Consider the following 67671-nt stretch of genomic DNA (forward strand, 5'->3'; position numbering starts at 1 on the left):
CTCCCAAGGTTTAGGGTTGGGATATAATTCTTCTTTGGTGATGGTTGCCTGTCCTGGGATACTGGTCAGGCTGACCCCCACATCTCCCCATGTCTGATTAACAGTAAAAATAGAACTAAAAATTTTGTAAAACTTTATAAAAACATCCTAACAGACAAGGAACAACTAACAATATAAAACGACAATTATGAAGATAAGTAACCCCGTTTTCATTATGGACAACACGCACTCCTTGATTCCCCAACTTTTAAAGACACCATCCAACCTGTCTTTGTCATCATTAATTTGTAACTCTTTGACTCTCTCTCTGAGGACTTGAATACTTAGCACCATTACATGTTACCAATTGAATTCTTTATCCATAACATAAGGTATTGCAGTAATCCATTTGAACTGAAACACTTCCTATTCTTGACCCTCTAATGGTGCATGTGGAAGATTGAGAGGCCACGAATCCCAAAAATCTACAGGATTGTATTTCAGCTTATCAATGGGACTGTTCCTTTGCATATTACAGATGGCCTTTTTATTTACTGGCCACTCATCTATGGCCAGACCTACCAGCCATGTTGAAAAGGGGTTATTTGGGGTGGGAACAGATAAACATAAAGTCTCCTGGTGTGTTATGTTCTCTAAAGGCTCGCTGTTAGGAGTTGGGAGTACTGGAACATTCCAGTGGGTCGTCCTTTAATGGCTGTAGGTAAGGTTTGATGGTTTTGGCTGGTACCACCGAGGTCCTCTATCTGTGGAGACACAACCCCATCCATTCCCCCAGTTATTAATCGAAATGATCCTAAAATTTGATTTGTTTCAGGCTCTTTTACTAACACTGATGGTCATCAGCATCATCAGCATGTGGATTTCTGTCACAGCGCGAGGCCGGCTCATGCTCCAGTGCAAGTTTTTTGATGGCAGCCTGGGGAAATTGCCTTTAGAAGAAAACTGTTTAGCCTGGGGTTGGTTTTGACCAGGAACTGGGTATCTCCCTTTTCTCTGTGGACAGTCTTTTCAGAAATGTCCCTGTGGAACACATCGAAAGCAAGTGGGTTGTTATTGTGATTGTGGTGTTTTAAAAGGAAACTGCACAGCCACCAGGGCTTTTGCAACTCCCTGCCCCATGGCCTGGGCCTGTCCTGCTGCCACATTCATCCCGAGACGATTGCACGCCTCGATCATCTGGAGGATCATTGGTGGTGGTTCTCGTGGCAGGGCGTGCAACACCTTTGGACACTAGGAGTTACCATGAGCTACTGCCAATGTCTCTAACAGCTTGTTCCTGGTCCTAGCATCGGGAATTTGTTTTTCCAATGCTTGTGTGAACTGGTCTACAAATTCCAATAGGCTCTTGCCTAACAATAGTATACTCCGAGTTAGGATTGCTGTCATCTGATACATGGACCAATGCTTTAAACAAAAATTTTTAATTTTGCTGAGTACTTGCCTAATGACTGCTGCTGTTTGCTCCTCAGGTTGGCTAAATTGACCTTTCCCAGTTAGGTGGTCCATCATTTATGCTGCTCTGGCTGTGTCATTCAAACTTAACTGAAACTTAACCCAAACTTGACTGAAGCAAGCCCGCATTGGCTGCCTGTCACTGCGGTGTCGCTGTTGACGAGTCCCTTCACAGAATCAGCTCTCTGATCCTGTGGTGTCCACGCATCTTCCCGGCCCATCACTGCCTCACACACGAGGTGACCACCACCCCACTCTCTGGCCATCTGACCCGCAGCTGAGCCCTTCCCAGAGTGCCTTTTGGTGGATAAAAGTGAACGGAAGTGCACAGGATTTAACAAAGATAGAAAAGGTCCTTATTCTGTAAGGCGTTCCTTCTTTCCTACATTTATGGTCATCACCATTATCTCATGGTCATGGTCACCTAATGGTCCTCTCACAGTCTCCTCATGGTCACAATCATCTCACAGCCATGGCTGTGTCATGATCATCTCATGGTCTTGATCAGCACACAGCCATGGTGTGTTGGGGTCATCTCATGGCCACCTCTAGGTCAAGATCCTGTCATGGTCGTCTCACAGCCTTCAGAATTTCATGGCCATGGTGGTGTCATGGTCATGTTGTGGTCATCTCATTGTCACCATCATCTTGTGGTCATCTCATGGTCACGGCCATCTCATGGTCATGGTCCTTTCCTGATCACCATCATCTTATGCTCACGGTCATCTCACTGTAATGGTCACCTCATGATCATGTCATGGTCACCTCATGGTCATCTCATGGCCACGACCACATCAGGGTCACCTCAAGGCCATGGTTGTGCCATGGCCAACCCATGGTCATCTCTTGGTCCAAATCATCTCATGGTCAGGGCCGTGGTTGTGTCATGGTCACTCTCATCTCACGGCCATCTCATGCTCGTGTCATGGCCAGGGAACTTCTCCAAGATCCCGAGCCGTGATTTTGGGACACTCAAGGACCTTTGGGGACAATGAGGCCTGGCCTGACCCTTCCCCCCATCCCACTGCCCCTCCAGGAGCCCAACGTGGCCAAACTCTCCTGAGCACACCTTGGACATGGGACACAGAGCAGGAAATGAATCCTGGGGGATGGAGCTGGATGTGGCTGGCAAGTCCCAATTCCAATCCTGCTGTCATGGTCCTGCTCGTGCTGTCCCCAAGGTGTTCCTGGTGTACCCACTGTGCTTCTGGTGTCCCCATTCCCATTCCTGGTGTCCAAATGCTCTTCCTGGTGTCCCCATTCTCATTCCTGCTGTTCCCATCTCTGTCCCTGCTGTCCCCATCCCTATCCCCAGTGTCCCCATCCATGTTCCTGGCTCCCAGAGAGGAATTGCCAGACACTGGAGGAGGGAACTCTGATTTATTGCTCAAAGCAGGATTTATTGCCCCAAGGAGGATTTACTGCCCCAAAGCAGGATAATTTCACAGCAGAACTAAAGCGTTGGGAATATTTGTGGTTCCAGGCTTCAAAACACTGGAAAATCAGAAATGGATCCATTAGCAAAAGCTGTGGGTGTGTGGGAGGAGCAGGATGAGTTCTGCTGGCAGCTCTTGGTTTCCTGGGAAGAGGGAAGGGGCTGGATCCAGCTCCACGGATCGCTCAGGCAGTGATTCCTGCTGGGATGAGAAAGTGTCACGGTGCCACCCTGTCCCTGTCTGCATCCCACAGGATGGACCTGGCTGGAGCCCATGGAGAGCACAAACTGCTCCGGAATCTCACCTGATCCCTTCCCAGACCTGCCCCATCCCACACCCATCACACAAGGGAATCCCTCCCTGATCCTGCCCCATCCATCCATCCATCCATCCATCCATCCATCCATCCATCCATCCATCCATCCATCCATCCATCCATCCCACATTAATCCCGCTCCATCATTCCCACATGATCCCATTCCAAAATCCAGCCCCTATCCCACTCCACAATTCCATCTGATCCTGCTCTGATCCGGAATTCCTCCATGATCCCAATCTGTCCATCCTGCCACAATCCCCTTTTGGAATCTCACCCTGATCCCGCTCTGTACCTGCATTCAAGCCGTTAGTTCCCACATCTTGTCCTGCAGAAAGAGAAGATCCATGAGATTCCAGCATGGATCACACACTGGGATTAACCCCAGGGTCCATCCTAGGATCCACAAAGAGGGGATCCAGAGCTGGATCCACCACTGGTACTCACCGGCTGCTATGTTGTATCCAGTCCTGTCCCTCCTCCCTGTGGAAAAACAGTGGGATAAGCGTTGGTGGCACAGGATTCCCAGAACTGTGTCGGGTGGATCCGTGCCCCTTCCCGGCCCCCATCCCGTGTGTTACCGGATTGGCGCTTCCAGACAATGAATCCAATGAGGGCAATGAGGATGATGATGGCAGCGATGATGGACACAGCAACCACCACGACGAGATTCCCGCCAGAAGTCGGGTCTGGAAAATGCAGGATGGTGAGGAGAGGGAGGGGAATCCCCATTTGGGAATTCCAAATTCCCAATTCCCACATTCCACATTCCCAGCCTCACCCCAAGCGTAGATCCCGGGCCCCGACATTCCGGGATGCTCCACCCGGCACCGGTACTGCTCCCGCTCCTCCGGCCGCGCCTCGATCCTGGCCCAGGTGTGGAAGGTGCCGTCACTGTTGGGAACGATCCCGCCCCACTCCGTCTCCTGATCCCAGATTTCATCCCCCTTCATCCAGTTGACTGCGATGGAGCTGGGGTAGAATCCGTACGCGTGGCAGGACAAGATCAGCGTCCCGTGTTCCTCTTTTCCAGACACATGGACATCAGGGGGCTCTGGAATGGGATAACGGTGAGAGACATCCATGGAATTCGATTGAGTCCATGGGTGAGATCTGGCCCTGGAATTCCCACTGGAATGGGATGGGGATGACATCTCCCCATGGAATTTCCACTGGAATCAGATGGAGAAGACATCTGCCCATCGAATTCCCACTATATTAGGATGAGAGAGAGATCTGCCAATGGAATTCTATGGGAATGGGATGGGGTGACCTCTACTCATGGAATTCCCACAGGAATGGGATAAGGGTAAGATCCGGACATGGAATTCCCAGTAAAATGGGACGGGGGAGAGATCTGCCCCTGGAATTCCCACTGGAAATGGATGGGGTGCGATCTGCCCATGGAATTCAGATTGGAATGGGATGGGGTTGAAATCTGCCCATGGAATTTCATGGGAATGGGACGGGGTGAGATCTGCCCCACAAATTCCCACTGGAAGGGGATGGTGGTAAAATCTGCCCCTGGAAATCCATGAAAATGGGACAGGGGTGAGATTCACCCATGGAGTTCCCAGTGGAATGGGATGTGGGTGAGATCTGTCCCTGTGTCCTAGGGTGATGTTATGGTGTTTGTATCTCCAATCGTGTGTCCTGTTTATGTTTGGTATTATGTCCTGTGCTTCCAGGACTGAGTCTGAGAGTGAAGCTTTGTTTTGTCTTGTTATCAGCCGGCTCACCTCCCCCATGGTCTATGTTTAGGAGAGGTTTTAGCTCGGCTTGCTTGCTTGCTTGCCTGCTTGCTTGCTTCTGCCTCTATTTCTTTCCATTGCTTTGCCCTTGCTTTTTGCTTATTAGTTAGTTCAGCTAGGCAGTCCAACTTTTTCCCTGGACTGTTTTCTCTTCCACCCCGTCCCCTCCCTCTCCTGGATACCATCTGAACCTGTTCCAGACGGGGACCTGGGAAACCCCAAGAAACACCGGGAGTCTACACTCTGTCACCTGCAGCAGTCATTCCCCAGCGCCGGAGACTGATAACTGAGCGACCACTCGCCAGAGAGACTGAACTTGTCATCCCTTCAGAACGGTGAAAGAGTTTTTTTGTCAGCTGGTGTTGTCTTTTTCCCTGTGCTGGGGAGTGTCTTGCTTGTTAAATAAACAGGTTTTTTCTCCCACTCTTCTCCGAGGAAATTCTTCCCGAACCCGGTGGGGTGGGGGGGAGGAGTCGTGGGGTTTGCTGTCTGGGGGCTCCTTCTGGAGGTTTTCCCCCAAATTTGCCCAAAACCAGGACACCCTGGAATTCCCACTGGAATGGGATGGGTGAGAACTGCCCATCGAAATCCCACTGCAATGGGACGGGTTTAAATCTGCCCATGGAATTCCATGGGAATGGGACAGGGGTGTGATCTGCCCATGGATTTCCCACTTGAATGGGATGGGGGTGAGACCTGCCCATGGAATTCCTACTGCAATAGCATGGGGGTGAGATCTGGAAATGGAATTCCCAGTAAAACGAGATGGAGGAGACATCTGCCCATGGAATTCCCACTGGAAATTGATGTGGGTGAGAACTGCCCATGGAATTCAGATTGGAATGGCATGGGGTTAAAATGTACCCATGGAATTCCTTGGGAATGGGACAGGGGTGAGATCTGTCCATGGAATTCCCACTGGAATGGGATGGGGGTGAGATCTGTCCCAGGAATTCGGGTTGGAATGGGATGGTGGTAAAATCTGCCCCTGGAATTCCATGAGAATGGGACAGGGGTGAGATTCAACCATGGAATTCCTACTGGAATAGGATGGGGGTGAGACCTGTCCATGGAATTCCCACTGCAATGGGTTGGGGGTGAGATCTTTCCCTGGAATTCCCACTTGAATGCAATGGGGGTGAGACCTGTCCATGGAATTCCCACTGGAATGGGATGGGGCTGAGTCCTGTCTGTGGAATTCCCAATGGAATGGGATGGGGGTGAGATCTTTCCCTGGAATTCCCACTGGAATGGGATGGGGGTGAGACCTGTCCATGGAATTCCCACTGGAATGGGATGGGGGTGAGACCTGTCCATGGAATTCCCACTGGAATGGGATGGGGGTGAGATCTTTCCCTGGAATTCCCATGGTCCCAAATCTTCCATAGCCCACATTCCCACAGGAATTCTGCTCCTACCTTTGCGGTCCAGCTTCTTCTGCCCATATCCGACGTATTTCTGGAGCCATTCCGGGCAGACCTGCCCCAGGTAATTTATCCAGCTCTCAGCCACGTTCTCATGTTCCAAGCGCCTCCTGGTGATCTCAGCAGCGCTGTCGGCCGCCACGAATCTCCCGGATCCCAGGTCAAAGGAGATGAAATCCCACCCGTCGTAGCCAAACTGCTCAGATCCACGGATGCTCCCGTCAGACAGGAGGTCACAGCCGTAAACTCGCAACCACGTGTGGAGACCTGGGGGGATTGTACCCACAGAGACCCATGGAATTGTGTCCCAGCTCCACAGAGCCCCATTCCAACCCTATGGAGCCTCAGAGTCTGATGGAGACCCACAGGGCCTCATCCTAACCCCATGGATCCACATCCCAACCCATGGATCTCAACCCCACAGATCCCATCCCAACCCCAAGGATCCCCACTTACACCCATGGATCACAGGATATCCCATACCAACCTAATGGATCCCCAACTCAGCCCCTTGGCGCCCTGTGAATCCACATTCAGGCCCTATGGATCCACACCCCAGCCCCACGGATCCACAACCCAACCCACAGATCTATCCCAGCCCCACAGATCCCATCCCAGCCCCACAGATGCCCCCACTCACCCCTGCTCTGGTTGTACCGGTCCCGCAGTATATCCAGGTGCCTGGCAGTCACGTGCTGGTTCTGCTCACAGATCTGGGTCTCCTCATCCCAATATCCCGGCTCGACTCCATCCTTTATCCACTGTGTCAGCGGCTCCGCCCGGCCCCGCTCGCTGTCATAGCGTGTGAAGGGGATCCCATCCAGGTACCCAATGTCCATGAACTGGGGGACCCCCGGGCTGGGCTCTGACACTGCCACAAACAGGTAACGCAGGGAGTGGAGAACTGGGGGGACACAGAGATTTGGGCGGATTGAGGGGGTCATGGATGAATGAAAGGGGAACTGGGAGAGCCGGGAATGGGGTGCATGGGGACCCAGTGTTCAGGAATTGGGGCTCAGGGGACTCCCAATGTCGAAAAAAGGGGGATACAAAGACTGGGAGAGGTGGGATAGGGGTTCCAGGGAATCCCTGTGCCCAGGAAAGGGGGTCCAGGAGGCTCCAGTGATAAGGAAAGGGGGTCACAAGGTGGGGACACCTGGCATGGCTGGAATGGGGGCCTCAGAGGTCCTTAATGCAGACAGAAATCAGGGTTGGGACTGAGAGAAGCAGGAATGGGGGTCCAGGAGGTCTCAGGGTCAAGGGAAAGGGGAGTCTGAGGCTGGAGAGGGTGGGATAGATGGGAAAGGGAGTGTAGTGGGGATTGGTACTGGATAAGGGAGTGCAGGGTGCACCAGTGCCCAGGACAGGAAATTCAGGCGCATCCCAGAGTCCAGAATCCTCCCTGGGACCCTCCACGACCCCCCAGGGACCTTCCTGGAGCCCTGGGACCCCCTGCAGGAGGAGAAGGAGGTGAAGAACTGGGGGCATGCAGACATTGGGGGGGCAGGAAGGAGAACGGGGAGAGCCGGGAAGGGTCCAAGGTTCAAGGAAAGGTCTGGGAGAGGCGGGATGGGGGGTCCAGGGGGTCCCTGTGCCCAGGAAAGAGGGTCCAGAGGTCCCCGGTGTTGAGGGAATGGGGGCCCTGGGAGCTGGGAAAGGCAGGAATGGGGGTTCAGGGGGTCCCTGGGTCACGGGAAAGGGGGATCTGGAGATGGGAGAGGCGAGTGGATCCTGAAGGCTCAGCCTGGGAGACAGGAAAGAGACCGAGGGAGAGCGGTGGGGGAGGGGACGAGGGAAAGGGGGAATTCCAGGGAGTTCATCTGGATCCCATTGGATCCCCGCTGCGACCCTGCTGAGACCCCTGGGACACCGGGGACCCTCTGGGACGCCATTTCGGGAAGCGGCGGGAGTGGAAAACGGGGGGGGACACGAAAGTTGGGAATTCTAGGAGGTCCAAAGGTCAAGGAAAAGGGCGGGAATGGGGCCTGGGAAAAGCGGGATGCCGGAAAATGAGGTGCATTGGGGTCCCAGGCCCGGAAATGGAGATTCAGGGATGTCCCAGTGCCCAGGAATGGGGGTCAGAAGGGCTCCCATGCTGCGATTCGGGGTTTAAAGGATCCTGATCCCCAGGAATGAGGATTCAGGGGGGTCCCGGGGCCAGATAAGGGGTTCCAGGGGGGTCCCGGTGCTGGGGAAGTGTATGGGAATCACAGGACCCAAACAGGGGATTCAGGGGAGTTTTCCTGCCTGGGAATGAAAGTTTAGGGGGTTCTGGTGCCCAGGAAGGGGGTTCAGGGGGGTTCCTGGTCTGCAATTCGGGGTTCAAAGGGATCCTGATCCCCAGGAATGGTTCAGGGAAGTGCTGGTGCCAGTTAAGGGGGTACAGGGGGGTCCTCATACCGGGAAAGGGCTTGGGGGGGGGGGGTCACAGGTCCCAAAATGGGGCGATGGAGTGTTTCCCGTACCCGGGAATGAAGTTTAGGGGGATCCCAGTGCCTGGAAATGAAAGTTCAGGGGGGTTCCCGATCCACGATTCGGGGTTCAAAGGGATCCAGATCCCCAGGAATGGGGGTTCATGGGGGTGCCGGTGCCAGATAAGGGGGTACAGGGGGATCCCGGTGCCCGGAAATTGGTGCTCATGGGGGTCCCCGTGCCCAGGAATGGGGGTACAGGGGGGTTCTGAAACCGGGGAAGGGGATGGGGGGGTCATAGGACCCAAAATAGGCGGGGGGGGGGTCCCGTACCCGAGGATGAAGGTTAAGGGGGTTCCCGGTGCCCGGAAATGGAAGTTCAGGGCGTTTGCCGGTCTGCGATTCGGGGTTCAAAGGAATCCTGATCCCCAGGAATGAGGGTTTAAGGGGGTCCCGGGGCCAGATGAGGGGGTTCAGGAGTGTCCCGGTGCCCGGAAATTGGTACTCAAAAGCGTCCCCATGCCCAGAAATGGGGGTAGAGGGGGGTCTTGGTGCTGGGGAAGGGGATTAAGGGGGGGTCACAGGACCCGAAATGCGGATTCCAGGCGTTCCCCTACCCGGGAATGAAGGTTTAGGGGTTTCCTGGTGCCCGGAAACGGACGTTCAAGGGGGTCGTGATTTCAAGGGTCCCACTCACCTTTCGTCGCGCCCCCCGGCCCCGCCAAGAGCAGCCCCAGGAGCCCCAAGAGCAGCCCCAGCGCTGGAGCCATCGCGCTGCTCCGCTTCGAGCCCGCCCGGACCTGACCCAGTCTGGCCCCGCCCCCAGAGCCGCCTCCTGCCTCGCCATTGGCGGCGCTATTTCCTGTTCGCCAATGGAAGCCCGACATCTGAGTGACGTCACCCGGCGCCAGGTAGATCCCGGTCTCTCAGGTTGGGACGCGAAAGCGAAAGAGACCGAGGGAGCGCGGTGGGGGGAGGGGAGGTCGGGGAATTCCACAGAATTCCTCTGGATCCCTCTGGATCCCCGCTGCGATCCCCCGGAGCCCTCTGAGAACCACCTGGGACCCCCTTAAGAAAGCGCCGGGTAAGCCGTTTCGGATCCTTGTTTTTAAAAATGTATAAATTGAGACCCAAAGCAAAATTCGATTAAATGATCTGCTGTTACTATCAGAGACAAAAAATAATTTATTGGGGAAGGATTTAATAATAGCATTGGATTTGAAAATTGAAGTATCCCGAGGGCAACTTAAAATTTATGCCTTAACCAAAAAGATGAGGAACAAATATGTGCTGAGGTGTGGTACACCCCTGGGGAAATAGGGACATTAAAAATCAAACCCATCAAAGTGAAAATCACTGATCCTGATTTGCCAATCCGAGTTTGTCAATATCCAATATCATTAGAAGGGAGCCCGGGCCTTCAGCCTGTTACAGAAAACCTTTTGCAACAAGAGATTTCAGAACCATGTATGTCCCCACATAATCCTCTTATTCTGCCTGTCAAAAAGACAGACGGGAATTACAGATTGGTACAGGATTTGAGGGCTATAAATCAGCGAACTGTCATCAAATTTCCAGTAGTAGCAAACCCTTACACCCTCTTAAGCCAGCTGTCCCCTGGCTACACTTGGTATAGTGTAATAGATCTAAAAGATGCCTTCTGGGCATGCCCGTTAGAGGAAAGTAGCAGAGATTGCTTTGCCTTTGAATGGGAAGATCCTGATAAGGGCAGGAAACAACAACTGCGTTGGACACTATTGCCTCAGGGCTTTACAGACTCCCCCAATGCCTTTGGGCAGCCCTAGAAGAATTAATGCAATCTTTTGAGCTACTAGAAGGGGTGAAATGGTTACAATATGTAGATGATCTATTAATAGCACAAAAAAAGGCCAGAAATCTAGTAGAAATGGGACTATATGACTTTTAAACTTTTTGGCACAGCAGGGTTTGAAGGTATGCAAAGCTAAATTTGAATTCACAGAACCAGAAGTAGAATATTTAGGTCATTGGTTAAGTAAAGGGAAAAAGAAATTGGATCCTAACAGAGTGTCTGGAATACTAAGCCTGGGACTCCAAAGACTAAAAAAGAAGTGAGGAAAATGTTGGGACTGCTGGGATACTGTCATCAATGAATAGAGGGATTTAGTGAGAAAGTGAAATTTCTATATAAAAAAATTACCAGTAATCGCCTGAAATGGGCAGAGGAGGATGACAAAAGTTTAGAAAAGGTCAGACATGCTTTAATTCAAGCCCCTGTTCTCAGTCTCCCAGATTTGGAGAGACCATTTCAATTATTTGTAAACACCTCTGATCAAACAGCATATGGGGTGCTCAGCCAGGAATGGGCAGGCAGTCGAAAGCCAGTGGGATTTTATTCTAAACTGCTCGACCCTGTCAGTCGGGCTTGGCCCACATGTCTGCAGGCCCCAGTGGCCACAGCACTTTTAATGGAAGAAGCCTGAAAAGTCACCTTTGGGGCGACCCTAGTGGTCCACACCCCCATAATGTGAGGGGAATTCTGAATCAAAAAGCCGAGAAATGGTTAACTGATACCCGAATATTAAAATATGAAGCTATTCTAATCACTTCCCCAGACTTAGAGCTAAAAGCAGCAACTGCTCAAAGTCCTGCACAATTCCTGTATGGAGAACCAGGAGAAAATTTAGAATGTGATTGTGTGGACAATTACTCTTCAGTAAAAAGAAACGATAAAGAAGTTCAGGGCAGAACTGCATGAGAATTAATAGGTTTTAGCAGATGGCAGGGAAAGTTTACTCAAAACCCAGGCCAGACAAATTACTGAACAATTACATCAATGATCTCTTTGGCGAACGAGAGTGCTAGCAGAACAATTTTTACATTTTTTTGGATGCATTGGCATTTTTGATATTGCAAAGCAGAGCATCCAGACTTGGTTAACTTGTTCAGAAAATTAATTAAAAGTTATGCTACAAGGTCCATCAGGAGAATGGAAATTTGCTTACAGACCCTTTGAAAGAATACAAATAGATTTTACAGAATTCCCAAAAATAGGAAGATGGAACTATTTACTAGTAATGGTAACAAATTAACCCACTGGGTAGAGGCATACCCTGCAGCTAGAGCCACATCACAAGTGGCAGCCAAAATATTGTTGGAACACATAATCCCAAGGTATGGCCTGGTTCGAGCAATAGACTCAGAGCAGGGGACGCACTTTACATCAAAGGTGCTGCAGTCACTGACCCCGGCACTGGGCATCAGCTGGGAGTATCACACACCTTGGCACCCTCAGAGTTCTGGCAGGGTTGAAAGGATGAATCAAACATTGAAACAACAGCTGTCAAAATTAATGATTGAGACTAAAATGCCATGGACAAAGTGCCTCCCACCAGCCCTGTCTAATATATGAATAATGCCAAATTGGAAAACAGGGATTTCACCATATGAAATGCTGTATGGTATGCCTGACCCTAAAGGAGAACAACTTGATCCAGCTTTATTTCAGGACCCTTCCCTCCAGAATTACATAATAATAATCAATAAAAATTTGCAAGAATTAAGGGAGAAGGGAATTTTAGCTAAAACCATCCCTCTAAGATTTGCCATAGATAAGATTAGGCCACGACAACATGTGTTAATTAAAGTATGGAAAAAAGAAAATCTAGATCCAAAATGGGAAGGACTGTATTTGGTTCTGTTAACAACTGAAACAGCTGTGAGGACACCTGAAAAAGGATGGACACGTGTGAGTAGAGTCCAGGGTCCTGTAACCCCTCCTACTGCAGGTTGGGCAGTGACATCCGAGCCTGGAGACCTCAAAGGGCGAATCCAGAGCTCTCGATGTTGGCACTGGATCAATTTGTCTCGAAGGTCTCCCAGTCAGGACTGAAAGTCACCTGTCCTGAAGCCAGGTGTGATTGTAACCCCTTCATCAAAAAGAGTTGTCCATATTGTCCTGAGCTGTGGTGGTCTCATGCCTATGGTGGGTATCTCCCATTCACATTATGTGTCCAATGTAGAAGAAAGGAACAGAAGGAAACTGTTAAGGTGCTAAATACCCTATCAGCACGAGGAAAAATCGAAATTGATGATCATAACTGGTGGGAGTTATTTGAGAATGGAACAAGAGGAAAAGAGAAAGCCAGAGCAGAGGTTTTGGCAATAGAGTGTCAGAAGGGTTGTGTATACCGAGCTGTTACTGCTGTACCTCGTACTGGAATGTTAAAGCTAAATTTGGGACAAAATTAAGAAACACTACCAAAAGAGAAAGACAAAGTGGGAGAGCCCAGGACATAGAAATTGATGATAATGGTGAAGTAATTACTAAAATTGCCGAAGAAATATAACAAATAGCCCATGTACCTGTACAAACCTGGAACTCTATGTTTAATGATAATTGGTGGAATAACCTGTTGGGGGGAGATTGGCGGAAGGAATTAGGTTTTATGTTAACATGTGCATTATTAGGAGTACTGTTCATCCCTTGTCTTGTTCCACGCTTCATTCGACTAATCCAGTCGTTGGTTCAAGGAATGCAAGTTGCTACAATACCAATAGACCCTGAGAAGGCAACAAAACTAATGGCAGTGAATGAATTAAATCTGGTACAAGAAGTCCTGTCAAAATTTGTAGCCAACACATGAATCAATGGGATAAAAGAAAAGAAGTGGTGAAATTGTGATAATTAATAAAAGATTTGTGTTACTCACAAAAGTATTGCGATTTGTATGAGCCAGAATACTAAGGTCTGAAGTGAAGCATGGACACTAGATAAAGAAAAATATATGATTAAATCATTCTGTTTTAAATCACCATGTAATGTTATGTTATATGTTATGTTATGTTATATGTTATGTTATGTTATGTTATGTTATCCAAATAAGTTACATCAACTGCCAGCTTGCAAAATCACACTTTTGGATAGCCCTTCCTGCCTTTGTTTGATCACTGCTGCCTCTCTCAAGGACCAGACTTGCAGATTTCCCTGGTGGTTGTCTACAAAGACCAGATGGTTATCTGTGAGACTGACTATTGCCCAGAGGCTTTGTGAGTTTGGATGCAGATGCTTCTTCGACCACCACTGCTTACCTGCCCAAATTATGACAGCAAAATACTAAAAATTATTGATTACAATGAGAAACCACAGTATAAGAAGAGGCAGCAAACCAAGGTTGGAGGGAGTGTGGAGTGGACGGTGACCCCTCACATTCCCCAGCACTGTTTGCTGTTTCTCTATCAAATAAAGCAATCTAAATTTTGCTGAATATCGAGACTGTTGTTTCTCATTCATAATAAGCGGGAGGTGAGTGACAGGATCTGAGGAGATCCAGACCATGGCCGGGTCATGGTCATCTCATGGTCATCTTCAAGGTCAGCTCATGTTCACTCATGGTCACTCATGGTCATCTTATGGTCATCTCCCAATCACCATCATCTCATGCTCATGGTCACCTCATGGCCAGGATCATGTTATGGTCATGGACATGCCGTGGTCATCTCTTGGTCACAATACCTCATGCCCATGGTCATCTCACAGTTGTCATCATGTCATGGTCACAATCATGGACATTTCTTGATCACCTCATGGCCATGGTTGTGTCATCGTCATCTCATAGTCACAGTCCTCTCATGGTCATGGATATGGTCATCTCATGGTCATCTCTTGGTCATCTCACAGTCACAGTCATGTCATCAGCACAGTCATGGTCGTTTATTTCCTGATATCCATCATGTCATGCTCATGGTCAGCTCACCCTAATGGGCATCTCATGGTCACCTCATCGTCATGGTCATCTCGTGGTCATGGTCATCTCCTTATCACCATCATCTCATGGTCGTGGTCATCCTGTGGCCACAATTATTTCATAGCCGTGGTCATATTGTGGTCACCTCATGGTCATCTCCTGATCCCCATCATCTCATGTCCATTGTCATCTCACTGTAATGGTCATCTCAAGGTGATGGTTGTGTCATGGTCACCTCATGGCCATAGTTCTGTCATGGTCATCTCATATCAGGGGTCAAGGGTGGTCCCCAACAATCCTTTTTAGGCACTGCAGATATCAGGGCAGAAATGGCAAAAATTAAAGAAGAGCGGAACGACAACCACGACTCAGAAACATAAAACACTTTAATAATAATGTAAGGAAACATGGGATGAGGCCCAAAAATCCAAATACAACAACCGAGGGGACAAAGTCACTTTAGGAGCCTGGGGTTGACGACAAAGATACAGGGAGGTCCAAGGTGTAAATATGGGGTAAGAGACGGGGTGGAGTTGAGCTTTGGGTCCAATGGGGATAGGGGAAAGTGGGGCAGAAGTGGAGTAAGGGGAGGCAGGATCCAATGGGGTAGGTTGGGTGGAACACTGCTTCAGCTGAGGGCCAATGGGGATACAAGGAAGGGAGAACATTCTGGAACTGGGAGAGGTGATAATTAACGGGGAAGTGAGGGTTAGGAATATGCATGAGGTATTCACACAGGCAATCCCATAACTCTTTGTTACTTTTTTCTGGGGTCACCACAACTTAACAAATGCCTCCCAAGGTTTAGGGTTGGGATATGATTCTTCTTTGGTGATGGTTGCCTGTCCTGGGATACTGGTCAGGCTGACCCCCACATCTCCCCCTTTCTGCTTAACAGTAAAAATAGAACTGAAAGATTTTTGTAAAACTCTGTAGAAACATTCTAACAGACAAGGAAAAACTAACACTACAAAATGACAATTATGAAGATAAGTAACCCCGTTTTCATTATGGACAACACCCACCCCTTGATTCCCCAACTTTTAAAGACTCTATCAAACCAGTCTTTGTCATCATTAATTTGTAACTCTTTGACTCTCTCTCTGAAGACTTGAATACTTAGTACCATTACATCTTACCAATTGAATTCTTTATCCATAACAAAAGGTATTGCAGTAATCCATTTGAATTGAGCCAAAGAGTTCCAATTCTTGAGCCTCTAATGGTGCATGTGGAAGATTGAGAGGCCACGAATCCCAAAAATCTACAGGATTGTATTTCAGCTCACCAATGGGACTGTTCCTTTGCATATTACGAATGGCCTTTTTATTTACTGGCCACTCATCTATGGCCAGACCTACCAGCCATGTTGAAGAGGGGTTATTTGGGGTGGGAACAGATAAACATAAAGTCTCCTGGGGTGTTATGTTCGCTAAAGGCTCGCTGTTAGGAGTTGGGAGTACTGGAACTTTCTGGTGGGCAGTCCTTTAATGGCTGTAGGTAAGGTTTGATGGTTTTGGCTGGTACCAGCGAGGTCCTCTATCTGTGGAGAAACAACCCCATCCATTCCCCCAGTTATTAATCGAAATGATCCTAAAATTTGATTTGTTTCAGGCTCTTTTACTAACACTGATGGTCATCAGCATCATCAGCTTGTGGATTTCTGTCACAGCACGAGGCCGGCTCATGCTCCAGTGCAAGTTTTTTGATGGCAGCCTGGGGAAATTGCCTTTAGAAGAAAACTGTTTAGCCTGGGGTTGGTTTTGACCAGGAACTGGGTATCTCCCTTTTCTCTGTGGACAGTCTTTTCAGAAATGTCCCTGTGGAACACATCGAAAGCAAGTGGGTTGTTATTGTGATTGTGGTGTTTTAAAAGGAAACTGCACAGCCACCAGGGCTTTTGCAACTCCTTGCCCCATGGCCTGGGCCTGTCCTGCTGCCACATTCATCCCGAGACGATTGCACGCCTCGATCATCTGGAGGATCATTGGTGGTGGTTCTCGTGGCAGGGCGTGCAACACCTTTGGACACTCGGAGTTACCATGAGCTACTGCCAATGTCTCTAACAGCTTGTTCCTGGTCCTAGCATCAGGGATTTGTTTTTCCAATGCTTGTTTTAACCGATCTATAAATTCCATGTATGTCTCTCCTGGCTCTTGCCTAATATTAGTATACTCCAAGTTAGGATTGCTGCCATCTGGTACATGGACCAATGCTTTAAACAAAAATCTTTAACTTCACCACGTACTTGCCTGGGGACTGCTGCTGCTTGCTCCTCAGGTTGGCTAAATTGTCCTTTCCCAGTTAGGTGGTCCATCATTAATGCTGCTCTGGCTGTGTCATTCAGACTTAACTTAACCCAAACTTGACTGAAGCAAGCCCGCATTGGCTGCCTGTCACTGCGGTGTCGCTGTTGACGAGTCCCTTCACAGAATCAGCTCTCTGATCCTGTGGTGTCCACGCATCTTCCCAGCCCATCACTGCCTCACACACGAGGTGACCACCACCCCACTCTCTGGCCATCTGACCCGCAGCTGAGCCCTTCCCAGAGTGCCTTTTGGTGGATAAAATGAACGGAAGTGCACAGGATTTAACAAAGATAGAAAAGGTCCTTATTCTGTAAGGCGTTCCTTCTTTCCTACAGTTATGGTCATCACCATTATCTCATGCTCATGGTCACCTAATGGTCATCTCACAGCCACCTCATGGTCACAATCATCTCACAGCCATGGTTGTGTCATGATCATCTCATGGTCTTGATCAGCACACAGCCGTGGTGTGTTGGGGTCATCTCATGGCCACCTCTAGGTCAAGATCCTGTCATGGTCATCTCACAGCCTTCAGTATTTCATGGCCATGGTGGTGTCAAGGACATCTTGTGGTCATCTCATTGTCACCATCATCTTGTGGTCATCTCATGGTCATGGCCATCTCATGGTCATGGTCCTTTCCTGATCACCATCATCTTATGCATGTGGTCATCTCACTGTAATGGTCACCTCATGATCATGTCATGGTCACCTCATGGTCATCACATGGCCATGATCACATCAGGGTCACCTCAAGGCCATGGTTGTGCCACGGCCAACCCATGGTCATCTCTTGGTCCAAATCATCTCATGGTCAGGGCCGTGGTTGTGTCATGGTCACTCTCATCTCACGGCCATCTCATGCCCGTGTCATGGCCAGGGAACTTCTCCAAGATCCTGAGCCGTGATTTTGGGACACTCAAGGACCTTTGGGGACAATGAGGCCTGGCCTGACCCTTCCCCCCATCCCACTGCCCCTCCAGGAGCCCAACGTGGCCAAACTCTCCTGAGCACACCTTGGACATGGGACACAGAGCAGGAAATGAATCCTGGGGGATGGAGCTGGATGTGGCTGGCAAGTCCCAATTCCAATCCTGCTGTCATGGTCCTGCTTGTGCTGTCCCCAAGGTGTTCCTGGTGTACCCACTGTGCTTCTGGTGTCCCCATTCCCATTCCTGGTGTCCAAATGCTCTTCCTGGTGTCCCCATTCTCATTCCTGCTGTTCCCATCTCTGTCCCTGCTGTCCCCATCCCTATCCCCAGTGTCCCCATCCATGTTCCTGGCTCCCAGAGAGGAATTGCCAGACACTGGAGGAGGGAACTCGGATTTATTGCTCAAAGCAGGATTTATTGCCCCAAGGAGGATTTACTGCCCCAAAGCAGGATAATTTAACAGCAGAACTAAAGCGTTGGGAAAATTTGTGGTTCCTGGCTTCAAAACACTGGAAAATCAAAAATGGATCCATTAGCAAAAGCTGTGGGTGTGTGGGAGCAGCAGGATGAGTTCTGCTGGCAGCTCTTGGTTTCCTGGGAAGAGGGAAGGGGCTGGATCCAGCTCCACGGATCGCTCAGGCAGTGATTCCTGCTGGGATGAGAAAGTGTCACGGTGTCACCCTGTCCCTGTCTGCATCCCGCAGGATGGACCTGGCTGGAGCCCATGGAGAGCACAAACTGCTCCGGAATCTCACCTGATCCCTTCCCAGACCTGCCCCATCCCACACCCATCACACAAGGGAATCCCTCCCTGATCCTGCCCCATCCATCCATCCATCCATCCATCCATCCATCCATCCATCCATCCATCCATCCCACATTAATCCCGCTCCATCATTCCCACATGATCCCATTCCAAAATCCAGCCCCTATCCCACTCCACAATTCCATCTGATCCTGCTCTGATCCGGAATTCCTCCATGATCCCAATCTGTCCATCCTGCCACAATCCCCTTTTGGAATCTCACCCTGATCCCGCTCTGTACCTGCATTCAAGCCGTTAGTTCCCACATCTTGTCCTGCAGAAAGAGAAGATCCATGAGATTCCAGCATGGATCACACACTGGGATTAACCCCAGGGTCCATCCTAGGATCCACAAAGAGGGGATCCAGAGCTGGATCCACCACTGGTACTCACCGGCTGCTATGTTGTATCCAGTCCTGTCCCTCCTCCCTGTGGAAAAACAGTGGGATAAGCGTTGGTGGCACAGGATTCCCAGAACTGTGTCGGGTGGATCCGTGCCCCTTCCCGGCCCCCATCCCGTGTGTTACCGGATTGGCGCTTCCAGACAAAGATTCCAATGAGGGCAATGAGGATGATGATGGCAGTGATGATGGACACAGCAACCACCACGACGAGATTCCCGCCAGAAGTCGGGTCTGGAAAATGCAGGATGGTGAGGAGAGGGAGGGGAATCCCCATTTGGGAATTCCAAATTCCCAATTCCCACATTCCACATTCCCAGCCTCACCCCAAGCGTAGATCCCGGGCCCCGACATTCCGGGATGCTCCACCCGGCACCGGTACTGCTCCCGCTCCTCCGGCCGCGCCTCGATCCTGGCCCAGGTGTGGAAGGTGCCGTCGCTGTTGGGAACGATCCCGCCCCACTCCGTCTCCTGATCCCAGATTTCATCCCCCTTCATCCAGTTGACTGCAATGGAGCTGGGATAGAATCCGTACGCGTGGCAGGACAAGATCAGCGTCCCGTGTTCCTCTTTTCCAGACACATGGACATCAGGGGGCTCTGGAATGGGATAACGGTGAGAGACATCCATGGAATTCGATTGAGTCCATGGGTGAGATCTGGCCCTGGAATTCCCACTGGAATGGGATGGGGATGACATCTCCCCATGGAATTTCCACTGGAATCAGATGGAGAAGACATCTGCCCATCGAATTCCCACTATATTAGGATGAGAGAGAGATCTGCCAATGGAATTCTATGGGAATGGGATGGGGTGACCTCTACTCATGGAATTCCCACAGGAATGGGATAAGGGTAAGATCCGGACATGGAATTCCCAGTAAAATGGGACGGGGGAGAGATCTGCCCCTGGAATTCCCACTGGAAATGGATGGGGTGCGATCTGCCCATGGAATTCAGACTGGAACGGGATGGGGTTGAAATCTGCCCATGGAATTTCATGGGAATGGGACGGGGTGAGATCTGCCCCACAAATTCCCACTGGAAGAGGATGCTGGTAAAATCTGCCCCTGGAAATCCATGAAAATGGGACAGGGGTGAGATTCACCCATGGAGTTCCCAGTGGAATGGGATGTGGGTGAGATCTGTCCCTGTGTCCTAGGGTGATGTTATGGTGTTCGTATCTCCAATCGTGTGTCCTGATTATGTTTGGTATTATGTCCTGTGCTTCCAGGACTGACTCTGAGAGTGAAGCTTTGTTTTGTCCTGTTATCAGCCGGCTCACCTCCCCCATGGTCTATGTTTAGGAGAGGTTTTAGCTCGGCTTGCTTGCCTGCTTGCTTGCCTGCTTGCTCGCTTCTGCCTCTTTTTATTTCCTTCACTTTGCCCTTGGTTTTTGCTTATTAGTTAGTTCAGCTAGGCAGTCCAACTTTTTCCCTGGACTGTTTTCTCTTCCACCCCGTCCCCTCCCTCTCCTGGATACCATCTGAACCTGTTCCAGACGGGGACCTGGGAAACCCCAAGAAACACCGGGAGTCTACACTCTGTCACCTGCAGCAGTCATTCCCCAGCGCCGGAGACTGATAACTGAGTGACCACTCGCCAGAGAGACTGAGTTTGTCATCCCTTCAGAACGGTGAAAGAGTTTTTTTGTCAGCTGGTCTTGTCTTTTTCCCTGTGCTGGGGAGTGTCTTGCTTGTTAAATAAACAGGTTTTTTCTCCCACTCTTCTCTGAGGAAATTCTTCCCGAACCCGGTGGGGTGGGGGGGAGGAGTCGTGGGGTTTGCTGTCTGGGGGCTCCTTCTGGAGGTTTTCCCCCAAATTTGCCCAAAACCAGGACACCCTGGAATTCCCACTAGAATGGGATGGGTGAGAACTGCCCATCGAATTCCCACTGGAATGGGACGGGTTTAAATCTGCCCATGGAATTCCCACTGGAATGGGACAGGGGTGAGATCTGCCCATGGATTTCCCACTTGAATGGGATGGGGGTGAGACCTGCCCATGGAATTCCTACTGCAATAGCATGGGGGTGAGATCTGGAAATGGAATTCCCAGTAAAACGAGATGGAGGAGACATCTGCCCATGGAATTCCCACTGGAAATTGATGTGGGTGAGAACTGCCCATGGAATTCAGATTGGAATGGCATGGGGTTAAAATGTACCCATGGAATTCCTTGGGAATGGGAGAGGGGTGAGATCTGTCCATGGAATTCCCACTGGAATGGGATGGGGGTGAGATCTGTCCCTGGAATTCGGGTTGGAATGGGATGGTGGTAAAATCTGCCCCTGGAATTCCATGAGAATGGGACAGGGGTGAGATTCAACCATGGAATTCCGACTGGAATAGGATGGGGGTGAGACCTGTCCATGGAATTCCCACTGCAATGGGTTGGGGGTGAGATCTTTCCCTGGAATTCCCACTTGAATGCAATGGGGGTGAGACCTGTCCATGGAATTCCCACTGGAATGGGATGGGGGTGAGACCTGTCCATGGAATTCCCACTGGAATGGGATGGTGGTGAGTCCTGTCTGTGGAATTCCCACAGGAAGGGAATGAGGGTGAGATCTTTCCCTGGAATTCCCACTGGAATGGGATGGGGCTGAGTCCTGTCCGTGGAATTCCCACTGGAATGGGATGGGGGTGAGATCTTTCCCTGGAATTCCCACTGGAATGGGATGGGGGTGAGATCTTTCCCTGGAATTCCCACTGGAATGGGATGGGGGTGAGACCTGTCCATGGAATTCCCACTGGAATGGGATGGGGGTGAGACCTGTCCATGGAATTCCCACTGGAATGGGATGGGGGTGAGATCTTTCCCTGGAATTCCCACTTGAATGCAATGGGGGTGAGACCTGTCCATGGAATTCCTACTGGAATGGGATGGGGGTGAGATCTTTCCCTGGAATTCCCACTGGAATGGGATGGGGGTGAGATCTTTCCCTGGAATTCCCACTGGAATGGGATGGGGGTGAGACCTGTCCATGGAATTCCCACTGGAATGGGATGGGGGTGAGATCTTTCCCTGGAATTCCCACTGGAATGGGATGGGGGTGAGACCTGTCCATGGAATTCCCACTGGAATGGGATGGGGGTGAGATCTTTCCCTGGAATTCCCACTGGAATGGGATGGGGCTGAGACCTGTCCATGGAATTCCCACTGGAATGGGATGGAGGTGAGATCTTTCCCTGGAATTCCCACTGGAATGGGATGGGGCTGAGACCTGTCCATGGAATTCCCACTGGAATGGGATGGGGCTGAGACCTGTCCATGGAATTCCCACTGGAATGGGATGGGGGTGAGACCTGTCCATGGAATTCCCACTGGAATGCAATGGGGGTGAGATCTTTCCCTGGAATTCCCATGGTCCCAAATTTTCCATAGCCCACATTCCCACAGGAATTCTGCTCCCACCTTTGCGGTCCAGCTCCTTCTGCCCATAGCCGACGTATTTCTGGAGCCATTCCGGGCAGACCTGCCCCAGGTAATTTATCTCCCTCTCAGCCACGTTCTCATGTTCCCAGCGCCTCCTGGTGATCTCAGCAGCGCTGTCGGCCGCCACGAATCTCCCGGATCCCAGGTCCAAGGAGAGGAAATCCCACCCGTCGTAGCTATCCCGGTAGGATCCACGGATGCTCCCGTCAGACAGGAGGTCACAGCCGTAAACTCGCAAGCACGTGTGGAGACCTGGGGGGATTGTACCCACAGAGACCCATGGAATTGTGTCCCAGCCCCACAGAGCCCCATTCCAACCCTATGGAGCCTCAGAGTCTGATGGAGACCCACAGGGCCTCATCCTAGCCCCATGGATCCACATCCCAACCCATGGATCCCAACCCAACCCCACAGATCCCATCCCAACCCCGTGGATCCCCACTCACACCCATGGATCACAAGATATCCCATACCAACCTAATGGATCCCCATCTCAGCCCCTTGGCACCCTGTGAATCCACATTCAGGCCCTATGGATCCACACCCCAGCCCCACGGATCCACAACCCAACCCATAGATCTATCCCAGCCCCACAGATCCCATCCCAGCCCCACAGATGCCCCCACTCACCCCTGCTCTGGTTGTACCGGTCCCGCAGTGTCTCCAGGTTCCTGGCATCCACGTGCTGGTGCTGCTCACAGTTCTGGGTCTCCCTATCCCAATATCCCGGCTCGACTCCATCCTTTATCCACTGTGTCAGCGGCTCTGCCCGGCCCCGCTCGCTGTCGTAGCGCGCGAAGGGGATCCCATCCAGGTACCCAATGACCATGTACTGGGGGATCCCTGGGCTGGGCTCTGACACCGCCACGTGCAGGTAACGCAGGGAGTGGAGAACTGGGGGGACACAGAGATTTGGGGGGGTTGAGGGGGTCATGGATCAATGAAAGAGGAACTGGGAGAGGTGGGAAGGGAGTGCATGGGGACCCAGTGTCCAGGAACGGGTGCTCAGGGGACGCCCAGTGTCAAGGAAAGGGGAATACAAGCATGGGGAGAGGTGGGATGGGGGTTCCAGGGGATTCCTGTGCTGAGGAAAGAAAGTCCAGGGGTCCCCAATGCCAAGGAAAGAGGAGTCACAAGGCAGGGAGACCCGGGATGGATGGAATGGGAAGCTCAGGGGGTCTTTGATGCAGAGGGAACGGGGAGCAAGGGGCTAAAAAAATCAGGAATGGTGGTCCAGGGGGTCTCAGTGTCAAGGAAAAGGGGAGTCTGGAAAAGGGAAAGATGGGATGGATGGGAAATGGGTGCAGGAGGGAAATGGTACTGGATAATGGAGTGCAGGGGGGTTCCAGTGCCCAGGACCTAAAATTCAGGGGGTCCCAGAGCCCAGAATCCTCCCTGAGACCCTCCACGACCCCCCAGGGGCCTTCCTGGAGCCACTGGGTCCCCCTGCAGGACGAGGAGGGGGTGAAGAACGGGGGGATGCAGAGATTGGGGGGGCAGGAAGCAGAATGGGGAGACCCAGGAGAGCTGGGAAGGGTCCAAGGTTCAAGGAAAGGTCGGGGAGAGGCGGGATGGGGGATCCAGGGGGTCCCTGTGCCCAGGAAAGAGGGTCCAGAGGTCCCCGGTGTTGAGGGAATGGGGGCCCTGGGAGCTGGGAAAGGCAGGAATGGGGGGCCAGGGGGTCCCTGGGTCACGGGAAAGGGGGGTCTGGGGATGGGAGAGGCGAGCGGATCCTGAAGGCTCAGCCTGGGAGACAGGAAAGAGACCGAGGGAGAGCGGTGGGGGAGGGGATGGGGGAAAGGGGGAATTCCAGGGAGTTCATCTGGATCCCATTGGATCCCCGCTGCGACCCTCCTGAGAGCCCTGGGTCACCGGGGACCCTCTGGGACGCCGTTTCGGGAAGCGGCGGGAGTGGAAAACGGGGGGGGACACGAAAGTTGGGAATTCTAGGAGGTCCAAAGATCAAGGAAAAGGGCGGGAATGGGGCCTGGGAAAAGCGGGATGCCGGAAAATGAGGCGCAGGGGGGTCCCAGGCCCGGAAATGGAGATTCAGGGATGTCCCAGTGCCCAGGAATGGGGGTCAGAAGGGCTCCCATGCTGCGATTCGGGGTTTAAAGGATCCTGATCCCTAGGGATGAGGATTCAGGGGGGTCCCGGTGCCAGATAAGGGGTTCCAGGGGGGTCCCTGTGCTGGGGAAATGTATGGGAATCACAGGACCCAAACAGGGGATTCAGGGGATTTTCCCTACCCGGGAATGAAAGTTTAGGGGGTTCCCGCTGCCCAGGAAGGGGGGTTCAGGGGGGTTCCTGGTCTGCAATTCGGGGTTCAAAGGGATCCTGATCCCCGGGAATGGGGGTTTATGGGGGTGCCGGTGTCAGATAAGGAGGTACAGGGGGATCCCGGTGCCCGGAAATTGGTGCTCATGGGGGTCCCCGTGCCCAGGAATGGGGGTACAGGGGGGGTCCCCGTGCCCAGGAATGGGGGTACAGGGGGGTCCTGAAACCGGGGAAGGGGATGGGGGGGTCATAGGACCCAAAATAGGCGGGGGGGGGGGGGGGGGGGGAGTTTCCCGTACCCGAGGATGAAGGTTAAGGGGGTTCTCGGTGCCCGGAAATGGAAGTTCATGGCGTTTGCCGGTCTGCGATTCGGGGTTCAAAGGAATCCTGATCGCCAGGAATGAGGGTTTAAGGGGGTCCCGGGGCCAGATGAGGGGGTTCAGGAGTGTCCCGGTGCCCGGAAATTGGTGCTCAAAAGAGTCCCCATGCCCAGAAATGGGGGTACAGGGGGGTCTTGGTGCTGGGGAAGGGGATTAAGGGGGGGTCACAGGACCCAAAATGCGGATTCCAGGCGTTCCCCTACACGGGAATGAAGGTTTAGGGGTTTCCTGGTGCCCGGAAACGGACGTTCAAGGGGGTCGTGATTTCAAGGGTCCCACTCACCTTTCGTCGCGCCCCCCGGCCCCACCAAGAGCAGCCCCAGGAGCCCCAAGAACAGCCCCAGCGCTGGAGCCATCGCGCCGCTCCGCTTCGAGCCCGCCCGGACCTGACCCAGTCTGGCCCCGCCCCAGCTCTGGCCCCGCCGCCAGAGCCGCCTCCTGCCCCGCCATTGGCGCCGCTATTTCCTGTCCGCCAATGGCAGCGCGCTCTCACAGTGACGTCACCCGTCGCCGGGTAGATCCCGGTCTCACAGGTTGGGACGCGGAAGCGAAAGAGCCCGAGAGAGAGCGCGGGGGGGGGAGGGGACGGCGGAATTCCGGAGAATTCTTCTGGGTCTCCGCTGAGACCCCCCTGGAGCCCTCTGAGAACCACCTGGGACCCCCTGGAACCCTCCTTAAGAAAGCGCCGGGAGTGGAGAACTGGGGGGACACGGAAATTTGGGAGATCTGGGGGTGCAAAGGTGAAGGAAAAGGGCGGGTCTGGGGTCTGGGAAATGCGGGATGCCCGAGAAAAGGGTGCGGGGGGTCCCAGTAGACGTGAAGGGGGTCCAGGAGAGGGTCTCAGTACCGAATAAAGGGATGCGGGAAGGGTCCCCATGCCCAGGAGTATGGGTTTAGGGGGTCCTGGGGTGAAGGAAAGGGGGGGTGAAGGCAATGGGGGGTCCAGGGGGTCCCTGTGCCCAGGAAAGGGGGTGCACGGGTTGAGGAAAGTGGAGGGAGGGGGCTGGGAAAGACAGGAAAGGGGTCCAGGGGGTCCCGAGGACAAGGAAAAGGGGGGGCTGACGTCTCTGAGAGGGAGAGTGTCTGGAAAGGGGTGCGGGGGGCATTGGTGCTGGATGAAGGGGTTCAGCTGGGTGCCGGTGCTGGATAAGGAGATACAGGGGATCCTGGTGCGCGGGAATTGGGGGTTCAGAGGAGTTCGGGTCCTGAATATGGGGGTTCAGGAGTTCCCGGAACTGGGGAAGGTGGTCCCGGTTCCTCCGAAATGAAGATTCAGGGCCGTCCCCGTGCGCAGGAATGGGGGTTCAGGGGAGTTCCCGTGCCGGTAAATCGGGGTTCAGGGTGGTCCTGGTGCCAAAAAACGGCGTGGGGGGATCTGGTCCTGGGAAAGGGGGTGCATGGAGGTCCCCGTTCACAGGAATAGGGGGCTCGGAGGGTCCTGGTGCAGCGGAATGGGGGTTCAGGTGGTCCCGGTTCCCAGGAAATGGGGTTCAGGGGGGTTCCCTTCCCGGCTCCTGGTGCCTGAAAATGGGGGTTCAGAGGGGTCCTGGTTCCCAGAAATGGGGGTTCAGGTGGGGGTTCGTGCCCGGGAATGGGGGTTTAGGGGAATTCCAGGTGCCAGATAAGGGGGTGCAGGGGTTTTTAGGACTGGGGAAGGGAGTACAGGGTGCCCCGAAATGAAAGTTCAAGGGGAGTCTCTGTGCCCAGGAAGGGGGGTTTGTCCGGAAATGGAAATGCAGGGGCGTCCCCGTTCCCAGAAACGGGGGTTCAGGGGGGTCCAGGTGCCGGGGGCGGTCACCGGTCCCCGGGCGGATCCCGAAGCCGCAGCTTGGGAGACGCGAAAGTGATCGGGGGAACGCGAGGAGGGGGAGGGGACAAAGGAAACCTTGGGAATTCCCCTGAAGTCCCCCTGGGACCTCCCAGGAGCCTCCCCCAGCGCGAGCAGGGGGTGGAGAGTTGGGGGGACACAGAGACTGGGGGGGGTCTGGGGGCGTCCAAGGGTCGGGAAGCGGAACGGGGAGAGCCGGGAAGGGTCCAAGGTTCAAGGAAGGGACTGGGAGAGGCGGGATGGGGGATCCAGGGGATCACTGTGCCCAGGAAAGGGGGTCCAGAGATCCTCAGTGTTGCAGGAAAGGGGGATCTGGGATCTGGGAAAGGCAGGAATGGGGGTCCAGGAGGTCCCTGGGTCACGGGAAAGGGGGAGCTGGGACAGGGAGAGGCGGGCGGATCCCGGGGACGCAGTTTGGGAGACGCGAAAGCGAGATGAAAGTAAAGGGGAATTCCAGGGAATTCATCTGGTCCCACTGGATCTCCCCTGAGACCCCCTGGGACCCTCCCGGGACCCCCTGGAACCCCTTTCCAGGAAGCACCGGGAATGGAGAAATGGGGAGACGCAGAAATTTGGGAGATCTGGGGGTCCAAAAGCCGAGGAAAGGGCGCATCTGAGGTCTGGGAAGGGCGGCATGGCCGGGAATGGGGGTCCCGGTGCCCAGAAATGGGGGTTCAGGGGGGTTTTCGTGCACAGGAATGGGAGTTCAGGGCGTTCCAAGTTCCAGATAAGGGGGTGCAGGGGTTTTCAGGACTGGCGAAGGGGGTACAGGGGGGTCCCGGTGCCCCGAAATGAACGTTCAAGGGGGTCTCTGTGCCCAGGAAGGGGGATTCGCCCGGAATTGGAAGCGCAGGGGGGACCCGTTCCCAGGAACGGGGTTTTAGGGGGTCCTGGTGCCGGGGGCGGTCACTGGTCCCGAGATGGATCCCGAAGCCGCAGCTTGGGAGACGCGAAAGTGATCAGGGGAACGCGAGGAGGGGGAGGGGACAAAGGAAACCTTGGGAATTCTCCTGAATCCCCCCTGGGACGTCCCAGGATCCCCCGCAGGACGAGGGGGTGGAGAACTGGGGTGGACACAGAGACTGGGGGAGTCTGGGGGCGTCCAAGGGTCAGGATCAGAACTGGTGGATTCAGGAAGGGTCCAAGGTTCAAGGAAGGGACTGGAAGAGGCGGGATGGGGTACCCAGGGGGTCCCACTGCACAAGAAAGAGGGTCCAGGGGTCCCTGGAGTTGAGACAAGTGGGGTTTGGGATCTGGGAAAGGCAGGAATGGGGGTCCAGGGGGTTCCTGGGTCACGGGAAAGGGGGAGCTGGGGCGGGGAGAGGCGGGCGGATTCCGGGGACGCAGTTTGGGAGACGCGAAAACGAGACGGGAGTAAAGGGGAATTCCAGGGAATTAATCTGGATCTCCGCTGAGACCCCCCCTAGGACCCCGGGGGACCCCCTGGAACCCCGTTCCAGGAAACGCCGGGAATGGAGAAATGGGGAGACGCAGAAATTTGGGAGATCTGGGGGTCCAAAAGCCGAGGAAAAGGGCGGATCTGGGAATGGGAGTGCAGGGGGCTCCCAGGGCACTGCAGGGGGTGCGGGGGGATCCCAGTCCCGGGTATAGGGGTGCAGGGGGGGTCCCGGTGCTGGGGAAGGGAGTACGGGGGAGTCCCCGTACCCAAAACCGAGGGTTCAGGGGTTCCCGTGCTGGGGAATGCGTGTTAAGGGGGAGTTTCCTTCCCGGAATTCAGGGCTCAAGGGGGTTCTGGTTACCCAAAATGGAGGTTCAAGGGGTGCCGGTGACCAGAAATTGGGGTTCAAGGGGATCTCCGTGCCAGAAGAGAGGGTACAGGAGGGTCCCTGTCCTGGGGAAGGAGGTACAGGTGGGTCCCAGTGCTGGGGAAGGGGATTTGGGGGGGTCACACGACCTAAAATGGGGATTCCGGGGGATGTCGTGCCCGGGAACGGAGCTTTAGGGGGGTTCCCGGTGCTCGGAAATGGAAATTTAGGGGGATCCTGGTGCCCAGGAATTGCGGTTCAGGGAGGTCCCGGTTTCGGAGGGTCTCTCTCACCTTTTGTCGCGCCCCCCGGGCCCCCCAGGAGCCCCAGAAGCGCCAAGAGCAGCCCCAGACCCAGCGCTGAAGCCATCGCTGCCGTCCCCGGTCGCAGCTGTGGCGCAGCTCGAGAGATGCGAAAGTGAAAGTGCCCGAGGGAGCGCGGGGGGGAGGGAGAAAGGGGGAATTCCAGGAAATTCACCCGGATCCGCACCTGGGACACCTCTGGATCCCTCAGAGATCCACCTGAGACCCTGCACAGCCCCGCACTGCGGGACCCCCCGGTCCGGGCTGTGCTGGGCTCCCGGGCCCTGCGCTCGAACTCTGCCCGGAACCCGCCGAGTTCGGGCCGGAGCGGGGGGAGCACCGAGATCCAATTTTTCCTGCGGGTGCTGATCCCACCCTGGCGGAGCAGGACTGGGCGCTGTGACCCCGATCCCTGATTCCCAATCTCCTTCTCTCTATCCCTCTCCTGTTCTCTCCTTTTCCTTTGGGTGATCATACATCCCAGAGCGGCTGGAGAGCCCCGTGCCCAGTTCGGGTTTCCCAGGAAAAGGAGGCCTGGGGGTGAGGTGCCCCGGGCTGGCCGGGAATGGGGGTCTGGGGGTCCCCGGGGTGACGGAAACAGGAGATCCAGGGGCTGGCAGAGGAGGATTCCCGGGAAAGGGGGTGCAGGGGGGGGTCTCAGTGCCCGGGAATAGGGCAGGGCAGGATCTGGGAAACGACGACGGCTGCTGGGAAGGTACTGGGACAGACTGGGACACCGAGGTACACCAGGACTGGGACGAGAACCCACTGGGAGCAGAACTGGGGCACCAGGATCATACTGGGACCACACTGAGGGCTACTGGGAGCACGCAGTGGACAACTGATATATACTGGCAGAGACTGGCAATGGCATGGATCATCCTAGGATTGACTGGAATCATACTGGGAGTGATCAGATCTGTAGCAGGGGTGATTAAGAGAAACTGGAATAATGCAGTTGTAACTGGGATCATACTGGGAGCAGCTGGCCCAGGCTGGGGTCATACTGGGACTGACGGCGTCCAACTTGGAGTGGCTGGAATAACACTGGAAGTATCTGGGAGTAACTGGGATCATACTGGAGGTGGCAGGGATCAAACCGGACTCATAGTGGAAGTGTCTGGGAGATACTGGGATCATACTGGGGCGACTAGACTTATACTGGGAGCAACTGAGACCATCGGGGGGGGAAATGGCTTCATAGAAGGTGTGACTGGGTTCATACTGGAACTGGGGCGACACTGAACTCTTATTGAGAGGGACTGAGAGTGAAAGGAACCATACTGGGAATGACTGGGGGCGACTGGGATCCTACTGGGAGTGATTTGGAACATACTGGGAATGCCCAGGATCATACAGGGGGAGACTGGGAACCACCGGGGAGGCGGCCCCAGCGCAGGTGGGAGCCGCGCTCGGTTGTGCGGGGGCTCGGGGCTCGCTGCGGGCCGAGGGGGCGGCAGGGGGCTCTGGCGGGTTGGTTGTGCCGGTGCCGGCCCGTGTTGGCGCTGGGCTGAGGGCGCTGCGGGAGCGGCTGCCCGCGGTCTCCTTCCCGCTGGGGCCTCGGCAGGAGCCGGTGCCGGAACAGCGCTGGTTCGTCCCGGGTCCTGGGGGTAGCACAGCGGTGGCTGCCCCGTCCTCGGGACGCAGCGCTGGGGCCGCCTCCGAGTTCCGCCGCGGCCCCTCCTCGGCCACCACAGACGCTGCGGAAATGGCGCCTTTGCTGCGCCAGGGGCGCCTCGCCTGCAGCACTGGGGCGGGGCTTGTCCCCCTCTGCCCAATCAGAGCGCGAGAACGAGGAGTGACGGCATATTCAGCCAATCGCAGCGAGGGGCGGGCTCTGCACACGGCACGGACTCCTCCTCCCTTTCCCCGAACTCTGCCATTTCTCGGAAACCTCGCCTGAGGCGGGGCCCTGGCGCTGGGCCCGGCCCGGGCAGGAGGCCAAGGAAGCGCTGCTGCCCTGAACCGCCGGGAGCTCGGGGTGAGTCCAGGATGGAGACGGGACCCACCTGCAGCCTCTGTAGGAGCCTGGGCCGGAGAAGGGGATGACTGAGAGAGGCCAAAACCTCTCTGTCACTTCCCTCCTCACACTGCGCAGGGAACAGAACACATTAGGAAAGGCTCGAGGGTCTGGATAAGGGCGGGGAGAGTTTAATCACTGGTCAACACACCTGACTTGGGGAAATTAATTGAATTTATTATTGTGATAAATGTGATTCGTGCTAATTGTCGTTATATTAGCAAAATTGTATTTAGATCAATAGAAGATAATTGTTACAGAGTGCGGGGGGAGATGGGTGAGACAGGACAAAGGACATCTTCCAGATGTTGGGAGTCGAAGGAGGATGTTGGAAGCGAATAGTAGAAGGACGTAGGTCTGATAAGTAGCATCTAGAAATAGAGTTTTGACCTGGAAATGGGCCAAAATGGGACGATTCCAAGCATGGGATTTAATTCAAGTCTTGTTATGGAAAACATCTGCTCAGTCACACAGTGGGCATGCACTACCTGCAGGTTACACAGCGGACACTGATGAAGATGATGAGCCTTCATCGGAAATAAGACCCTCAAAAGGATGAGAGACCCCCTAACCCATTAGTAGAGCATGCGCCGTACAACATAGTGATGTAGATTTTAGGAATAGAAACTAGGAGGAGTTCTCTAGAAACTTCTGTAGCATATAGTATATAAATAGGATTTTTGGCCTTGATGCTTTGGTACGTGAGGAATGGGAGCCACTCCCCGTATCCCTGGTTGGTTTTGCTTATGCTTTATACGAACCTCAATTATACTAAATTATATTCTCAAATATATGCATTTTGATTGTATTCTTCTCCAATACTTTAATTGTATCCATTTATAATTGTTACTATTAAAAATTTGCTGCTACATTTAATCTTGTTGCTTGATAAACTGGAAAAATAGAACATCATTCATAACATTATCAAACAAGTCAGAGCAAGAGAATGAGAAAATAATTCCTACGAAAACATCTTCCCCTCACCCTTCCCTCCTTCCCGGATTTCCCGTTATTCTCCATTCCCTCCCCTGTCCCCACACAGGGGATGGGGGTCACAGTCAGATCGTGTCACTGTTCCCGGTTCCTGTCTGCAGTACAGAGGTGGCTGCCCTGTCCCCGGGACTGTACCTTGGAAGGTTCAGACTTCTCGATCTGTCCACTCCATCTCCCCCTCCAATGTGCACACACACCCGCTTTTTTGCCTTTTTTTTTTTTTTTTTTTTTTTTTTTTTTTTTTTTTTTTTTAGTAAAACGAAACAATATTCATAATTCTCTTAAGTCTTTGTTCTTCCCTAGTTCAAGAATTTAACACAGCCTTGGCTGAACAACAGTCCATGCCAATTAGCAACATTTTCTAGAAGTGACAGTCCCTTTCGTTCCTTCTTACCTACAAGTCCCTGGCCCTGTTTCCAAGCAGATTCCCAGGGTTTGTTTAAGTCACATTCACCCTGTTCCTTTCACCCGTCACTGCCGGAGCCCCTTCACCTGCTCGCCCTCGCAGGTTCCTCCAAACGCGTGTCCCTGCCCGCGGGCTGGGCTGAGCTGAGCCGGGCTGAGCCGGGCTGGGCCGGGCTGGACTGGGCCGGGCTGGGCTGGGGGCAGCGAGCCCGGCAGAAACCAACACCCGCGGGACGCTTTGGTTCGCAGGGCCCGAAGGTCCGGGGTTCCTCCCTTTCCCCTGTTCCACTTGGTTTAGGATTACATTTTTGGAGGGGATAAAAGCGTGTTTTTTCTCCAACACTGGGTGGGTTTTTCCCTTGCATGGAGCACTTGGGCCTTCCCCGGACCCCTTCTGCCCTCTGGCAGAACCAGTGGCATTTCCCACCACGCACAGTTTGTAACCAAGGGGCGGCTGCAGCCGAGGAGGCTCCAAGCGCCTCCTTCCAGGCTGACTCTGCAGATGCCGAGGCTGCTCTGGGCTCTGCCGGGGCTCAGCTCTGGGCGAAGCTGGGCCCGCTCTCCCCTCACATTGCTCGGGGCAGCTGAGTCACAGGGGGAGAAGGCAGGGACACAAGGGTGTTGAGGTTTTAAGAGAGTTTTTATTCAAAAAACTGCCATAACAAACAGTCCTAACGACCCTAACTAACTAGCAGTGCTAACTACCATAACTAACTGTCCTAACTACTGTAACAAAAAGCTGTTCTCAAGTGCTTCGTCTCCTCTGCTGCACCCGTGGTTGCTTTGCAGCAGCGATCAGAGGGGTCAGGCTGGAGAGAGGCTTGGCTGATGATAAAAATGGGTGCTGCCCAAAGGATAAAAAAGAAAGAAATGAACCATTACTTTCCAGAGTCAAGTTCCTGGACGAAGGGGAATGGTTTGAAACTCAAGAGACAGAAGCAAGCTCAGATTAGGTCTAAGGAGGAATTTTTTTGCCAGGGGAAACACTGACAGAGGGAGCCCGGAGATGTGGGAGGTGCCTCCTCCCTGGAAGCATCCAAGCTCAGGTCAGGCAGGGCTCTGACCCACTTGAAGATGTCCCTGTTCGTTGTGGGTCACCAGGTCCAGATGACCTCGAACGGACCCAGCCAACCCCAACCAGGCGAGGATTCTGCTTGCTTTGCGTGTGAAAAGCAGCGAGGCTGGAGATTATCGGAGGTCCCCCCCCAAGAAAAGCCCTCCCTGGCGCTGCTGTTTCCCCTGCAGCCGCTTCGCGCTCACCTGCAGCAGCTCCTGGGCAGAGAAGCGCCGCTCGTCGTCCGAGTCCAGGCTGCACTCGAGGAAGTCCCGCAGCAGAGCCGACAGGCGCCGCGGCTCCTGCAGCTGCGGGGTCCCGTTCTGCCGGATCAGAGCCCGAGCCTGCAGGAAAAGCAAAGGCAGCGCTGTGCCAGCTTCCTTCACACCCACAGCTGCTCACATCGACCCCGGTAACTCAGCCCCAGCTCCGGGGGCAGTTTCCTCCCCGGCAGAAATGCTGCTCACGGCTCATTTTTCTATGCCAACCAATAACTCCAAACCCTGATGCAGCCACAGCCATTGCAACACCCAAATGATCTTGCCTTGAGAGGCCATTTCGTTGTCTGACTTTGTTAGTAGGAACCTCCATCAGAAACAGCACATTTTGCTTCTCCAAATACGGACACCAGCTTTACAGGCCATTTTCAAGAGTCAGTGTGGTCCGTGTGTGTTATTTCAAAGGATTCTTGCATCAAACACATGTCTGCAGTGCCACTGACACTGAAGTAAATGAATTCCTGATGCCCCATCCCAGAAATTGCCAGGCAAGGAACAGGAGGTTGGGGTTGCTGAAAGCTCAGGCTTGATGACAAAGAAAGTAGCTTGGACTAGGAAGGAAATATGTTGGACTACAGGGATGTTAAGCAATCATCTTCATGTTTTAGATAAGTTTCCCAGTGAGAAAAATCAGGGGGGAGTTCAACTTAAACCTCTCTTAAAAACCTCTTTAAGAAACTCCTTCAGAAAACTTGTTGGGTTTGGGGATGGGTTTTGGGGTTGGTTTGTGGTTTTTTTGCAAGATAACATTAGAGCTGATACACTGGCTTCACATTTTCAGGTCATCCTCACTGACAGAAGAGCTGCAACAATTTGAAACCCAAAGCAAATTGTTGCTGGAGACTGCAGAATATTCATCTGTGTTCAGGCTCGAGTCCTCTGGGAATTCCCTTCCCAATATGCAGAAACCTCCAGCAGCTCCTCCCAGTGCAGGGTCAGCCTGTGCTCACAGGCCTCTGCAAACCCTGGAGAATTTGCCTCTTACCACAGCCCCTGTTTCCTTGAAGTAAGGAGGTTCTCCTTCCACCATCTCGATGGCCACAATGCCGAAGGACCAAATGTCCACCTTGGGGCCATAAGGAGACCTGGTCACAACTTCTGGGGCCATCCAGTGAGCAGTGCCCACCATGGAGCTGCACTGGTCCTGCTCAGGGCTGAGCTGAGCACAGAGGCCAAAATCAGCTGAGGACAGAAACAAACACTGTCAAAGACAGCTGCAATGAGGAAACCAAGCACAGAGATTCCCCACTCTCAGTGTGAGAATGCAGTAGTGAAGTCAGCTGGAAAAGTCCTCAGGGCTGTGGCCAAGGAATGATGGAACTGGACCCTTAAACAAACCCTCAGCGTTCATGCAGTGGCTTTTACTGATTCCCTTGCAGTTTAGATTCCAACTCCCGTCCCTCTGGAAGGGCCATGCCCAGAGCAAAGCCACTCCTGACACTCTGCTCCTCTCCTGAGCTCTCTGCACGGGGCAGCCGCTCTCAGCTGGCAGCAGGGGCCGGGCAGTGCCAGCAGCAGCACTTGTGGGGCTCTGACCATCACTGGAAACAGCCTCACACTCACACCCCGGGGGCACCGTGCCTGGCCACGAACACCCACCCAGCTTGACAGAGCCAGCCATTCCCAGAAGGATGTTGGAGCTCTTCAGATCTCTGTGGATCACCCGGTTGGAATGGAGGAAATCCAGGCCCTGCAGACACTGAGAGACAACAAGAAACACAAGGGTAAAAATCAGTGGCCAGAACACATCACACAAGAAAGGACAGTTTGGAATTCTCCCAGCAGCAACTTTGCTGTGGCAGGCCAGGAGACAGTGCAGGCAAATGGTTCAAGGCAAAGCTGAGAACAGCAAATCAAATCAAATCAAAGACAGAGAGAGTACCACAGCAGCAGGAAAGAGGACAAGAACAGAGTAGAAGTGTAGTGATACTGGCAGGCCACTGACTCCAGAGGCTCTTCCTTCTCCAATTCTTAAAAACAACACAGAAACAAAGCCCTGAGCATGGAGCCTCTCCTGCTCTCACAGCCTGTTTGGAAGGACCATCGTGTCCAAGCCATGGGAAGCACAAGCAGGATCCCTCACCTCCCGACTGACAGCTGCCATCTCTCCTTCAGCCATGTGTGTCTGTCTGACAACGTCCTGCAAAGTTCCTCCATCCATGTATTCCATCACCAGCCAGAGATCTTCGTCAACGAGGAAGCTGGAAGAGGAAAACAACAGCATGGAGATGAATGTGCACTGCTCAATTCCCCCATGGAAAAGCCTCGAGTGGAGTTTTGTTTCCAGGTCACTTGTCCATGAGAACACGATCAGATGGAGAGACATTCCTGCACAGGCCTTGGAATCTGCACAGTCTGAAGGAGAAGGAGACACCTGTGAGAAAGGAGATGCCTTAGATGGCAAGCAAGAGAAAAACGCAGTTTAGCAACAGCCCAGATCAGTGTGGAACCACAACACTTGCCCCCGGCTGGTTCAGCATCTGAACTCATCAGTTCCACCATTCCCTGCAGAACAAGGCAATGCAACTTCCAGAGTTATCCAGGCAAGGAGGTCAAAAGTTGGGACAAAAGTTATCAACTGTTCGGAAAACCTTGCACAAAGTCCCTTCAGAAACAGGCAAGGCCATTGAAAAATGGGCAAATGAGGCATTTCTGGAAACCTGGACTTCTTGGCATCTGCAGCAATGGAAAAGAGTTGGGAAGAAGAAGCCAAGGGAAATAATTTCTGCCATGGTTTATCAGCACTTGTCATAAGGCACAGCAAAGGGGTTCAGCTTGAAGAAAAAAAGTAAACAAAAGCACGGAGGGAGTGAACTGCCAGGCTGTTGTTGAAGATATGGCCGGGTCAGGCTTTTTCAGAAGAGGCTACAGACTATGGATGAAAGATTAACACAGGGCTCTTGCACAGGATAAGACCTGAAGCACTCACCTGTCCAAAGAGTTGACAATGTTGGGGTGGTTCTTGCCTTTCAGGACCAGGATCTCATTCACAGCTCGTTCCCTGTTCTGTTCTCTGAGACTCATTTTCTTTATGGCCACCTGAAGTGACATTGCAGACCTTTAGCTGGAGGGGTCTGTGGCAGGAGACCACAGCAAACACAGAACAAATCTTTTTGGAGTGACAGAGCCAGGCTGTGCTAAACTGCCTTGGCATGGGACACCAGAGCTCAGCAAGTGCCATTCCCACAGCCCATTCCTCTGCTGGCTGGGGGCTGCTTACAGGACACGTGGCCAGAGACATTTGGCCTTGTAAGCTCTGCAGAAATGGTCCCTCAGCTGTCAGCCTCAAAGCTCTTAACAACATTTTCTGCACCTACAGTCTTCTCAAATGGCCTGAGTCTACCATCACTCTGATGATGATGATCATCATCATCACTACTATTTAAACACATTTTGCAAGCAGGAGGTAATTCTGATGCTGTGAAACAGAGCAAAACAGCCCAGAACCCTTTAGCAATTCTATGGGACTTGGTCAGGATTTCAAATGCCACTGCTTTGTTTGGGATTGCACAACAAAGCAAACACAGACATCCATTGTCACAGGGTGTCACTGACACCAGACCCAGTTGTGTTTCAACTGCAGAGCTGAGGAGAGAGCTTTGCTCTGGACATCCATCTTCTCATTTCTCTCCCTCTCTCTCTGTGAACAGCTGCAGTAGGACTAAAAGCCCAAACTGAGCCCAAGCAGGATCTCCCCCTAATTAGGCCGTGAGGTATCCTTTGAAGATGAAAAGCAGGATGGAAAAACTGATAAATAGCGTTCCTGTCCAAGGCTGGGATGAAGATAAATTGAGCCTCAATTCCACCTGCTGATACATTCATGGTTTTAGATATGAAGACCAAGCCATGGTGTCCGGCTCTGACAGACACCACTGCCCTCCTTGCATTCCTCTGGGCACTTCAGAAGCACCAAGTCTGTCCCAGCTGTGTTCTGAAGGCTGACACTGCTCTGCCTTCAGAGGAGCAGCCTGTGCAGGAAAGCTCTGCTGGGCCCTGGAAGCTGCAGCCACAGCTCCCAGCAGAGGGGAAAGCCCTCGAGAGCTGCCAGACGTGCTGGACGTGGTGGCACTGACCTCTCCTCCAGTGGCCCTGTCGAGTCCTTTACAAACAGTTCCAAAAGCCCTGGAGACAAAACAGCAGAGAAGAAAGAATCAGAGCTTTAGGCCCTGGGAGTGAAAGGCAGCCCAGACAGGAGATCTCTGCTGCCTGCAGCATTCACAAAACACCTGAGTACATCGACCCTTCAAACAGCAGTGCAGCAGCCACCAGCCGTCTGCCAGGCAAGGTGTGCAAGAGAAAACTGAGCCCAACACGAAGGAAAAGGGCTGGAGTGAATGTCCACACTGAATTCCTTTAGTTCAAAACCTGAGGTGGGGGGTGGGTGTCTAAAGAACTGGAAAAGAATGTATTTCATCCTTTTGCATTTCCTGCCTAAGACTTGCAGGATCCACAAGGGCCCTGCCATCAGGCAGGTGATGCATTTTCCCCTCGAGTGCAGCAGCTCTGTGTCTGTTACTGAATGCATGGAGTTTATTACCTGTGCTGAAAAAAGCACTTATTAGTTCTTGAGAACTGTTTTCTGAGAGTCACCAGATGGTGAGTTGCTCTTTAGGGCAATCAAATTCCAGGCACAGAAGATCTTGCAGGTCCTGCTCCTTGCTGCAGGCAGGACACTGCCAGCCTCAGGGGCCTTTGACTGTGCCTTCTGACCACAGTTATCAATTCTGACCAGGACTGAGAGACAGCAGGATCATCCCCCAGTGTCTGAAGGTGTTTGGAGCTCTCCTGACTCCAGCAAAATACCTGGGCCCTGCTTGTGCAGAAGGACCTGCCATGCACTTACCCTTGGCCAATCTGCTCCAGTCCCAGGTATTTCTCAGCAGGCTCCCCCACGCTCACGATGTTCCCTGAAAGAAACCACGTGGAAGATGCTCCCTCCCAGATGGAGACCCCGCCTTGCAGCAGAGCCAGAATGCAGCCCCACTCCCTGGGGCCATGAGCCCCTTGGTGTCAGCTGGGGAAGGACAATGAATGACTCGGTGACATTCAGCTGCAGAGCAGCACTGGGTGCAGCTCATGCTGAGACACACACACAGCACCCTGCTCTGGCACACAGGAACAGAACAGACGTACTCAGCTGCATCAGGCACCGCTCCCCTGTCCCCTCTGGCTGCAGGGCTGTGCTGCTGTCAGAATGTTCAGCCCAGGATCCCGCAGCGGAGGGAGTGTCCTCTTCCCAAGCAGAGGGAGGTTCGTCGTCCTCTTCCCAAAATGCTGCAGGTTCTCCATCCTCTTCCCGAGATGCTGCAGGTTCTCCATCATCTTTCCAAGCCGCGAGACGTTCACCATCCACATCCCGTGCTGGGATATGTTCACCCTCCTCTTCCCGAGCCACAGGATGTCCTTTGTCCTCATCCCACACCGGGAGATGTCCGTTGCCCTCATCCCACGCCATGGGAGCTTTTCTATCCTTGTCCCATGCCAGGGGACATCCACCATCCTCCTCCCATGCCAGGAGATGTCCACTGTCCTTGTCCCACACTGCGGGAGCCTTGCTGTTGTATTCCCAAACCACGGCGTGTTCGCCCTCGTCCCCCAGAACAGCGGGAAGCTCACTGCTGTCTTCTTCCCCTTTGGAAGCAGAGGGAGCCAGAGGAGGTGCTGATGCAGCTTTGGTGCCCTGAGGACAGACAGTAGCGTGAGGGACAGGAAGTTCTGTCTCAGTTGTCACCTTATTTATCCTCAGCTACACATCCAGCTGCACGGAGCACAAACAGAGTTCAGAGTTGTTCACACAATGGGCTAAAAGTGACATTGTCACTTGAATTCGTGAATGTGTGTTGAATGTTGAATATGTGAATTCGATATTTCACCATGGCTAAGGCAAATCCTCTGCCTGCAAAACCAGACCTGCAGCTCTTCTAAAACTCTTCAGCAGAAAAGGAGAAAACTGCCAGGGATCCCTTTGCTGCTGCAAAGACCCTGACAGGAACTTTCCTTCGGCCTCCCAGGATGGCACTCGGCTGCCACACACAGAGCTCACAACTTGCTGCACAATTCTGAACACCAGAGGTTTCTTCCCACTCACCGAAGGAGGAGCTGCTTGGGATCCACGCATGAGGTGCCCTGCAATGGGAGAGGGAACATGAACCAGATGCTGGTAGGAAAAAAATTGCCTGTTGTGGGAAATGCCACGGAGCAAGGCAACCCCAAGAGAATATTTTGCTTTCACAGCATCCCTCCAGGAGCCACAGTCCCTTCACAGAGCAAGCAAGAGAACAGCACAAAATCCTGGGCTGTGTCAGTTCTTGGCTGGACCAGCAAACAAAGGGAGTTCCAGGCTCCACTGCCACAGATGCCCTGCTCGAGGGAACAGAACCCCCCAGGCCTCATTGCAAACGCCTCGCTGGCTGCAGACACCCCCTTTTCCAGCTGCAGCTGCTGGCAGGAACTCTCCCAAACCAACGGTGTCTTCATGGCAATTTGGTTACAAAGTCAACTCAAAGGTCCAGAGGAAGAACAGAAAGCACACAGCAAGCCCAAAGCCACAGATGCTGCACCGAGATAAAACCTCGACTTACATGCCAAGTGAGTTAAAAAATACCCCGAATAAGCCACAGAGTACAGAGTGCAAACTGCAGCAACCACTTGCTGGATCATTGTGGCCGCGCTGCACACGTCTGCAGGCTGCACCCCTGCAGGCACACACGGGCACGGGTCAGGGCTGGGCTGGCTGCCGAGAATGCCTCGGGCAGGAGGATCCTCCGGCAGTCAGCAAGCACCCAGAGCCTCTGGGCACTGAGGCCTCTGTGTCCCACAGCAACGGGAGCACCACTGGGATGTGGCAACGCTCCTGTGACATCACAGCAGCAGCTCACGGAAAGAACGCTTGGAAGGTTCTCTGTGTCACTGTGATAGGTGACTTAGGAAGAAGAAACTCAGAAAAGATTCTTCCTAAGGGAATTTTTTCTGTGGGGGTTGGGATACCCGCAACAGCCAATTAGAGAAAGTTAGTTCGCTCCGTGCACACACATTTTGGGGAAGGTAATCCGGAACTGAGTCTCTTTGTGTTTCCGGCGGCTGAGCAGGTAACATCAACCCGGGCTTCCCCCTCCCTCATGCGGGGGGGGAGGCTCGGGAGGCCGCTTGGGCCCCTTTTGCCAACGAGGGGGACCCGATGGCCGGGGGGAGAAAATGTTTTGTGATGAGACCTTCACGGCTTCCTCCTCCACGGGCCCGCGGCTCTGGCGTGGGGGGAGGCCGACTCTTGCTGCTGCCGGACGGGCCGGGGCTGCCCGGGTGGCCATGAGCAGTGTGGGGCTGCAGCCCAGCCCCAGAAAGGCTGATTGACACCTCGGCTGCCCCCCAGCACGGCCTGAGCCTGGCCCAACTCTTGTAGTTGTGTTAAACTTTAACTCTTTAGTGTTCAGATAAGATTTGCAAAGCCTCCAGCCTTTCCTTTTAATATGAAAGGGAATAAGAAGATTTCTGAAGTCAGTGATGTAAGAGCTAAGTTTCTAAGATGGAAAGAAAATAAGAAGATGCTGAAATGGCTGAAAATTTTTCTGTAAAATTGTAGGGATGAACTGATGTACTGAATATTCCTATAAACCATGGAAAGAGACATGGGGGATGGAAATGTTCCATTTAATAAATGATTTGACTAAAAAGCACCTGTGTTGAGAATTTCTGCCCTGAGAAAAGAAGGGGATTTCAGTTTTCTGAAAATGAAGCCTGAGCAGAGAAAAAGGAGACAGAGAGAATCTTTGCGGTTGAACATTTCATTCTTAAAAGTAATACCCCATGAGACAGACATGGCCCACATCTACAACTTTGGGACGGCTGTAGAGTTGGGAGGAGCATCACGGTTGCAGGTTCCCGGGCGGATACAAATCGTGGAAGATAAAACCACAAGAGAACTGTTTTTTTTCCTTCTTGTAGGAAAAATCCCTACAACTTCAACAAGAAGAGGCTTCTCTCTCCAGAAGTGAACTAAGAAAAACTAAATTTAGGGACTGACCAAAGTATTTGTTATATTTTTGTTCCGTTGTTATAAAGATTAGGAGAGAAAGGGAAGGAATAATCTGAAAAATCTTATTCTAAATTTTTTTTCCTTTCTTTTTGTTTGTGTAATTAATAAATTTTCTTTTATACTCTCTCAAGTTTTAGGCCTGCCTTGCTCTTTTGCTGCTGGTTCTGTCTCACAACAGAAAAAAATAAGTTTATTTAAATTAACAACTCAAACTGAAGACAGTCACAAAGGAGCACAAAGAATCGTCCAGGGCACAGCCTACTGCCCGAAGGATCCAAGAGGAACTCTGAAAATGCAGCAAACAAGGACACCCCATAGTCCAGCCTGGACACTGAGGGGGAACAAGGAGGGGACAAAACCAAAGGAAACGTGACCTTTAGTCACTGATGCTTCTGACTAAAACCAGCAAGGCTTGTTCCATCTGGGATCTTTGTTCTAGTTCTAAAAACAAGCAAAGTTCTCTACTCTCAATTTACAGAATGGAGAAACTGGGGAGGAGGTGGGATTAGGAAGGAGGAGGAGTAGGAAGAGGAGGAGGAAGATAGGAAAAGGAGGAGCAGTAAGAGGAGGAGAGGAGCAGGCAGAGAAGGAGAAACAGGAGGTTCCTGTGCCCCCCGTCGCCCCCACGGCATCCTGCAGGTGAGCGGGGAGGGAAAGCTGGTCCCAAATCTATCGGGGGGTCCCTGAGAGGGTTTTTTTTATTGGGGTGTGTTTGGAGCTCGCAGATTGAGGAATTGAACCCCAAATATCGCCTGGCATCACTGGGAGGTTTTTTTCTGTGTGTATGTTTGGATCTTGCAGGACCCCAAAGCTGAGCCCCTTGGGGGAATCTTTTGGGGGTCCATGTGGCCATTGCCCAGTGTCGGCAGGGGGGAGGACATTGGTCCTGGGGACCCCGGGAGAGCAGAGGAGAGGAACCCCTGGGACCTCCAGAGTAGGGACAGCAGAGAGGGGTGATCTCTGGCAGCCTGGAAAGGGGGGGAGTCTGGAGAGGAGGGACCCCTGGGATCCCAGGGATCTCAAAGTGAGGCATCAGTGAAGAAGGGACCCCATGGACACCCCAAAGCCCCTGGATCATCCCCAAGCAGGACCCTGGAGAAGGGGGAACCCCTGGAGCCATTGGACCCCCATCATCCCAGGGAAGAGAAACCTCTGGAACCCCAAAGTGGAGAGATCAGAGATGGGGAACTCCTTGGAAGTGGGTTTTTTTGTGGCTGAATCTTGATATTGTGGAGAGTTTCATGGATGCAAGACACCTCCTACGTTCTAGAGATGGATTTGGGCAGGAGGAGCCCCCAGCCCGAGGAGCCCCCACCTTGTTTTTCTCCCCAAACCAGGATTTGTCATTCCCAAGCCACGGCTGGATGGAGGAGGAAGAAAATCCCCACAAGTGCTTGGAATGTGAGAAGAGCTTCCACTACAGCTCCCACCTGAGGGAACACCAGAACATCCACACTGGGGAATGGCCCTATGGGTGTGGGAAATGTGGGAAGAGTTTCAGCTGGAGCTCCAACCTCACCAAGCACCGCAAGATCCACACCAGGGAACGGCCTGGAATGTGGGAAGACCTGGAATGTGGAATTCTGAGCTCATCACCCATCAGTGCCCACCAGGGGAAGGCCCGATCGAGTCATGGAGACACGAAGGGACCCGGAGCTCTCACTTGACCCAACACCAACGGAGTCACCACTAAGGGAAGCCCTGTGAGTGCCCCGAGTGTGGGAAGAGCTTCGTGCTCTGCTCCAGTTCCTTCCCCCGTGGGAGGATCGGTGTTGGATGATCCCCAGTGGCCCCCGTTGGGCAGAGCCCTGGTGATCCGTGGTCCTGGTGATCCCCGTTGAGTGAGAGGAAGCTATTGGAGAGATTTCTTTCCCTCCTCTTTATGTTGCTGTCATTTAGTTGATAATAAATTCCGTCGCTGGTGTCTATTGTTCCCGTGCCGGTGTTTGCTGAGGGATCTCTCTCGGTCCTTATCCCCACCCAGGAACTCTCGGTTCCATTTTTTGTCCCCTCTGCGGCTGCCGAGGGCAGGGACAGAGCGGCTTTGGGGGGTGCCTGGCATCGGGCCAGCCCTCGCCATGGGCACCTTGAGATCCCGCACCCACCTGGGCACACATTTCTGGGCACACCTGAGCTCCCACCTGCCCAGCGCCCCAAGGTTCCCCCTCCGCAAAGAAACCCCACCCGGGGCTGCGATCCAAAAGCAGCCGGAGCGCGCTGCGGCAAATCAAAGTGCGAAGAGTTGATGACTCATCAGAGGGGGAGCCTCAGAAAAACGGGTCCCCAAAAGTGCTCTCAGCCAATCAGAGCGCGCAGCGCTGCTGAGCCCGGCCCTGCTCCGGCCTGGTGCTCCCAGTGCAGCCCCGGCGGCTGCTGTGGGGCTGGCGGCACCTGCTGGGCGCTGGCCACGGGGCGAGTGGCGGCAGCTGGGGCCGTACTGGTGGTGCTGGGAGCACCCCCTGGTGCGGGCGCGGAGCTCTCGGGTGAGCGGGAGGGGAGAAGGGGGAAAAAGGGGCAGTGGGAGCCCGAAATGGAAGGGGGAGGAGGAGGAGGAGGAGGGGACCCCCAAAGGAAGAGCGAGAGGGGCTGAGGATTGGGGAACGTGAGGAAGGGGTGGGAGAGGGTCGGAAAGTGGGGAAAAGGGGAGGGTGGGACCTCAAAATCGAGGGAGAGAGGGTTGGGGATTGGAAGAAATGGGTGGGAAAGGGGAAGGAATGGGATCCCAAAAGTGATTTGGGAAGCGGCTGGAGGTGGGAGGGGAGAGGAAATTGGGGGAAGGGTGGGAAAGAGGAAGTGGGAGCGCGGGCAGGAGGGTCCCATGGCGGCCGTGGGGCACAGGGGGTGCGGGGTGGGGATCCTGCACACACAGCGGTGTTCCAGAGGATGGGAAAGTGCGAGTGTCACTTCATTAACGGCACGGAGAAGGTGAGGTTCGTGCTGAGGCACATTTACAACCGGGAGCAGCTCGCACACTTCGACAGCGATATGGGGCTTTACGTAGGGGACACCCCGCATGGGGAGCAACTGGCCCAGTACCGAAACAGCGACCCGGAATTACTGGAGTATTATCGGGCTCGGGTGGACACGTCCTGCAGGTACAACTACGACTTGTACACCCCGTTCCTCGTGGAGCGCAGACGTGAGCGTGGGGCAGAGCGTGTCCCCTCGGGCCCTGCCCTGGCAATGACCCTGGAGCCCCTCAAAACCTCCCTGGGAATCACCCCAGAGCCCCTGGCGTACATGTGCCGATTCCCGGGGCCTCCCATCCCTCCCAGTGGCCCCCGTGGCTCTCCCAGTCCATCCTGGTGCCCCCCCGCGTGTCTGTCTCATGCATGGTTGGAACTGACGCATCTTAGCCAATCAGAGCGCGTCTCTCTGATGACTCATCAGTTGCCAGGCAGATCCGCAGCGCCGAGTGCCCCGCGCTGGACTCGGCCTCCCAGGGCCGGGCGCTTTTCCCCCAGATCCTCCCAGTGCTGCCCCAGTACCCCCCAGTGAGGCCCCAGTCCCTCCCGCACCTTCTCAGCCCATTCCCAGTCCATTCCGAGTCTGATCTCAGTTCATTCTCATTTCAAACTCAGACCTCTACCCACTCTCCCAGTTCCCTCTCAATCCATTCCTGTCTCTCCCAGTCCACCCCCAGTGTATTCCCAGTCCATTCCTAGTCCCTCCCAGTCTATTTCCAGTCTCTCCTAGCCCATTCCCAGTCCTTCTCAGTTCCACACCACCCCTCCCCTCTCTCTCCCAGTTCCCCCCAGCTGATCCCAGTGCGTCCCCACTCTCTCCCAGTGCCCCCCAGTGTCCCCATCTCGCTGGTGCCCTCGAACTCCCAGCCCGGTCCCGGCCGCCTGCTCTGCTCCGTGATGGACTTCTATTCTGCCCACATCCATGAGATGGTTCCAGGGCCAGCAGGAGCTCCCGGAGCACGTGGTGGCCACCGACGTGGTCGCCAACGGCGAATGAACCCACCAGCTCCTGGTGCTTCTGGAAACCACCCCTGGCTTGGGGTCAACTACACCCGCCAGGTGGAGCACGTCAACCTGGAGCAGCCGCTGAGACAGCACTGGGACACGGGGGAGGCACTGGGATGTGCTGGGAGTAACTGGGAGGGAGTTGGAGAGAGCCTGGTCTAAATGGGGAGAGGGCCTCGGGGTCTGGAAGGGCTGGGAAGGGATTTGAAGGATGCTGGGGAGGGAGTTATGGGGTTCCGGAGGTGCTGGTGGACACTGGGAGGGAGTTTGGGGGTGCTCGATGTAACTGGGAAGGAGTGTGGGGATGCTGAGTGTAACTGGGAGAGTGCTTGAGTGAGTCTGGAGGGGATGAAAGGAGACTGGGGATGGAAAAGCAGGAGTTGGAATGACGTTAGTTGTACTGGAAAGAGAGTGGAAGGGTGCTTGGTGAGTCCCGGAGGGGCTGGGAAGGGACTGGAAAAGGTTTTGGGGGTCCCGGAGTAGTGGGGGGAAGTAGGAGGGGGCTGTGAGACCCTGAGAGGGACAGGAGGGGCTTTGGTGGGTCCTGGAGAGGCTGGGAAGAGATAAGGAGGAGGTTAAAGGGAGCCCTGGATGGGCTAGGAGGGATTGGGAGGATGCTTGGAGGGTCTCGGGGTGTCCATGAGAGGTTTTGGGGGGTCCTGACCCCTGTAGACCCCCAGAGATGCCACCAGACACCGCCCGCAGCAAGGTGCTGATGGGGATCGGGGGCTCCGTGTTTGGCTTCGTCTTCCTGGAGCTGGGGCTCGGCTTCGACCTGTGAAAGAAGGTGGGGGGGAGGGGGAGTCCCGGAGCGTATGTGCTCCCCCTGAGGCCCCCAACCGGGTGTCACCCCCTTTTCTCTGCTCTACTGAGCCAGCAGAGGCTGCAGCCCCTCCCTGTGGCCTTCGACGCATCCAGGACCCCCTGCTCCGTCCCCACACTGATTTTGGGGGGGGGGGGTCGTGTGTTCTCCTCAGCCCCGCTGTCACTCTGCCCCCGCTGGGAGCCCGGCTGCTCCCAGTGTTCCCAGTAAAGTTTCCCAGTTCGCCCCGTCCCGTTTATTGTGGGGCGGGACTGGAGAGGGACTCGGGGGGACCCCGGGGGGGGATCGTGACTGGGGGGGAGGGCGGGTCCAGGTGGGGAACACTGGGTGCTCCGGGTCTGCCCGGCAACTGGTGAGTCATCACAGCTGCTCTCTCTGATTGGCTGGATCTTCTTCATCGCATTCTCTGATTGGCTGAGGAGAGGCCCGGGAGTTGAGAGAAGGAACAGGAGAGATCCCGCCCCGAGCACCGGCACGGGAACAACAGAGCCAGCCTGGGCACAGCGAGGGAATTTATTACCAACCAAATCACAGCGGGACAAGGAGAAGAGAGAGAAATCTCTTCAACGCCTTCCCCCACCCAACAGGGATAACCAGGACCACGGATCACCAGGGCTCTGCCCAACGGGGGTCACTGGGGATCATCCAACACCGATCCTCCCATGGGGGATGGAGCTGGAGCAGAGCACGAAACTCTTCCCACACTCGGGCACTCGTAGGGCCTCTCCCCGGTGTGGACGCGCTGGTGGCTTCTCAGGGCCGAGCTCCATCCAAAGCTCTTCCCACATTCCAAGCAGGTGTAGGGCCGTTCCCTGTGTGGATCACCTGGTGCCGCAACAGGATGGAGCTGTAGTTGAAACCCTTCCCACATTCCAAACCCTCGTGGGGCTTCTCCCCTCCAGGAGGCTTCTCCACCAGCTCTGAGCTCCGCCTGGATCTCCGGCCGCCTTCCCGGCTCAGGGAGGGTCTTTCCTCCTCGCAGCTCCCTGGGCTGGGTTTGCAGCCCCTCCTGGTGGGGGATCTCTGGGGCTTTTCCTTCTCCTCCATCTGCCCACACCTTGGGAATGAAAAATCTTAGACTGGGGAAAAGCAAGAGGAGAGGGCCTTAGGGAGGGAGTTCCTCATTGCCCAAGTTCATCTCTGGAAGTCATTTGGCATCCTGTGTGTAAGAACCTCCAAAACACACAGCTTCCTCCCAAAAATCCTCCAAACACCACAACACAGTTAAATAATCCCCCAAACATCAAGATTCAGCCAAAACCTCCCGCAAAATATAAAGATTCATGCCCAGCAAAAAAACAAAGCACCAACATTTGGCCCAATAAAGCTCAGAAATAGCAAGATTCACCCCTCTGAAAATCATGGATCCCCCTCCTCGGTCACCTACGGGGTGCAACGTTCCTTGGGCTGGGGGAGAGGCTGCAGATACAGGGAGGGGTGGAACATTGTGCTGCTTCCAGTTTCTGCCCCTCCTCCTGTGTCCGTACTGTTCCTCACACTCCTCTTCCTCCTACTATTCGTCCACCTCCTGCACAATCCCATCTTCTCTTCCCACGGTCATCCTTTGACCATTTTGTTGTTCAACCCTGCTTCTCCTTCCCTTCTCCTGCTGCCCCCAGGCCCAGCACCCACTGCCGGCTCCCTCTTCCCCCCAAACCCACAGCATCCCAGCGCAGGGGCAGCGATGGAGCTGGGGCAGCTCGGGCTGGGGCAGCGCTGGGCTCTCGGCCGCTCCCGCCCGCACTCGCTCCCCACTGCAGCCGCTGCCGCCACCACAGCGCGGGGGGGCCCGGCCTTGGCGCTCCCCCCCTCCCACCTCCCCAAATTCCCCTGCCGGGGGGCGCTGGGGCCCGGGCCGGGCGCAGGTGGCTCCAGGTGGGCAACGCTGGGAGCTGCGGCTCTGCCTGGACACTGCTGCGTCATCACCGCCGCGCGCTCTCATTGGCTCAGCGCTGCCCGAGGGGCGGGGCTGCACCAAGCCGGGACACCCTGCTCCAGGGGGGATGGCCCCAAAACGGGGGACCCCCATGCAAGGAACAACAGCAAAGGGTCTCTACAAACACAGGCTGCGAATCCGCTTGGACACAGGGCCAGGGACGTGGACATAAGGAAGGGACAGCAGAAGCCATCAGGGTGAGAAAATGTTATTAATTGACCACACAGACTGCTGCTCAGCCAAGGTCCTGCTCAATTCATGAACTCCCAGAAGAAGAACAAAGACTTAACAGAGCCATGAATATCGTTAGCTATACAAAAGTGGAGTGCATATTCAGGGGAGGAAGCAGTGAGTGCATTGGGAAGTCTGTACGTCTCAAGTACTTCATCCAATGAGAAAAGGGAGAGGGAGATGAGGCTGGTAAAATTAGGATGAAAAGGAGGCTGTGTCCTCCAACAATTTCAGAAGCCCCATGGGAAATGGCCAGTGCTCTCTTCCTTTTTTTATGAATTAAATTACTTTTACAAGACTCCTCTGTCTTCCTAGCAGACAGAAACCTCTGGTGATGTGAACTTTTCCACACACCTTGGGGCTCGGCACGAATTCCTTCCCCCGTCCGGGGCGGAGGCAGTGAGTGGAGCTGAAGGTGCCTCACCCAGTTTGGGTGATCGGCTCCCTTGGGTGGTGGCGGCACCGGGCTTGGATTGGGTACCCGAGAGTGACCAGGAGACAGAGGAGTGACAGATCAGGGGGGCTGGGAAGAGTCGGCAGCCAGAGAGCACTGAAAATCTCATCAGGGACTACAGTGGGATCTTCGGGGACTAAACATGGCAGGGCACCCGTGGAGGGTAGAAAGGGAAAGCCACGAAGGGATCCCGGAAAAAGGGATGATGATCCCAAAATATCTCTGAAGGGTCCCTTGGGAGCATGTTGAGGGAGTTTGCACATTCTCCCAGAGGCAATCAAGGACATCCTCCCACCCACGGAGGACAATAAGGGAAGTTCAGAAGGGATTTAGACAAGAGGGGATGGATGGTGTTGGTGTGCTGGGAAGGGACTGGGTGAAGGGGAGTGTGCAGGAATATGGTTCAGGCAAGACGAAGCAGCAGGAATCTATGTGGGAAGAAAAAGGATGATGACAAAGACGACGAAGAAAAAAATACTGAGGATGGGGATGTTTTTCAGCAGGGTTTGATACTCAGAAGTTGCCAGCTGATCCACATCTTTTGTATCCCCGGTTGCCAGGACAGGCACACAAGGAGGTCAGGATTGCAGGGGGTTTCTCTGTGCTGGGCAGCGGCAGGAGCGGGCGCAGAGGGGCGGCACCGGGAGCACGGGCTGGGGGCCTGTGGGGAGCTGCGGGGCCGGGCCGGGGCTGTGGGGCAGCCGGGGCTCAGCGCCGGGCGCTGCCTGAGCCCAGCACCCCCCGGCAATTGCAGGCCCGGCAGTGGCCCCCGGCCCCCAGGAGGCTGCGGGACACCCCAGCCGCTGCTCTGGCATTCCTAGAGGTCAAATCAGGTAGAAAGAATGAATAACGAGATAAAGAAACTCCTTTGGAAGCTGCTAATAGAATCCAAGATGCCATGGGTATCGCTTTTGCCATTGGCTTTGGCAAGAATAAGAGCCAGATCCAGGGCAGATATTCAATTCTCTCCCTTGGAATTGATCTTTGCAATTCCTTACCCTGGGAATTCTCCACCTAGTGCAGGGTGGAGATAAGGGATTTATATTTCAAGCAGTCTGTGGCCAGAATCCTGTCTCTGGTGAAATCTCTCCCACAGGAAGCTGGGCTGGCACAGAGCCTGCCTTGGCACTTTGCTGTTCACAACATCCACCCAGGACATCGGGTCCTGCCTAAGGAGTGCAAAGAAGCACCACTGGTGGCCAAGTGCCGTGGCCCATTCCAAGAGTCCCTGAGCACAGAAACAGCCGCCAGCACAGCTCAACACGGGGGGACCCCTCACCCTGGGCTCAGGGGCTCTCAAGCCCCGGAGATTTGGAATTCCCGGCTGCAGGAGCAGCATGGGAGGGCACCACTGACCCTGCACTGAAGGCAACGCAGCAGCAGCCAGGGCTCCACATCGGGCCAAGCCCCTGGGCCTGCCCACAGATCCTCTGCTGAAATCCTCTGCCTGGGCACCCTCCTTTGGCATCTCCACACACTGGGGCCAATCCTTGCTGCCACTGCTGCAGCTTCGCTGCTTTCTGTGCCTGCACTGCCACAGCTGCTGGGGAAGACAACGGCACAATTCCACTCTGCCCCTCAGTTACACTCACACACTGGGCTGACTGGGATTCGACTGCTGGAAAACATATCAAGTCTAATTTAAAAAAAAAAATCTTATTTATCTACTCAAGCTTGGTTCGCCTTTGCATTGGGGAAAGGAATTTTAAAGGGTTTTTTTAAGACATGTTACACCACTCAACAGAGATGAGTTTAACATCTCAACAGACTGGGAAGAGCCCAAAAGATACCCTCAAAGATTACAAACATCAACAAAACATCAACGAAACATCAGCAAACATCAAGGAACACCCACCCCAGACACTGCCCTCGACATAGCTGGGGACACCTGGTCAGGAAAAGGCTGAGAATGAAATCCAGGAGTGCGGACATAATTAACATCAGAGGGTGACAAATCCGGGTCCAATAGGAAGAACTGAGAACTACACAATTTGGAAGCAATAAACACTAAACCAATGGATTTCAATGGGTTCGGAGTGTATAAAGTTTAGGAAAAATCTAGTAAAATTCACATGCCATGGAATGATTTTCTCTGCACACCCGGGCTATGTGTGGATGAAATGATTTCTGTTGCACATCCTGACCAGAATCAAGTAATGCCTTGACTCTAACACTAAAGACATTGTTGGATTGATTTTGTTTTTCCTGCAGTTTCAGGGACAAGATTACACCATAAGAATAATTTTTCGTAATAATCCTACTTCTGTATTGTCAGTTAGGTTTGGGTCAGGGATGTGATAATCACTTTTTACTCCTAGGAGAAGTAGAAAAAATTTGACTGCATTGCAAACTTTTTGTGTAATTTTGCGCATGTCTCTTAGTGATGACAAAATTTTGGTATGGGTTTTTCGGCGCTCACCTTTAGGTAGCATTTTGCAAGACGAGAAGAACTTTAATGGTGATGCTTTAATGCATAAACAGTTACTAGAATATTGTTAAAAAGAAAAAGGGGGGAAAAAAAGCAGATTGTGAGGAGATGAAATGCGAGTCATCCAATGGCTGGTCTTGAACAGAAGCTTCATTCCAGGGAGCCAGGAGAGGAGCTTTAGAAATGCAAATTAACACCGCTGAGACAATGTGTGGACAACGTAACAAACTTTTCTTGCCTGGGGGAGGAATTTGGCTGATTCCCTCTGCCCCTCACCCCAAGCTCTGCCTGCTTGCACAGATGGAATTTGCACAACTAAAGGCAGAGCCCATAGTGAGGATATCTGACTGCAACAGAAATTGGTTAAGCTGCAAAGGGAAACAGCAAACGCAAAATGTTGGGAAAACTTCACTAAAAAAAGAGGGGGGGAAATCATCCCTCTCCCCACTCCAACATGTGCTGTCCCTGTCTAGGTTATATAGGGTGGTGTATTAGAGCACTGGGGTGTTTTTGCTAGTCCAGAGAAATCAGTTGGTAATTCAATTATTTGATGATTTAATTAAAAAAAAGTGGCCAATTGATGCAGCCACCTGCAGCCTCCTGGCTGGAGGAAACAACCAAAAATGGGGAAAATATGAACAGAGACCAGAACAAATGCTACAAATCGATTGACCAACCCCTGAGAACCCCAATGAATTCATATCAGAAGACAGAAAATTCACCCGTAATTTGAGTGGCATAATTAGGTTAAAAACTTCTTCTTCTTCTTCTTCTTCTTCTTCTTCTTCTTCTTCTTCTTCTTCTTCTTCTTCTTCTTCCTATTTAAAGAATATATTATAAGTTCTCGAAAAAATAATAACCCAGACAGCTCCTGGGTGCCTGACCTTCCTGCCAACCAATCCACTGAAATAAAGAACGAGACATTTCACCCTGGCACGGGATCAGATTATCTATTCACAGAATGAGGAGGAGTTTGTGGAAAATTAAATTACTCAAACTGCTCTTGGCAAATACATGACAACCGAAAAGTGGTAAAACCGATAACAAAGGAAATAAGAAAGTAGCTCATGTACCAGTCCAAATGTAGAAAGGATGAGAATGGGACACGTTTCTGTGGTTCCCTGGCAGACCATGGGTTAAACGAATGCTGTTCCTCCTCTGATGTGCTGCAGCAACTCTCATCTTTTTACCATGCACTGAGTGCAGCTCATTCAGCAGGTGAGCAAGGGGACGCAGGTGGCAGCCAGGCCTCCTGATCCAGAAACGGCTACAAAAGGACAGGGAATGAGGTCACTGAGAATAATCCCAAACCAAAGAGGACCCAGGAAAAGAAATTAAGTCAATGGTAATAAAGTTAGTGAAGATAATTACTGAGAAAATGAGAAGAGGGTTTGAACAGACTAGGATTAATGTCCTTGGAGATAGGACCAGGGACTTGTACAAAAGGAAGTAAGAAGACAAACCATCGGTTTCAGAAAATGTTACTAATTGACGCGGACTGCTGCTCAGCCGAGATCCTGCTCAATTCCTGAAATTAGAGAAGCAGAAACACTTAACAGAGCCAGGAATATCGGATGTTATACAAAAGGAGGGGTGCATATTAACGAGGACATGCAGTAGGCATATCCCAGATACTTCCACTGTGAGTCCGATTTGATCCTTGTCACCTCCAGTAGGATCCCAGCTACTCCCAGATACTCCCAATACTATTCCCGTCAGTGCAAGTGTGACCCTGTCAGTCCCAGTATGAGCCCCGCATGGGCCAGCTGCTCCCAGTGTGATCCCAGTTACCCCTGCATTTTCCCAGTTTCTCTTATTCACCCCTACTACAGATCTGATAATTCCCAGCATGATTCCAGTCAATCCACTAGTCTCTTCCAGTGTATCTCACTTGTCCCCTGCATGCTCCCAGTTGCTCCCAGTAGCCCTCAGTGTGGTCCCAGTATATCCCAGTGTGATCCCTAGTGCCCCAGTTCTGCTCCCAGAGAGTTCTTGTCCCAGTCCTGGTGTACCTCGGTGTCTCAGTCTGTCCCAGTACCTTCCCAGCAGCCGCCCTGCCCCACTTCCATGCACTGGGACCCCCCTGCACCCCCTTTCCCGGGAATCCTCCTCTGCCAGCCCCTGGATCTCCTTTTTCCGTGACCCCGGGGACCCCCAGACCCCCATTCCCGGCCAGCCCGGGGCACCTCACCCCCAGGCCTCCTTTTCCTGGGAAACCCGAACTGGGCACGGGGCTCTCCAGCCGCTCTGGGATGTATGATCACCCAAAGGAAAAGGAGAGAACAGGAGAGGGATAGAGAGAAGGAGACTGGGAATCAGGGATCGGGGTCACAGCGCCCAGTCCTGCTCCGCCAGGGGTGGGATCAGCACCCGCAGGAAAAATTGGATCGCGGTGCTCCCCCCGCTCCGGGCCGAACCCGGCGGGTTCCGGGCAGAGTTCGAGCGCAGGGTCCGGGAGCGCAGCACAGCCCGGCCCGGGGGTCCCGCAGTGCGGGGCTGTGCAGGGTCTCAGGTGGACCCCTGGGGGCGTGGCCAGTGCTGGGGGGGCGTGGCCAGTGATGGGGGTGGGGCCGCAGCGGAGCAGCGCGATGGCTCCAGCGCTGGGTCCGGGGCTGCTCTTGGGGCTCCTGGGGCTCCTCTGGGACCCGGGGCGCGCGACGAGAGGTCAGTGGGACCCCTGAAATCGCGACCACCCTGAACTTCCATTTCCGGACACCGGGAACCCCCTAAACCTTCCTTCCTGGACACGTGAACCCCTCTGAACCCTCATTTTGGGTCCTGTGAATCCCCCTATCCCTTTGCCCGGCACCGAGACCCCCTTGAACCCCCATTCCTGGGCACTGGGACAGCCCTGAATCTCCATTTCCGGCCTGAGAACACCCCTGCACCCCCATTCGATCATCTCGTTTTTCCCAAACCCCATTCCCTCCCTTTTCCTTGAACTTTGGACTCCCCAGACCTCCCAACTTTCTGTGTCGTCCCCCACCCCGTTTTCCACTCCCGCCGCTTCCCGAAACTGGGTCCCTAATGATCCCGGGTGTCCCAGGGGTTTTAAGGGAGTCGCAGCGGAGATCCAATAGGATCCAGATGAACCCCCTGATATTCCTCCTTTTCCCCGTCCCGTCCCCCACCGCACTCTCTCGGTGTCTTTCCCGTGTCCCAGGCTGCGCCTCCGAGATCCACTCGCCTCTTCCAGCTCCAGACTCCCCTTTCCCGTCACCCAGAGACCTCTTGGCCTCCCATTCCTGCTCTTCCCAGCCTCAGACCCCACTTTCCCTCAACACCGAGGACCCTTGGACGCCCTTTCCTGGGCACAGAGACCCCTTGGATCCCCGATCCCGCCTCTCCCAGTCCCTTCCTTGACCTTGGACCCTTCCCGGCTCTCCCCATTCCGCTTCCTGCCCCCCCAGTCTCTGCGTCCCCCCAGTTCTCCACCCCCTGCTCGTCCTGCGGGGGGGGGTCCCAAGGGGACCGGGAGGGTTTCTGGGGGTCGTGGAGGGTCCCAGGGGGGATTCTGGGCTCTGGCCCCCCCCTGAATTTCCAGTCCTGGGCACTGGGACCCCCCTGCACTCCCTTATCCAGTACAAATCCCCCCCTGCACCCCATTTCCCGTCCATCCCGCCTTCCCCAGCCCCTCCTTTTCTTTGAACTTGAGACCCTCCAGACCCCCATTCCTGCTTTTCTCAGTCCCCAGCCCCACCTTGACCTCTGCATTAAGGACCCTAAGCCCCCCATTCCAGCCATCCCAGGTCTCTCCACCTTATGACCCCTCTTTCCTTGGCACTGGGGACCCCCTGGACCTCCTTTCCTGGGCACAGGGATTGCCTGGAGCCCCTCTTCCATCTCTCCAAGTCCTTGTATTCCCCTTCCTTCACACTGGGAGTCTCCTGAGCCCCATTCCTGGGCACTGGGTCCCCATGCACCCCATTCCCACCTCTCCCAGTTCCTCTTTCATTCATCCATGACTCACTCAACCTCCCTAAATCTCTGTGTCCCCCCAGTTCTCCACTCCCTGCGTTACCTGTCTGTGGCAGTGTCAGAGCCCAGCCCGGGGGTCCCTGAGTTCATGATGATTGGGTACCTGGATGGGATCCCCTTCGAGCGCTACGACAGCGAGCGGGGCCGGGCGGTGCCACTGACACAGTGGATAAAGGATGGAGTCGAGCCGGGATATTGGGATAGGATGACTGAGACCTGCAAGAGGAACGAGCACATGGATGCCTGGAACCTGGAGACACTGCGGGACCGGTACAACCAGAGCAGGGGTGAGTGGGGGCATCTGTGGGGCTGGGATGGCATCCATGGGGGTGGGATGGGATTTATGAGGCTGGGATGAGGATTCACAGGGCACCAAGGGGCTGAGATGGGGATCCATCAGGCTGGTATGGGCTATCTTGTGATCCGTGGGTTGGGATGTGGATCCATGGGGCTGGGATGAGGCTCTGTGGGGCTGGGACACAATTCCATGGGTCCCTGTAGGTACAATCCCCCAGGTCTCCACACCATACAGTGGCTTTCCAGCTGTGACCTCCTGTCCGATGGGAGCGTCCGTGGGTCCTACCGGGATGGCTACAATGGGCAGGATTTCATCTCCTTTGACCTGGGATCCAGGAGATTCGTGGCGGCCGACAGCGCTGCTGAGATCACCAGGAGGCGCTGGGAAGGTGAAGGGACAGTGGCTGAGAGCTGGACGAATTACCTGGAGCATGACTGCCCGGAATGGCTCAAGAAATACGTCAGATATGGGCAGAAGGAGCTGGACCACAAAGGTGGGAGCAGAATTCCTGTGGGAATGTGTTGCCCATGTGTTCAGCCTTCTGATTGTTGACAGATAATTTTTGCAGTTTCTCACACTCTGTTCTTGTAAACAATGAATGTTTTGCATTCCTCTTTGGAGGAAGAGAGAATTGATGGGACCTATCGGGTCAGGAGGTATTATCCTCACTGTCCAATCCGTGGTCACTGTTGGAATTCTATAAATAGACATGAAATGTAAATTAAATTGTTCTTTTCCTGCTTGATTCCTCAGAGTCACTGAGTGTGTGTCTTTCCCTCTGTGTCATTCGGTGACAGGAATTTGGAATTTTGGAATGGACAACTTGGTAACATGGAAATTCCTGTGAGAATTCCAGTGGCAGATCTCACCCCCATCCCATTCCAATGGAATTCCATGGGCTGATCTTACCCCCATCTCATTCCAGTGGGAATTCCATTGCCAGATCTCACCCCCATCCTATTCCCATGGAATTCCATGGATGTATCTCACCGTTATCCCATTCCAGATCCCCCTGATGTCCATGTGTCTGGAAAAGAGGAACACGGGACGCTGATCTTGTCCTGCCACGCGTACGGATTCTACCCCAGCTCCATCGCAGTCAACTGGATGAAGGGGGATGAAATCTGGGATCAGGAGACGGAGTGGGGCGGGATCGTTCCCAACAGCGACGGCACCTTCCACACCTGGGCCAGGATCGAGGCGCGGCCGGAGGAGCGGGAGCAGTACCGGTGCCGGGTGGAGCATCCCGGAATGTTGGAGCCTGGGATCTACGCTTGGGGTGAGGCTGGGAATGTGGAATGTAGGAATTGGGAATTTGGAATTCCCAAATGGGGATTCCCCTCCCTCTCCTCACCGTCCTGCATTTCCCAGACCCAACATCTGGCAGGAATCTCACTGTGGTGGTCGCTGTGTCCGTCACTGCCATCATCATCCTCATTGCCCTCATTGGATTCATTGTCTGGAAGTGCCAATCCGGTAACACACGGGATGGGGGTTGGGAAGGGGCATGGATCCACCTGGCACTGTTCTGGGAATCCTGTGCCACCAACGCCAATCCCACTGTTTTTCCACAGGGAGGAGGGACAGAATGGATGCAACATGGCAGCCGGTGAGTACCAGTGGTGGATCCAGCTCTGGATCCTCTCCGTTTGGATCCCAGGATGGATCCTGGAGTTAATCTCAGTGGATTAACTGAGATCTGTGCTGGAATCTCATGGATCTTCTCTTTCTGCAGGAAATGACGTGGGAACCAACGCCTTGAGTGCAGGTACACAATGGGATCAGGGTGGGATTCCAGAGGAGAATCGGGGCAGGATGGACAGACTGGGATCAGGGAGGGATTCTGGATCAATGCAGGGGTCCAGAGCAGGATCAGATGGAATTGTGGAGTGGAATCGGGGCTGGATTCTGGAGTGGGATCAGGTGGGATGGATGGGGCAGGATTGGTGCAGGTTGGATGGAGCAGGGTGAGTTGGGGTGGATGGATGGATGGATGGATGGATGGATGGATGGATGGATGGATGGATGGATGGAGTAGGTGTGGGATGGATGGAGAGGGATTGGGTGGAATTCCAGAGTGGGATTAGGGCAGAATGAATGGGACGGGATCGCGTGGGATGGATGGAGCAGGATTGGGGCGGGATGAGGTGGGATTCCGAAACAGCTCCCACTCTCCATGGGCTCCAGCCAGGTCCATCCTGTGGGATGGGGACATGGAGAGGGTGACACCGTGACCCTCTCTCATCCTGACAGAAATCATTGCCTGAGCGATCCATGGAGCTGGATCCGGCCCCTTCCCTCTTCCCAGGAAACCAGGAGATGCCAGCAGAGCTCATCCCACTGTTCCCATCCACCCACAGCTTTTGCTAACAGATACATTTCCCATTTTCCAGTGTTTTAAAGCTAAGAATTACAAATATTCCCAATGCTTTTGTTCTGGTGTGAAATTATCCTACTTTGGGCAATAAATCCTGCTTGGGGCAATAAATCCGGGTTCCCTCCTCCAGTGGCCGACAGTTCCTCACTGGGAGCCAGGAGTGGGAATAGGGACACTGGGGACAGGGATAAGGACACTGGGGACAGGGATGGGGACACGGGGATTGAGACACCAGAATGGGATAGGGACAGCAAGGGACAGAGATGGGAACAGCAGGAATGGGAATGGGGACAGCAGGAATTGGGACGGGGACACCAGGAGCAGGATGGGAAGACCAGGACTAGGGTGGGGGACACATTCATGGGAATGGGGACACCAGGATCAGTGTGAGGACACCAGGACTGGGATGGGGACACATAAAGGGGGACACCAGGACTGGGATGGGGACACCAGGAGCAAAATGAGGGCTTCTCAGCCACACCCAATTCCATCCCCCAGGTTTTGTTTCCTGCTCCATGTCCCATATCCCATGTGTCCCCAGGAGAGTCTGTGTAGCAGTCCATCCTGGAAGGGACGGGCTGGGAACCGGCCCCACAGCAGGTAACAACCCTGGACACTGAGGAGCCAAGACAGACAACATCCAGTCACACTATGGCGAGCAGTAGAGGAGAAGAAAAGGATTATGGGAACTACTGGGCATAACCATGCAAATAGAGACTGCACAAGGGTCTGTGATTGGCTGGAAGCTTTCTAGAACATTCCTTCATAGTCTGTATCAGTGTCTGCTCAACCCCGTTTTGGGGTCTTCTAAAGGGGCCTTTGTGCGCCCTTTTTATTTCTCCTTACACTTTCAGTTTCTAGCCCTTTAGTCATTCCAGTCCCTTTATTATTTATTTAGCCATTTCACTGACACCAGCCCGGGGTCAGGGCAGGCCAAGCCCTGACAGGTTTGGCCATGTCAGGCTCCTGGAAGGGCAGTGGGATGGGAGAGGGGTCAGGCCAGGCATTGTTGCCCCCAATGGTCCTTGAGTGTTCCAAAACTGGGCCTTGGAGAGGTTCCCTGGCCATGACCATGGCCATGACACAAGTACAAGATGGCCATGGGATGAGAGTGACCATGGCCATGATATGACCATGACACAACCACAACCCTGACCAAGAGATGATTTGGACCAAGAGATGACCATGGGTTGGCTGTGGCACAGCCATGGCCTTGGGGTGACCCTGATGTGATCGTGGCCATGAGATGACCATGAGGTGACAATGACATGATCACGAGGTGACGTGAGCATAAGATGATGATGATCAGGAAATGACCATGACCATGAGATGGCCGTGACCATGAGAGGACCACAAGATGATGGTGACAATGAGATGACCACGAGATTGCCATGACACCACCACAGCCATGAAATCCTGAAGGCCATGAGTTGATCATGACTGTGACCATGACACATCTTGACCAAGAGGTGACCACGAGATGACCACAACACACCATGGCTATGTGGTGATCAAGACCATGAGATGATCATGACACAACCATGGCTGTGAGACGATTGTGACCATGAGGTGACTGTGAGGTGACCATGACTATAGGAAATAAGAAAAGCCTTACAGAATAAGTGTGGGAAGATAGGTTGAAAGGATAGTGCAGAAGGCAATCTTTCCCAATGAATTACACCTGTACTGATTACTGAGGAGTGCAAACAGCCTTGCCTGCCCAGTGAGGATGGGTGTTTTATAAAAGAGTGGGCTAGCTGGCCACTAGTCACAGTCACAGTTACAGTTGGAGCTTGAGACTGAGGATCTGCTGCAGTTTGGGGTGGAGTCTGCTGGCTGTGCTGTGAGGAGAGAAGGGACATGGGGTTGTGCAAGGGGCAGATAAGGTAAGAAGTTGTTGTGACAGACAGGGTTAGGTGGCTGGGTAAGGGACAGGCTGGGGTTTAGCCAGTCATGTAGAAGGAAACTTGCAGAGAGGAGAGACAGAGTCAGAGCTGTGTGGAGCTGCCTGTAAGAAAAGGAGTCAGTGCTGTGTGGAGCTGCCTATGAGGGAAGGAGTTAGGGTTGGCTGAGAGAAGTCCACAGAAAGAAGGCATGTAAAGTTTTTAATAAAGGATTGATGGTGGTATCAGTCCAGTCCGTCTCAACATAGTTACTACATAATGGTGGTGCCAACGTGGTTGGACTTGGGCTGTAGGGTGAGGTACAGCCAGAGACGGAGCCCAGGGAAGCTGAGAGCAGTGGGGGAAGCCGCTGGTCTGAACCTGATTGTCTGTGACACCTGAAGGGATGCTTATCCAGATGAGCCACTGGCAACAGACTGTTTTATGTGTATTAAAAAAACACTTGGGGAAAAAAAATATGTTATTAAGGTTGATGAAAGCACTTCCTGTGGTGTTAGAGTATGGAAAGAAGTTGGGGAAAGACCGTGGGATGCAGTATGCAAAGGGGACAAGGCAGCTGCAAATTTGACTGCCACCTGGAGATTGCTCTATGAGACTCTAAAAGAATAGAAAACAGAGCAGGAGGTAGAAGAAGAATCAGAGCTAGAAATTGAAGTTAATGGGGAGCAAGAGAAGAATGAAGTTCAGCTTGAGAATGTGCCTTTCCCTGAAGTAGAGCCTGCTAGAGCTGCCTCTGTGTCCCCCAAAAAGCTGAATTAAGAGTCAAGTTCAAATATGTTACTCCTGCACAGAAGTTAGTTAAAATAACTTTACAAAAGCAACTAAGCTGAAGAAGGAAAAAGTCAAGTAATTAAAGGAACAAGACACAGGAAAAGCTGGAGATGGTGGTTCTGCTGTTGAATGCAATGTGTCTATTTGATGCTGAAACATGTATATTGTGTTTATGAATTGCAGCTTTCTGCTTCTTGAGCTTTAATAGTATGTACTGTGTGAATCTGGGTAATGTATCAAGCTTAATTCACAAAGGCATTTCAGAGCTAAGAGAATCCTTAGGTTGATGTTCTGTACTGCTAAAAGCCAAATTTAAACCAAAGTAATTTTAAAAAGAAAGTTAACAATCACTGAGAAAAGAATGAAGAATCAATCAGAATTAATTGGATGTGGTTGTTATGCTGCTGTAAACTTTCACTTTGGGTAATGAAACTGGAATAAATTGGTTATATGTGAGGAGAAAAATAATAAGACTCTTGGCTCTGGGGAAAGGTAAATGTCTAATCAATCTACAGCATGCAGACAATTATTTCTTATATAAGAACTTGCTGAAAGAAACAATCATGAAGTAAAGCTAAGCATACTTGTGATATTTGAGAACTGAGATTTCAAGTATATGTTCTTATTGTGATGTGTTGCCCAAACAATTGTATAACTGTTAGTCTGAGGTGAAATATGTGAATGTGTCATCATGTCAATTTATTTTGATTAAATAAAAAAGGGGGAATTTGTGGGAAGATAGGTTGAAAGGCTAGAAGGCAATCTTTCACAATGAACTACACCTGTACTGATTACTGAGGAGTGCAAACAGCCTTGCCTGCCCAGGGATGGGTGTTTTATAAAAGAGTGGGCTAGCTGGCCACTAGTCACAGTCACAGCTGGAGCTTGAGACTGAGGATCTGCTGCAGTTTGGGGTGGAGTCTGCTGGCTGTGCTGTGAGGAGAGAAGGGACATGGGGTTGTGCAAGGGCCAGATAAGGTAAGAAGTTGTTGTGACAGACAGGGTTAGGTGGCCAGATAAGGGACAGGCTGGGGTTTAGCCAGTCATGTAGAAGGAAACTTGCAGAGAGGAGAGAATGAGTCAGAGCTGTGTGGAGCTGCCTGTGAGGGAAGGAGTCAGAGTTGCCTAAGAGAAGTCCATTGAAATAAGGCATGAAAAGTTTTTAATAAAGGACTGCTGATGATGCCAGTCATGTCTATCACAACATAATTATTACATCCACCCATGTCTCAGTTCAATGTCTTTGTTTTTTATCCTGAGAAGAGCTTCTGTTTTTTTATTTTTACTCCATGAAGAAAAATGAAAAGCAAATCAAGGCCAAAAGAAAGGGATTTCCTTGTCCATGCCAGATGAGGATCCATGTGCTTTGGTGGGAGGGAAGAACCTGTTTTGGAGGGGTTCCCACCCCCCTGTCTCCAAAATCTTGGTCATCAGCATTTGGCTGCAGAAGATACCCCTGGGCAATAGGAAATAAAAACCGTGGAATCACTGAGGTTGGAAATGACCTCCAAGACCATTCAGTATCCCTGGATGCCACCAGAAGATAGGACTGAATGCAGAAGACTTTTTTGGGTTGAAAGTCAACAAATCTGCTCTCCCCAAGGAATTCCCAATGTCAGTTTGGGTCCCAATGGACGTTCCTGCCCCTGCATTCATCCAGGTGTCCACAGGGAGCCAGGAAGATGTGGAGACCCCCCAGCCAGGTGTGTTCCCAACACGGATCACCAGGGTCACTGGGGAATCTCCAACTGATGCCTAGAGAGGCTGGACAGAGTTAAAGGAGTCAAGGAGGTTTTTACTAAAAGGCCTTCAAAGGATTCACCTTGGGCAGTACAAGAGCCCGGCCGTGGCTCTACCCAAGATGGACGAGCGGTCACAGATTTCCACACTTTTATCAGTTTTGGTCAATTTACATCTTGGGGTTAATTGTCCAATTAGAGCTCTAGGTTATGAAGTCTCATTCACCCAGACTGCTCTCCTCAATTCATTGTTGTTCACAATTTTTGGGCCTGAAGCTGCAACGGTGTCCTTGGTTCTCAGGCTGGAAAATGATTGTTTTGTCTAACTAAGCTGTGAAGAGAACTTGCTAACATTTTATTTGAAGTTCAGAGTCACGCACTAGGGCAGCACAGAATCTGAAAAATATGAAAGTTGAAAATTAAGGCATCTTTTCCCCCCTTTAAAAGCTTAACAAGGCCTTTACCTTGTCAAGTCTCTATTCTAAATATCTGCTAATAATAGGTGTTTAATAATGGATAAGTATCTAAAATATAGTAAATAACAATAAGAAATATTTATCAGCAGATAAATATCTAATAATATATAAATATCTAACAGTAGAACTGTCTTGCACAGTTGGCTATCATGCAAAGAAGAATAATGATTGTTATGAACATTTCTTTGGGCATAAAAGAGGAATAATTGAAAACATATTTTTATCTGCATCAATCTCTGTTCTTTTAGTAGTTTCCGGAGCAGAACCCTTCTTAACTCTGGAGCAGTGAATCCAGGATCCTTTGCCGCAGCTTTGACTGCAGTGAAGGTGGTCAGCAGGACTTGGAATGGTCCTCTCCACTTGGCTTGTAGAGGATCACTGTCCCACCATTTCACACAGACCCAATCTCCAGGCTGGAAGGGATGTGCAGGTGTGTCCAGTCCTATGGGTCTGGATAGCAGGATGTAATTCTGGAGCTTCTGCAATGTGGAGCCAAAGCCATCAGATATCTCTGTGAATCAAGTTTGCCCTTCACGTGAATTTCACCTGGAACATGTGGAATCTGATATGGCTGCCATACAGTATTTCATAGGGACTGATGTTTTCCTTCCACCTCGGTTGGATGTGGATACTCAGTAAAGCTTCAGGCAAGGCTTGAACCAATGTCATGGATGCTTCCTGACAAAGTTTGCTAATTTGTGTTTTGAAGGTCCCATGCATACGTTCAATTTCACCACTCGCTTGGGGTCTGTAAGGTGTGTGCAGATCCCAAGTAATTCCCAAAATCCGGCTCGCTTCTTTAACCACTGTTGTGACAAAGTGCTGTTCCCTATCTGATGACATCCCCAAGGGAACCCCAAACCTTGGAATTACATAATTGAGCAAAACTTTCACTCCTTCCTTGGCTGTGTTAGTGTGACAGAGGAAAACTTCCGGCCATCCACTGAAAGTGTCAACTAATACCAGTATGGACCAGTATCCCTCTTTGCCTGGTAACTCTGCAAAATTTATTTGCCAGTAATCTCCAGGAAGATCCCTGGCCTTTGTTACTCCTAACACAACTCTTTTCCTCATATCAGGGTTGTTTCTACAGCAGATTTTATATTTGCTCACTACTGATTGTACAATGTCAGTCATTCCTTTTCCTATTATTACCTGTTTTAGATGTTTCAAAAGATTTTCAACACAAAAATGTTGAAATGTTTTCATGTCCTCTCTGGGCTAGCTGCCATCTGTAAAAAGCTCCTGATCTGGATTTTCCAGGGGCACGTCCTTCAGGTCTGGCCAGCTGGAATAGACCTCTTCAATTGTCTGCAAACAGTCCTGATCAGGCACATCGTCAGTTAAGGTGGAGGACAGAAACATGGCAGGCTTAACAACAGAAGTTGTTCCCAAGGTAACACCATCCTGCTCTAATAACAGCGATTGGTATTTAAGCATCCTATTCCCGGCCAGCCAATGTCCCCCCTTTAGTTTGTGTACAGCTGCTGTGGCATGGGGTGCATACACTACAATGTGTCACCCAAGTGAAACACTTAGTCTTAGAGAAATTAGGATTAGTTAAAAGTTAGTTATTTACTAGAGTTTATTAAACGGCGCTGAATAAACATAGGCCTTGCTGAAAATAATTAAGAGTTAGAAGAAACTGGCCTTCACATGGTTATCTGAAACTTAAATAATTTATTGACTGTCATTTTATGTTTGCTCGGCTGTGCTTGCAACGGGAACAGATGAAACTAGTAAGTAGTTTCAATTGCAAGCAGAAACTTATTCAAAGTCATGAAGGGAGGGAAAATTTGAGTTCTCCCAGAAGCCATTTGTATTGTCGTCGATAGAAAGGGTCGAGAGTTCAGGGCGAGGAAGACTCGCCTTTCTTCCTCTTTTTAAGACCCCTCCCCACAAAAACGACCCCAGACTTAATTCAAGAAGCCAACCACGCATGTTTAATAGCCATTCAAGCTAATTACCACTGGAAGCGGGGGATGGGAGAGGCTGGTATTATGAATATGTATTTGTTTGAAGCTTTTGTCAATAAATCGACTCTGTGATCACCTGTAATTTTGCAGCGTGTATTGGAGGGTTACCTCAGGCTGCTGTCCAGCACTGAATAAACATACACTTTCTAACTTTAAATTGTTAAAGAGTCTTTTGTCCGTCACAGTTGGGTATCAGTAATAGGCCAATACTCTTATTTTGGTAAATCATTTGGTGACCGCAGCAGGACTCTCTTCTCTCTGGCCGAGGGCCAGCGAGGTTCGGGATCCCTCTTGGGCGCCCACCTGGGATCTTCCTAGGAAGAGGGCGCCTTTTCCTCGCTGGCACCCCGGGGGAAAGAACGAGATCTGCCGGAGATACGGACAAAAAAGGTATGGTTAAAAATTAAAGATAACCACTTTTAAGAAAGGCAAACTGATAAGATGCTACGAGACGTCAAGCGCGCAGTGAAAAAGCCTGAAGTGGATTTGTTTGTAAGTTTCCGTGGAATTTGGCAGTGGTTTGTGTTCCGGGTGAGATCAGTAACAGCCCCAGGAACTCTTGTCCCGAAGCGGGGCCGGTGGCGGCCGCGGGGAGCGGAGCTCGCCCGGCAGCGTGGGCAGGGCTGGGGCAGGGCAATAACAGCGTTCATGGCAGGGCTGTGGTACGGGAGCTGTGGTGGCTCCAGTTCTATCTGTGGTTTAAAAGCAGCGTGGTGGGCTTTTAGCTTGAGGGATCCGTCACGAGTGGTGGTGTGTGGGTGACTCCATTTTTGGGTTGCAGAATATGGTGATCACAGTCTGTGTGCTCCAGATGTGCGTGTGTTGTTGAGCGTGTGGATGGAACTTGTTTTGTGTGCTTAGACTGTGGGTTAGCGGTGTGCTGTATGCACTTTGGTTTGTGTGGTTTTGGGAGCATGTTCGCAAAGTAGTGTATGTGTTTTGAATTTATGTATGTGTAGGTTGTGGAAGAATTTTGAGATTTGCGGCTGATTAGCAGAAGAGATACACCCGGGAGGGCGGAGGAACCCAAAGCACTTGTATTACACTTGAATCGCAGGGGCTGGGCTGTGTGTGTGTGAGCTTTGGCTGTGTGTGTGAGTTTTGCTCTGTGTGTGTGAGTTTTGGTTGATGCGTGTGAGCTTTGGCTCTGTGTGTGTGCAAGCAGTCAGATTGTGAACGGTGTATTACCGGGTGAGAGCGGCAGTTTTGTGTTTAAGCTGTTTGTTTTGTGTTTAAAGGAAGCGAGCAGTGTGGGTGCGGTTTGAAATTACATCCGGCACAGTCGGGAGTAACCCCGGTACCCGGTACTGCGGGTTTGCAGCTTTGAGCAACATTTCTCGGTTTCCGTCCAACCCCGAAGTTTTAATTGCGGCTGTTTTAACTGCGAGAAAATATAGTTAGTTGTTTGTGAGGCTTTAAAATCACCATTGTGTGGGGCACTATTCTGACAGAGTGTTGTTGGTCCCTAGGTGCGGAGGGGAGAGGCAGCGACGTGAGTTCAGAGCTACCCTCCCCCCGCAGAGGAATTGCCGGATTTTCGGCGTGGCTTTGTGAATATTCAGCCCAAGGTACAACGAGAGAGGCTTGGTTTGCCAGCGAACTGTGATCAGAAATTTGAAGGGGGAGAAAACGAATTTTTGTTTTGAATTTTGCCATTTTGTAAAAGTGTTGTGAGTGAAGTGTTTGGAAGTGTTTGGTTGTGATACATGAATTCCTTTAGAGGTGAATAAAAAGGAATTTTTTTTTTAGTTGGGTAGTGCGAGTTGTGAGTATTTTAGAAAGATATCGCCATTTTGTGTGGAAAGGTTTCATTCTTTAGGCAACACAGCCATCTTGTGTCAAAAGTTATAATTGCATAGCTTAAGTGATTTGGTTCGCTGCTTTCACTGTTAACCCTTTTCCTTCAGTTGCTTTTATTTATTCCCTTTCTCTCCTGCTGGTAAAATTATATGCCTAGGAATAGAAGGTTCAGGGAGGGGGATCCCAGGCCAAAGGAACTTCCCTGTCCAAGGGGGAGCTGTGACTGTAACCCGTGGGTTGTGTTTCGTTGTGTAATTTGTCGAGAATTGTGGGTCTGGCGAGTACACAAGTGGAGGATGCCTAGAAATGGAATTTGCGATCTTTGTCACAGAAAGGAATAAAAGGCTTCCCAGATAGTTATATGGATTTTATTGGTCACTGGTCAGGAGGCACACGGTAGCAATAGAATATTTGAGCTGTTAGAAAACGGGATTTCAGGAACCCCACAGAAACCAGCACAGATCCTTAGGGGTGAGTGTGCTCAGTGTACCTTTGTACCTGATTATCACCAGGTGAAGCTTCGGAGTTGGGACAAGATTAAAAGGCGTTGAGAGAGGAGGAACTCTCAGCATGGGGGCGAGTGAGAGCAGAGAGATTCCTAAAGACAGCCCCTTGGGATGTATTTTGACACGTTGGAAAGAGCTGGTGGGCCATGTTGGTACAGAAACCAAGAGAGAGCTTGTTAAGCTGTGCCCGCAGTGGTGGCCACTTTATAGACTTGAGGAGGGGTGAAATGGCCACCAGCCGGGATGCGTGACTATGAAACTGTTACAG

The 67671-nt window shown here is 52.6% G+C and overlaps 3 protein-coding genes and 1 long non-coding RNA gene across 9 annotated transcripts; 2 read left to right on the forward strand and 2 right to left on the reverse strand.

Moving 5' to 3' along the window:
- Positions 1-2850: 2850 nt before the first annotated feature.
- LOC106862089 (class I histocompatibility antigen, F10 alpha chain-like) lies at positions 2851-9610 on the reverse strand. 2 transcript variants are annotated; one of them, XM_088158273.1, is made up of 8 exons: positions 9488-9610; positions 7020-7283; positions 6374-6646; positions 3986-4258; positions 3786-3893; positions 3652-3687; positions 3500-3532; positions 2851-3086 (listed from the first exon to the last, which is right to left on the reverse strand). In XM_088158273.1, exons 1-8 carry the CDS (start codon positions 9558-9560, stop codon positions 3073-3075), a joined length of 1074 nt encoding a protein of 357 aa, XP_088014399.1. In that variant the 5' UTR covers positions 9561-9610; the 3' UTR covers positions 2851-3072. The 2 variants fall into 2 exon arrangements, with proteins under 2 accessions (XP_088014399.1, XP_088014398.1); XM_088158272.1 differs by having other exon boundaries at positions 2851-3089; positions 9488-9608.
- Positions 9611-18137: 8527 nt separating this feature from the next.
- Positions 18138-29247, reverse strand: LOC148217864 (class I histocompatibility antigen, F10 alpha chain-like). 4 transcript variants are annotated; one of them, XM_088158269.1, is made up of 8 exons: positions 28945-29247; positions 23031-23294; positions 22380-22652; positions 19290-19562; positions 19090-19197; positions 18956-18991; positions 18804-18836; positions 18138-18406 (listed from the first exon to the last, which is right to left on the reverse strand). In XM_088158269.1, the coding sequence occupies exons 1-8, from the start codon at positions 29018-29020 to the stop codon at positions 18393-18395; spliced, it is 1077 nt and encodes a 358-aa protein (XP_088014395.1). In that variant the 5' UTR covers positions 29021-29247; the 3' UTR covers positions 18138-18392. The 4 variants fall into 4 exon arrangements, with proteins under 4 accessions (XP_088014395.1, XP_088014394.1, XP_088014397.1 ...); XM_088158268.1 differs by having other exon boundaries at positions 18138-18409; XM_088158271.1 differs by lacking the exon at positions 28945-29247 and adding an exon at positions 25341-25480.
- A 14866-nt stretch (positions 29248-44113) lies between these two features.
- LOC148217865 (uncharacterized) lies at positions 44114-45568 on the forward strand. The gene is made up of 3 exons (XR_015800648.1): positions 44114-44218; positions 44737-44830; positions 45525-45568. It is a non-coding gene; the product is annotated as an uncharacterized LOC148217865 (long non-coding RNA).
- Positions 45569-54126: 8558 nt separating this feature from the next.
- On the forward strand, positions 54127-58342 carry LOC148217866 (class I histocompatibility antigen, F10 alpha chain-like). Of its 2 annotated transcripts, none has more exons than XM_088158285.1 (8): positions 54127-54242; positions 55580-55843; positions 56072-56347; positions 56861-57133; positions 57226-57330; positions 57429-57463; positions 57590-57640; positions 58108-58342. In XM_088158285.1, exons 1-7 carry the CDS (start codon positions 54137-54139, stop codon positions 57614-57616), a joined length of 1086 nt encoding a protein of 361 aa, XP_088014411.1. In that variant the 5' UTR covers positions 54127-54136; the 3' UTR covers positions 57617-57640; positions 58108-58342. The 2 variants fall into 2 exon arrangements, with proteins under 2 accessions (XP_088014411.1, XP_088014410.1); XM_088158284.1 differs by having other exon boundaries at positions 54128-54242; positions 57590-57622.
- The last annotated feature ends 9329 nt before the right edge of the window (positions 58343-67671 follow it).

Source organism: Sturnus vulgaris, unplaced genomic scaffold (assembly GCF_052056855.1).
Source record: "Sturnus vulgaris isolate bStuVul1 unplaced genomic scaffold, bStuVul1.hap1 Scaffold_198, whole genome shotgun sequence".
Classification (NCBI taxonomy): Eukaryota; Metazoa; Chordata; class Aves; order Passeriformes; family Sturnidae; genus Sturnus; species Sturnus vulgaris.

What these genes read in the sequence shown, in the direction of transcription:
- LOC106862089 (XM_088158272.1), bottom strand. Translation starts at nt 9,560, where the DNA reads ATGGCTCCAGCGCTGGGGCTGCTCTTGGGGCTCCTGGGGCTGCTCTTG. An exon ending in CCGGTACAACCAGAGCAGGG is followed by an intron (nt 6,647 to 7,019) that starts GTGAGTGGGGGC and finishes CAATCCCCCCAG; the next exon opens with GTCTCCACACGTGGTTGCGA. An exon ending in TGGATACAACATAGCAGCCG is followed by an intron (nt 3,533 to 3,651) that starts GTGAGTACCAGT and finishes CTCTTTCTGCAG; the next exon opens with GACAAGATGTGGGAACTAAC.
- LOC148217864 (XM_088158268.1), bottom strand. Translation starts at nt 29,020, where the DNA reads ATGGCTTCAGCGCTGGGTCTGGGGCTGCTCTTGGCGCTTCTGGGGCTC. An exon ending in GAAGGAGCTGGACCGCAAAG is followed by an intron (nt 19,563 to 22,379) that starts GTGGGAGCAGAA and finishes ATCCCATTCCAG; the next exon opens with AGCCCCCTGATGTCCATGTG. An exon ending in TGGATACAACATAGCAGCCG is followed by an intron (nt 18,837 to 18,955) that starts GTGAGTACCAGT and finishes CTCTTTCTGCAG; the next exon opens with GACAAGATGTGGGAACTAAC.
- LOC148217866 (XM_088158285.1), top strand. Translation starts at nt 54,137, where the DNA reads ATGGGGGTGGGGCCGCAGCGGAGCAGCGCGATGGCTCCAGCGCTGGGT. An exon ending in GCCTGGGATCTACGCTTGGG is followed by an intron (nt 57,134 to 57,225) that starts GTGAGGCTGGGA and finishes TGCATTTCCCAG; the next exon opens with ACCCAACATCTGGCAGGAAT. An exon ending in TGGATGCAACATGGCAGCCG is followed by an intron (nt 57,464 to 57,589) that starts GTGAGTACCAGT and finishes CTCTTTCTGCAG; the next exon opens with GAAATGACGTGGGAACCAAC.